Genomic DNA, 72089 nt, shown 5'->3' on the forward strand with positions numbered 1-72089 from the left:
AAGTTAATACATAACCTGAACCAAAACATGGTGGTAGTTGCACATTTCTACATGTAACTGGGCACTTACTGGAGCCTTCATCCAGCTCTTGGGGGGGGGGGGGGGGGGGGTACCACACACAGCACTCAAGGGTTCCCCAGAAAGGTGCACATTGCACACTCACCAAGTTTTATAACTAGATAAATTAAAATAAATGTATTTATAAAATAAAACAAACATAGTTCTGCAATATACAAAGAAAGGTTAAAACCCAGTGCTGCAACTCAATGGTGCAGCAGCAAATACCGAGATGGTCACCCCCACCTCCAAAAGTCCACAATACAATTCAAAAGTTTGCAGATGCGAGCACCCTCTGTGATATAAGGTTTTTAATACCAGACTTTTCTCATAGTTCATCATGGAGTCCCAAATCCATTGAAGAAAGTCTCAATTCCCCAAACGGGTAATATAAATTTTGCTTCTATCCACGTCTTCTCCCTGGTGGTATACTCTGTATCACTCTCAATGAATCCACACTCCAGATAAAATGTGGTGTCAAGAAGTGCCCCCCCCCCCCTTGATGTCAATCAGGTACCTCCCGGATTATAAGCACCATTTCATCACTGGGTCTGCAACCTCTATTCACCTCCTCACTTTGGATGCTGGTCTGCTGCAGTCTGTCTGATCAGTCAGCGATGCGTTTCTGCTCACTAGGAACCTTTATCAACATTTTTACAATGTATGTTTTTTAATTGTTTATATTGTAATAATATATTGGTCGTAGACACCCCTTACTATTATACTGGGAAGACTGAGGTAGCATTTTTTCCACTCCAAATGTCAAAGTCTTATTTTAATTACCTTGGCTTCTGGGATGGCTGGGAAATGCCTTACAGCATTTTAAGTGTTGGGGATGAAATGCCAGCGGGCGGGATGGTATCTGTCAGAATATTGACCATGGCATCCTGCTGTTTAGAGTTCCAACAGGGGTCGGGAAGCAAGCTATCCCTCACCACCTTACACCCTGCCTTACTTCAGCCTAACTCTCACCCTCCACGCAGCCTAAACCTAACCCTCCCTGGTGGTACCTAAACTGAAACCACCCTCACTGCAGCCTAAACCTAACCCCCTCTCACAGTCTGACTCTAACCCACCCCATGGGTACCTAACCCTAGCCCCCCTCACTGAAGTCTAAACCCAACCCCCCTTCCCACAGCCTAACCCGAATCCTCTGCCCTCTGCACGGCTTACCTGTCCAACATCTCGGCAGTCACTGGATCGGGATCTCAGCTGTCGGAATGCCAGCACAAACATTCTGATCAGTGTCAGGATTCTGGCATCAGTCTTTTGACAGCCAGGATCCCGGCTCACGGGATCCTGACTGGATCCCCATTTCAGGACAGAGGTGATAATGTATGGAAGGTGGGGTACCCCCATCTCCCTTTAGGATCAGCTCAGTGCTGACAATGTTAGAGCTTCTATCTACTATGACAAAGAAATCTGATGGGCATGGTACATGGAGAAGATTTATCAAAACTTAGAGAGAGATAAAGTGCCAACCAATTTGCTTAGATATATCATTTTATAGGCTGTGTTTAGAAAATGACAGTTGGGAGCAGATTGGTTAGTACTTTATCTCTCACCACTTTATTGTTCTGTGACTTTTATACACCCCCAAGTATCAATTATTGTTTTATTCATTATATAAATTTCCATCCGACAGCGTATGCCTGGAAAAAGTCTCTAGGCCAAGCTGTTTGGATGGGTTTAAAAAATATACAGTACATTTTATGTAGTATAGACCACAAAGAGAGACTCTGGCACATTTGTGCTTGAATTCTACTCTCCATGAATCGTGAATCACCCAAAGAAGTTCTGTCAAAGCAACAGTTATTTCCATGGAAGTTAATGTGATACAGTATATTATTAGGTGGTTTCCCAAACAAGCTATAAAGTACTTTGCAGAGTGGAAACAATATAGGCACAGAAACCACCTTTTTCTTTTATGCAAGAGCAAAGAAGGAAGAAATTCAAAGGGGTAAATAAAAGAAAATTTCATGAATTTTGCTCATAAAGCCCAAACAGAAAATGGCAAAGTGAATAACCACTTTATTTTACTGGTTTGTTTGTAGAATTGCGAAATAATGTTCTCATATAGGGCCTAAATCAGAGTTGATCGCAGTAGCAATTTTGTTAGCAGTTGGGCAAAACCATGTCCACTGCAGGTGGGGCAGATGTAACATGTGCAGAGAGAGTTATACCCCTTTCACACTGCAGCTATAACCCGGTAAATTGCCGATCTTTCAGCATTCCTAAATGGTTCTAGCTGCGATGTGAAAGGGCCACCTTGAATTTACAGTTTTCAAAATACTGGTATTTTGAAACGGTTAAAAAGCAGGGTCCTACCCGGTTCAGAACCGTTTCACTGTGCAGTGTGAAAGGCTCTGAAACGGTATTTCCAAGCCACAGGAGGTGATAGGCTGTCTCCATGTGTGATGTCACCAGGCAGAAGCAGGAAGCTGGAGGAAAAACACATCTGACACATGAGAGTGGGTTTAGAAGCGTTTTCTTACTGCAAATATATTACACAATGGCAACTTGGAGTGATGAAGAGGTGAGGGAGCTGCTAAGAATCAGAGGGGATGAGAAAATCTGCAGACAAATAACTGGGACAGTCAAGGATGCACTCATATATAAAAACATGCTTAAAATGCTTCAAGCTGCTAGGTTCCATCGTACGACTATCCAAATTATTAATAATTAATTAATTAATTAATTAATTAATAATTATTAATAATGTGTGGGCCAGAAAAGTCCATTTATAATGACAACCACTGTTTTCTATGGGTGAAACGGGTTCAGTGTGAAAGGTACCAAAACGGTAATGAAATGGTAATATACTGGTTACAACATGCGATGTGAAGGGGGTTTAACTGCTCAGACCCGTTTTAAGAACCGTTTAAAGAACCGTTTCAAAAGCGGGTTTTGCGATGTGAAAGCAGCATTAGATTTGGGTGTGGTGTGTTCAAACTGAAATCTAAATGGTGGTGTAAAAATAAAGCAGCCAATATTTACCCTGCACAGGAACAAAATAACCCACCCAAATCTTATACCCCTTTCACATCGCAGCTTGAACCCGGTAAAATGTCGTTTTTTCTGGCTTCCTAAACGGTTCGAGCTGCGATGTGAAAGGGTCTCTTTCAATTTACCGTTTTCAAAATACCGGTATTTTGAAACGGTAAAAAAGCAGGGTCCTACCCGTTTCAGACCCGTTTCATTGTGCAGTGTTAAAGGGTCTGAAACTGTATTTGCAAGCCCTAGAAGGTGATAGGCTGGCTCCATGTGTGATGTCAGTAGCCAGAAGCAGGAAACTGGTTGTAAAACACAGGAAACACTAGAGATGAGCGGGTTCGGTTCCTCTGAATCCGAACCCGCCCGAACTTCATGTTTTTTTACACGGGTCCGAGCGACTCGGATCTTCCCGCCTTGCTCGGTTAACCCGAGCGCGCCCGAACGTCATCATCACGCTGTCGGATTCTCGCGAGGCTCGGATTCTATCGCGAGACTCGGATTCTATATAAGGAGCCGCGCGTCGCCGCCATTTTCACACGTGCATTGAGATTGATAGGGAGAGGACGTGGCTGGCGTCCTCTCCGTTTAGAAATAGATAGGAGAGTGAGAGTGAGACACTTCATTTACTGGAGCTTAGGAGGAGTACTCAGAGAGTGCAGAATTTTGCTGATAGTAGTTAGTTTAGTTATACTAGTGACTGACCAGTGAGACCACCAGTGCAGTTTTATTATTATTTAATATAATCCGTTCTCTGCCTGAAAAAAACGATACACAGTGACTCAGTCACATACCATATCTGTGCTCAGCCCAGTGTGCTGCATCATCTATGTATAATATCTGACTGTGCTCACACAGCTTAATTGTGGGGGAGACTGGGGAGCAGTTATAGGTTATAGCAGGAGCCAGGAGTACATATTAAACAGTGCACACTTTTGCTGCCAGAGTGCCACTGCCAGTGTGACTGACCAGTGACCTGACCACACTGACCACCAGTATATTGTGATTGTCTGCCTGAAAAAGTTAAACACTCGTCGTGTGACTTGTGTGGTGTTTTTTTATTCTATAAAAAACTCATTCTGCTGACAGACAGTGTCCAGCAGGTCCGTCATTATATAATATATACCTGTCCGGCTGCAGTAGTGATATATATATATTTTTTATATCATTATTTATCATCCAGTCTATACTAGCAGCAGACACAGTACGGTAGTTCACGGCTGTAGCTACCTCTGTGTCGGCACTCGGCAGTCCATCCATAATTGTATACCACCTACCCGTGGTTTTTTTTTTCTTTCTTCTTTATACATACTACATCTCATTATCATCCAGTCTATATTAGCAGCAGACACAGTACAGTACGGTAGTCCACGGCTGTAGCTACCTCTGTGTCGGCACTCGGCAGTCCATCCATAATTGTATACCACCTACCCGTGTTTTTTTTTTTCTTTCTTCTTTATACATACTACATCTCATTATCAACCAGTCTATATTAGCAGCAGACACAGTACGGTAGTCCACGGCTGTAGCTATCTCTGTGTCGGCGCTCGGCAGTCCATCCATAATTGTATACCACCTACCCGTGGTTTTTTTTTTTCTTTCTTCTTTATACATACTACATCTCATTATCAACCAGTCTATATTAGCAGCAGACACAGTACGGTAGTCCACGGCTGTAGCTACCTCTGTGTCGGCACTCGGCAGTCCATCCATAATTGTATACCACCTACCCGTGGTTTTTTTTTTCTTTCTTCTTTATACATACTACATCTCATTATCAACAAGTCTATATTAGCAGCAGACACAGTACGGTAGTCCACGGCTGTAGTTACCTCTGTGTCGGCACTCGGCAGTCCATCCATAATTGTATACCACCTACCCGTGGTTTTTTTTTTCTTTCTTCTTTATACATACTACATCTCATTATCAACCAGTCTATATTAGCAGCAGACACAGTACGGTAGTTCACGGCTGTAGCTACCTCTGTGTCGGCACTCGGCAGTCCATCCATAATTGTATACCACCTACCCGTGGTTTTTTTTTTCTTTCTTCTTTATACATACTACATCTCATTATCAACCAGTCTATATTAGCAGCAGACACAGTACAGTACGGTAGTCCACGGCTGTAGCTATCTCTGTGTCGGCACTCGGCAGTCCATCCATAATTGTATACCACCTACCCGTGGTTTTTTTTTCTTTCTTCTTTATACATACTACATCTCATTATCAACCAGTCTATATTAGCAGCAGACACAGTACGGTAGTCCACGGCTGTAGCTACCTCTGTGTCGGCACTCGGCAGTCCATCCATAATTGTATACCACCTACCCGTGGTTTTTTTTTCTTTCTTCTTTATACATACTACATCTCATTATCAACCAGTCTATATTAGCAGCAGACACAGTACGGTAGTTCACGGCTGTAGCTACCTCTGTGTCGGCGCTCGGCAGTCCATCCATAATTGTATACCACCTACCCGTGTTTTTTTTTTTCTTTCTTCTTTATACATACTACATCTCATTATCAACCAGTCTATATTAGCAGCAGACACAGTACAGTACGGTAGTCCACGGCTGTAGCTACCTCTGTGTTGGCACTCGGCAGTCCATCCATAATTGTATACTACCTACCCGTGGTTTTTTTTTTCTTTCTTCTTTATACATACTACATCTCATTATGAACCAGTCTATATTAGCAGCAGACACAGTACGGTAGTTCACGGCTGTAGCTACCTCTGTGTCGGCACTCGGCAGTCCATCCATAATTGTATACCACCTACCCGTGGTTTTTTTTTCTTTCTTCTTTATACATACTACATCTCATTATCAACCAGTCTATATTAGCAGCAGACACAGTACAGTACGGTAGTCCACGGCTGTAGCTACCTCTGTGTTGGCACTCGGCAGTCCATCCATAATTGTATACCACCTACCCGTGGTTTTTTTTTTCTTTCTTCTTTATACATACTACATCTCATTATCAACCAGTCTATATTAGCAGCAGACACAGTACGGTAGTCCACGGCTGTAGCTACCTCTGTGTCGGCACTCGGCAGTCCATCCATAATTGTATACTAGTATCCATCCATCTCCATTGTTTACCTGAGGTGCCTTTTAGTTGTGCCTATTAAAATATGGAGAACAAAAATGTTGAGGTTCCAAAATTAGGGAAAGATCAAGATCCACTTCCACCTCGTGCTGAAGCTGCTGCCACTAGTCATGGCCGAGACGATGAAATGCCAGCAACGTCGTCTGCCAAGGCCGATGCCCAATGTCATAGTACAGAGCATGTCAAATCCAAAACACCAAATATCAGTAAAAAAAGGACTCCAAAATCTAAAATAAAATTGTCGGAGGAGAAGCGTAAACTTGCCAATATGCCATTTACCACACGGAGTGGCAAGGAACGGCTGAGGCCCTGGCCTATGTTCATGGCTAGTGGTTCAGCTTCACATGAGGATGGAAGCACTCAGCCTCTCGCTAGAAAACTGAAAAGACTCAAGCTGGCAAAAGCACTGCAAAGAACTGTGCGTTCTTCGAAATCCCAAATCCACAAGGAGAGTCCAATTGTGTCGGTTGCGATGCCTGACCTTCCCAACACTGGACGTGAAGAGCATGCACCTTCCACCATTTGCACGCCCCCTGCAAGTGCTGGAAGGAGCACCCACAGTCCAGTTCCTGATAGTCAGATTGAAGATGTCAGTGTTGAAGTACACCAGGATGAGGAGGATATGGGTGTTGCTGGCGCTGGGGAGGAAATTGACCAGGAGGATTCTGATGGTGAGGTGGTTTGTTTAAGTCAGGCACCCGGGGAGACACCTGTTGTCCGTGGGAGGAATATGGCCACTGACATGCCTGGTGAAAATACCCAAAAAAATCAGCTCTTCGGTGTGGAAGTATTTCAACAGAAATGCGGTCAACAGGTGTCAAGCCGTGTGTTGCCTTTGTCAAGCTGTAATAAGTAGGGGTAAGGACGTTAACCACCTCGGAACATCCTCCCTTATACGTCACCTGCAGCGCATTCATAATAAGTCAGTGACAAGTTCAAAAACTTTGGGCGACAGCGGAAGCAGTCCACTGACCAGTAAATCCCTTCCTCTTGTAACCAAGCTCACGCAAACCACCCCACCAACTCCCTCAGTGTCAATTTCCTCCTTCCCCAGGAATGCCAATAGTCCTGCAGGCCATGTCACTGGCAATTCTGACGAGTCCTCTCCTGCATGGGATTCCTCCGATGCATCCTTGCGTGTAACGCCTACTGCTGCTGGCGCTGCTGTTGTTGCTGCTGGGAGTCGATGGTCATCCCAGAGGGGAAGTCGTAAGCCCACTTGTACTACTTCCAGTAAGCAATTGACTGTTCAACAGTCCTTTGCGAGGAAGATGAAATATCACAGCAGTCATCCTACTGCAAAGCGGATAACTGAGGCCTTGGCATCCTGGGTGGTGAGAAACGTGGTTCCGGTATCCATCATTACTGCAGAGCCAACTAGAGACTTGTTGGAGGTACTGTGTCCCCGGTACCAAATACCATCTAGGTTCCATTTCTCTAGGCAGGCGATACCGAAAATGTACACAGACCTCAGAAAAAGAGTCACCAGTGTCCTAAAAAATGCAGCTGTACCCAATGTCCACTTAACCACGGACATGTGGACAAGTGGAGCAGGGCAGGGTCAGGACTATATGACTGTGACAGCCCACTGGGTAGATGTATGGACTCCCGCCGCAAGAACAGCAGCGGCGGCACCAGTAGCAGCATCTCGCAAACGCCAACTCTTTCCTAGGCAGGCTACGCTTTGTATCACCGGTTTCCAGAATACGCACACAGCTGAAAACCTCTTACGGCAACTGAGGAAGATCATCGCGGAATGGCTTACCCCAATTGGACTCTCCTGTGGATTTGTGGCATCGGACAACGCCAGCAATATTGTGTGTGCATTAAATATGGGCAAATTCCAGCACGTCCCATGTTTTGCACATACCTTGAATTTGGTGGTGCAGAATTTTTTAAAAAACGACAGGGGCGTGCAAGAGATGCTGTCGGTGGCCAGAAGAATTGCGGGACACTTTCGGCGTACAGGCACCACGTACAGAAGACTGGAGCACCACCAAAAACTACTGAACCTGCCCTGCCATCATCTGAAGCAAGAAGTGGTAACGAGGTGGAATTCAACCCTCTATATGCTTCAGAGGTTGGAGGAGCAGCAAAAGGCCATTCAAGCCTATACAATTGAGCACGATATAGGAGATGGAATGCACCTGTCTCAAGCGCAGTGGAGAATGATTTCAACGTTGTGCAAGGTTCTGATGCCCTTTGAACTTGCCACACGTGAAGTCAGTTCAGACACTGCCAGCCTGAGTCAGGTCATTCCCCTCATCAGGCTTTTGCAGAAGAAGCTGGAGACATTGAAGGAGGAGCTAACACGGAGCGATTCCGCTAGGCATGTGGGACTTGTGGATGGAGCCCTTAATTCGCTTAACAAGGATTCACGGGTGGTCAATCTGTTGAAATCAGAGCACTACATTTTGGCCACCGTGCTCGATCCTAGATTTAAAGCCTACCTTGGATCTCTCTTTCCGGCAGACACAAGTCTGCTGTGGTTGAAAGACCTGCTGGTGAGAAAATTGTCAAGTCAAGCGGAACGCGACCTGTCAACATCTCCTCCTTCACATTCTCCCGCAACTGGGGGTGCGAGGAAAAGGCTCAGAATTCCGAGCCCACCCGCTGGCGGTGATGCAGGGCAGTCTGGAGCGACTGCTGATGCTGACATCTGGTCCGGACTGAAGGACCTGACAACGATTACGGACATGTCGTCTACTGTCACTGCATATGATTCTCTCAACATTGAAAGAATGGTGGAGGATTATATGAGTGACCGCATCCAAGTAGGCACGTCACACAGTCCGTACTTATACTGGCAGGAAAAAGAGGCAATTTGGAGGCCCTTGCACAAACTGGCTTTATTCTACCTAAGTTGCCCTCCCACAAGTGTGTACTCCGAAAGAGTGTTTAGTGCCGCCGCTCACCTTGTCAGCAATCGGCGTACGAGGTTACATCCAGAAAATGTGGAGAAGATGATGTTCATTAAAATGAATTATAATCAATTCCTCCGCGGAGACATTGACCAGCAGCAATTGCCTCCACAAAGTACACAGGGAGCTGAGATGGTGGATTCCAGTGGGGACGAATTGATAATCTGTGAGGAGGGGGATGTACACGGTGATATATCGGAGGATGATGATGAGGTGGACATCTTGCCTCTGTAGAGCCAGTTTGTGCAAGAAGAGATTAATTGCTTCTTTTTTGGTGGGGGTCCAAACCAACCCGTCATATCAGTCACAGTCGTGTGGCAGACCCTGTCACTGAAATGATGGGTTGGTTAAAGTGTGCATGTCCTGTTTATACAACATAAGGGTGGGTGGGAGGGCCCAAGGACAATTCCATCTTGCACCTCTTTTTTCTTTAATTTTTCTTTGCGTCATGTGCTGTTTGGGGAGTGTTTTTTGGAAGGGCCATCCTGCGTGACACTGCAGTGCCACTCCTAGATGGGCCAGGTGTTTGTGTCGGCCACTAGGGTCGCTTATCTTACTCACACAGCTACCTCATTGCGCCTCTTTTTTTCTTTGCGTCATGTGCTGTTTGGGGAGGGTTTTTTGGAAGGGCCATCCTGCGTGACACTGCAGTGCCACTCCTAGATGGGCCCGGTGTTTGTGTCGGCCACTAGGGTCGCTTATCTTACTCACACAGCTACCTCATTGCGCCTCTTTTTTTCTTTGCGTCATGTGCTGTTTGGGGAGGGTTTTTTGGAAGGGACATCCTGCGTGACACTGCAGTGCCACTCCTAGATGGGCCCGGTGTTTGTGTCGGCCACTAGGGTCGCTTATCTTACTCACACAGCTACCTCATTGCGCCTCTTTTTTTCTTTGCGTCATGTGCTGTTTGGGGAGGGTTTTTTGGATGGGACATCCTGCGTGACACTGCAGTGCCACTCCTAGATGGGCCCGGTGTTTGTGTCGGCCACTAGGGTCGCTTATCTTACTCACACAGCTACCTCATTGCGCCTCTTTTTTTCTTTGCGTCATGTGCTGTTTGGGGAGTGTTTTTTGGAAGGGCCATCCTGCGTGACACTGCAGTGCCACTCCTAGATGGGCCCGGTGTTTGTGTCGGCCACTAGGGTCGCTTATCTTACTCACACAGCTACCTCATTGCGCATCTTTTTTTCTTTGCGTCATGTGCTGTTTGGGGAGGGTTTTTTGGAAGGGACATCCTGCGTGACACTGCAGTGCCACTCCTAGATGGGCCCGGTGTTTGTGTCGGCCACTAGGGTCGCTTATCTTACTCACACAGCTACCTCATTGCGCCTCTTTTTTTCTTTGCGTCATGTGCTGTTTGGGGAGGGTTTTTTGGAAGGGCCATCCTGCGTGACACTGCAGTGCCACTCCTAGATGGGCCCGGTGTTTGTGTCGGCCACTAGGGTCGCTTATCTTACTCACACAGCTACCTCATTGCGCCTCTTTTTTTCTTTGCGTCATGTGCTGTTTGGGGAGGGTTTTTTGGAAGGGCCATCCTGCGTGACACTGCAGTGCCACTCCTAGATGGGCCCGGTGTTTGTGTCGGCCACTAGGGTCGCTTATCTTACTCACACAGCTACCTCATTGCGCCTCTTTTTTTCTTTGCGTCATGTGCTGTTTGGGGAGGGTTTTTTGGAAGGGACATCCTGCGTGACACTGCAGTGCCACTCCTAGATGGGCCCGGTGTTTGTGTCGGCCACTAGGGTCGCTTATCTTACTCACACAGCTACCTCATTGCGCCTCTTTTTTTCTTTGCGTCTTGTGCTGTTTGGGGAGGGTTTTTTGGAAGGGACATCCTGCGTGACACTGCAGTGCCACTCCTAGATGGGCCCGGTGTTTGTGTCGGCCACTAGGGTCGCTTATCTTACTCACACAGCTACCTCATTGCGCCTCTTTTTTTCTTTGCGTCATGTGCTGTTTGGGGAGGGTTTTTTGGAAGGGACATCCTGCGTGACACTGCAGTGCCACTCCTAGATGGGCCAGGTGTTTGTGTCGGCCACTAGAGTCGCTTAGCTTAGTCATCCAGCGACCTCGGTGCAAATTTTAGGACTAAAAATAATATTGTGAGGTGTGAGGTATTCAGAATAGACTGAAAATGAGTGGAAATGATGGTTTTTGAGGTTAATAATACTTTGGGATCAAAATGACCCCCAAATTCTATGATTTAAGCTGTTTTTTAGGTTTTTTGGAAAAAAACACCCGAATCCAAAACACACCCGAATCCGACAAAAAAAATTCGGTTAGGTTTTGCCAAAACGCGGTCGAACCCAAAACACGGCCGCGGAACCGAACCCAAAACCAAAACACAAAACCCGAAAAATTTCCGGCGCTCATCTCTAGGAAACACATGTGAGAGTGTCTTTAGAAGCGTTTAGACTGCAATACATTATAAAATGTTAACTTGGACTGATGAAGAGGTAAGGGAGCTGCTAAGGATCAGAGGGGATGAGGAAATCTGCTGCCAAATTACTGGGACAGTCAAGGATACCCTCATATATAAAAACATAGCTAAAATGCTTCAAGCTGCTGGGTTCCAGCGTACAACACGGCAAATTATTAATAAATTGAAGGCCCTTAAGCGTAACTTTCATAAAATACATGATCATAACAGGAACAAGAGTGGAGCTGGCCGCATTGACTGGCAGTACTATGAGCAGTGTTGCAGTATATTTGGCCACACAGCACTTGCCACTCCGGTGAGCTTGTCATCAAGCATTGCAGCGGCTGAAACAAGGCAGGTACCAGTGGCGGAAACAAGCCAGTCCTGTGCTGCGGAATCCCTTCCAGATCCTGTGCCACTATCTCAGTCCCTACCATCGTCCTTGCTGTTACTTGATGAGGATGAGAACACACAACAGACGGAAGGCGTTGTCACTGAGGCAAACATCGTGCCTAATACAAGTACTGAAGGCATCACAACAACAGCCAATGTGGCTGTGGAAGAAACGCAGGCTGGGCCCAGTCAGCGCAGGATTCCAGGAACAATGCCCTTACGTGGAAACAGTAAGTACAACACTCCAAACTACATAAATAATTAACATAACCTACTAAGGTAAAACAACTACTAATGTATATTCAATAAAAGTCATGCTCCATTCCAACATGCAGTTGTCGGAATAAATCCGACACCCCCTCTTCAAAAGAGCGTCCAAATCCCACTGTCGTATTTGGCAGCTCCCATGTCCTGCTGCTGCTGTCAGCGCTGCGGGTGCGCTGACAGCAGCGGCAGAGGGAGCTGTAAGTGGCGCCGGGGGCAGAGGGGAGTGGTGAGTGGCGCTAGGGGTGAGGGGGGTGCGGGCTCCGGCGCGGGAGCTGAGGGGGAAGCGTGATGCGCCGCCGGAGGTGAGGTGATATCTGCGGCACCGGGAGGGGGGGGGGGGAATAGTGGAGGAGACGGAGCGTACGGCGGAGGAGACGGGGGAGCATCGGCTGCAGCAGTGGAGGCTCACTGCAGCATACACCCGGCTCCAGCAAGCGGGAAGTCTGCAGTGCTGGAGCCGGGTTGACGCTGCCGCTGGGTCCCTGCTCTCCCCGCTGCTCCCCTGTCTCCTTCTCTCATATCACATATCTGAATCAGACTTTTTTTAAAGTCGGATTGAGATTGTTGGAAATGGGGTATTAACCTGTCGGGTTTGGCCCAGTTTGCGGCAATCAACGCTGATCGACGGCGAAAAGTTGGGTTTCCCGATTTGTCTGAAAAAATAGGGACGTAATAAATAGGTCACAACCCCTTCCAACCTAAAACTGTTGGAAGATGGCATCTTTCCAACAAGACGGCAGCTTCCGACAGTTTTCAATATACCCCATTACATTTTAAATCTGGCAGACTGTACGCAGTGTGTAGGTGGGAGGAGGTCACAAACACGTTTTCCAACTCTGCTTCTTTTGTAGTGTATTCTTGAACAATAAGGTTATTTTTTGTTTGTTTTTTTTGTCCACAGTATATAATGTGCCCGCAAGGAGACGGCGTCCCAATAAAACGGAACAAGCAGCTCGAATATTGACCACTGTGTTAGCAGAGAAACTTGAGCTGATGGACGCAGCCATGGTAGCTCGAGGGGATGCCCGCCTTGAGCGCTTCCTGCAGGCTCAGCAGGACATGAATAATACCCTGTTGACCCACATGACTATGGAAACAAGGGAAATGCAGTAATTTCAAACGTCATTATTTGAAAAATTTATAACCATGAGGGAACGTCCACACCCAATGGCACCTCAGCAACCACCTACAAACATCCCTAAACACTATCCACACTATGGCCCATCATCCTACTATGACCAAACCCAACATCAACCCTCAATTTACCCATCCTCCACAAACTTACCCTCAATTTACCCATCCTCGACAAACCCATCATCAATATACCCAGCCTCCACAAACCCATCATCAATATACCCAGCCTCCACAAACCCATCATCAATATACCCAGCCTCCACAAACCCATCATCAATATACCCAGCCTCCACAAACCCATCATCAATATACCCAGCCTCCACAAACTGATCATCAATATACCCAGCCTCCACAAACCCATCATCAATATACCCAGCCTCCACAAACTGATCATCAATATACCCAGCCTCCACAAACCCACCCTCAACACACCCCACCTGAATCTGACCATCCCCCACATACACAACCACCTCCTGTTATGGAGACAACTCCTAACTCTCCTGTTTACAGGATGTTACCTTGAAAGGTTATTGTTTATATTGTTTATTTCATTTAATATTTGTTAATGCAAGTGTATTGCAAACAATGTTGTTGCAAAAGTTTTTGAAACCAAGGGTTTATATTATAACAATTTATAAGCTCTATGACCGGTTCTTAAGCCTGTGTCCATGTCTATAATTTCAAATTGGGACAACACACAAACATTAAACATGTTTATTTGAACTGAACACACAAATTCCATGAATAACCAACAAAGGGAAAACATTTAAGACAATAATGAGGAAAGGTTGCCCATTAGAGCAGCCCTCATCTGTTCTGCACTTCCAGAATTATCACCCATATATGTAGTGCATTCAGGTGCAGGGGGCTCAGCTGAGTCCTTAACGGCCCACTCTGGCAGAAAATCTTCCCTCTGAAATTCACAAAGGTTGTGAAGAATACAGCAAGCCGCAACAATGTTGGGCATGTTTGTAAGGTCCACATCATTGCGCTTCATAAGGCAGTGCCAACGTCCCTTTAAGCGCCCAAATGCGTCTTCCACAACCATTCTTGCAGAGCTCAGGGTGTGCGTGAAGGCAACTTGATTAGATGTCAGCGTAACATGTTGGGTGTATCCCTTCATCAGCCATCTTTGTAAGGGGTAGGCTGCGTCACCGATTATGTGGACTTGAATATCAACTCCATCCACAAATTTAGATTTCTAGTTTAAAAATAGAGAAAGATTCAAATTAGCAAAGATCAATTGGTATATGCACATCATCACATGGGTGGTTTTAAAGTTGCCAACTCTCGGGATCCCGGCGCACAGTATACCGGCGTCGGAAGCCCAACAGCCGGCATACCAACAGTTTTTCTCCCTCGTGGTGGTCCACGACCCCCCTGGAGGGAGAATAAATTGCTTGTCGCCTGTAGTGCGCAACTGTGCCCGCAAGGGCCTCATTTGCGCTTGCTATGCTGTCGGTATTCTGGCGGGTGGGCTTCCGCCGCGGGTATGCTGGTCTCCAGGAAGCCAGGCGCCGGCATACCATACCACACAACATTACATTCCTGCTTCCGGGTCAATGGTCGTTGAATGACATTACATATCTCATGGGACTGCATCCTCTGCTGACCAACTGACTAGGAACTACACATCCCACCATGCCCTACCACATTTCTGCTATTAGACAATACTATATCTGGGCCACAGCATACTGACAAATGTATTACCAAACTAGCTGGAAAGGCAACATTCTACAGGCATAATGTAAGCATTACTCGTTCATATATATTACTCCAAATGACCCAACACATTTGGATGAAAAGGCTCGGCTACTGGACTTTCGTCAATGTATAATTGCCGTCACCTGTGTATAAACACCATTATTACTTCAACACGGGTGATGGACGTCATACAGGGGGAAAGTCCACAGCAGTTTATGTTGGTGTGTAATATTGACAGTATGGCAATTTATAATAAAGTACATGTACACCAGGCCGTACAATCCAAAATTGTCATGATTAGATATTTTGACATACCTCTCTTGGAAAAAGCCGTCCACCTTCATTGTTCTCTGCTACATGGTAGAGATCGGAATTAGCAAGCACACGTGCATCATGTGATCGACCCAGCCATCCAATAAAAACATCTGTGAAGCTAAATATATATAAATAAAGATATATTTACTTGTTCTAGTAGGTCCCAAAAATACACTTCATTAAACAAAACAGAATGGACAGAACATTATTACCAATACTTATGATCGACCACAGCTTGCAAAACAATTGAATGCCATCCTTTTCGGTTATGGTAATCTGCTGGATTGTCCTCAGGAGCAATTATAGGGATGTGTGTTCCATCTATTGCGCCAGCGCACTGCGGATATCCTTTTGAACCAAACCCCTGAATGGTGTCGTCTAAACGTGGGCCTTGCGGAAGACAAATAAATCTATGGTATAGATTGTCCACCAAAGCACGGGTGACTTCATGAACAGTGTTGCAGACAGTAGAAATTCCAACTCCAAATAGACAAGCGATAGTGCGATATTCGCCAGGAGTGGCGTACCACCACAAAGCAATGGTAAGCCTCCTGCTTGGCTCTAATGGTCGACGGAAGTTTGTAACTTGTCTACTGAGTGCTGGGGTTAATAGATCTAAAAGGTAGTGGAATGTCTCATGTGACATTCTAAAGTGAGCCTTCCACTGCACGTCCTGAAAGTTAAGGACACTCTGCATGAATACATCACCACTCGGACGATCTCTAGCCCACAATCTTCGCTGTGTCGACAGATTTAAGGCTAGAATGGTGTTCATGGAAGCAGATATGAAAGACCTCCTCCTGTGCAGGTATTGTCGCCTTAAAAGGGCTCTCTCTTGCATGACATTGCGCATACTCCTCCCATACTCAGACAAACACTGCAGTCTTCTACTACTCCTCCTAAAACACTCGATAACCAAGCTACATAATGAGAGAATAGCAAATATACTCTCATAAGCTGAATCCAGAAGTAGTACAGCAGAAACAATGACAAACTCGCTGGAGACGTGTGCTCTGTCTGCCATGATTGCTGCACTGATCAAAGCAATCCCCACCACCTCACCCTCTTTTATTGTGTAAAAACGTCATATGTGTTGGCCAGAAAAGTCCATTTATAATGATAACCACTGTTTTCTATGGGTGAAACGGGTTCAGTGTGAAAGGTACCAAAACGGTAATGAAATGGTAATATACTGGTTACAACATGTGATGTGAAAGGGGTTTAACTGCTCAGACCCGTTTTAAGTACCATTTAAAATACTGTTTCAAAAGCAGGTTTTGCGATGTGAAAGCAGCATAACTCTCTCTGCACATGTTATATCTGCCACACCTGCAGTGCACATGGGCCCTCATTCCTTGTTGATCGGTCGCAAGGCGAATTTAGTAGAGTTACACACGCTAAGCCGCCGCCTACTGGGAGTGAATCTTAGCTTCTTAAAATTGCGACCGATGTATTCGCAATATTGCGATTACTAACTACTTAGCAGTTTCTGAGTAGCTCCAGACTTACTCTGCCTGTGCGATCATTTCAGTGCTTATCGTTCCTGGTTGACGTCACAAACACACCCAGCGTTCGCCCAGGCACTCCCACCGTTTCCCCGGCCACTCCTGCGTTTTTTCCGGAAACGGTAGCGTTTTCAGCCACATGCCCCTGAAACGCCGTGTTTCCGCCCAGTAACACCCATTTCCTGTCAATCACATTACGATCGCCGGAGCGAAGAAAAAGCCGTGAGTAAAATTACTTTCTTCATAGTAAAGTTACTTGGCGCAGTCGCAGTGCGAACATTGCGCATGCGTACTAAGCGGATTTTCACTGCGATGCGATGAAAAATACCGAGCGAACAACTCGGAATGAGGGCCATGGTTTTGCCCAACTGCTAACAAATGTGCTGCTGCGATCAACTCTGAATTACCCCCATACAGTACAGTACATTTTTATTTAGTTTGAGAGCAAGTCTACTGCATTAGTTTCATGCAATAAATCTGCATGCTAGTTGATGTTATTTCCAGAAAGATGTAATATAAACAGTTGCTTTTCAGTTATAGTAAAATAAAATAGTTTAATGTGTACTCAAGTGATCTTACACAGAGTTGAAATATCTAGATTGCCTTTTTTTTAATAACCTGCAATGTTATTACAGCAACAAGAGTATAGTACATATGCCCTGCAGTATCCAGCTTGTATCTTCAAGTACAGTCTTCATATTACTTGAGTACAAAGCATTTCACAATGTATACACAAAATATTTTTTTAAGGGCTTGTAAGTTTTCTTCAGTACAAGTGCTGTGAATTGTTAGTGAGATGTCAAGTCCCTCCTGGTATTTGAATGCACTGAATTGCAGCTGAGGTACAATACCAATTACTCAGAATAAATGTCCAGATATGCTCTAATAAGTCGAATGCTTTACTGAGCACACTGGGAGAGCGTGTAGCTTTGCCTTCTCCACATACTGTTAAAGTGAAATAACTGATGAAGAAATACCAAAAGGAAATTAAATTTAATATACACAAATAAAAATCAAATCTAGTGCTTAGGATTCCTTTCCGATGAGAAGTGCATGCACTGAATGAATAGCATACATATTTAAATGGCGAGCATGAACATTAGCACAGAACACCTAGTATGTGTTTCACACAAAGTTATCTTTCTGTTAAAATATACATTTTACAATTTAAATCTATTCTATGCCTTAATAAATAATAAGCATCCAATTATAACAATGAACTGCTGTTAGAACAATGAACTGCATAAGTACATTTACTACCTCTAAATAAGTTTCAATGTGTTAACAATATATACTGGAGATATCTATAATATATTTTTGTTGAGGGATAAACAATAAGGGGCTTATTGGAGATATGATGGAAATGTGATTTGCGTTTATATTTGTCTCAAGTTGCATTTTTTTTATTGTGTATGCTTGATGTTTTTTAATCCAATTATTTTTTGACACTAACATAAGTGACTGACTCAGAATGAGGCCAAGGGATGGTATCCAATTACAGTTAAAGATACATCAGGTGTGAAAAATGCCAGTTCTAGTGATTTTTCTCGATGTTTCACCTGTATTTTATTACCTGTTATCCAGTTTGTCCGTCTGTAAAAAAAAAAAATACACTGTCTCCCGAAAACACACAGGTTTAGTGAAACCTGTGTGTTTTTGGTAGAAACCGCCTTTGTTTTTGGGTGAAAATGGGGCTGTTTCCGGGGATTTGGTTTTGCCTGCCTCAGGCAGGTGAAACAAAATCCCTTATAAGACGCAACTTGCGCTGGATTATTGGGGCTAATTGGATAGCCCTCGGTGAGACAGCTGCGTTAATTATCTACGGCTAATTGGATACCGCCAAGAGTGATCATACCAGCCCTTGCATGAACATTTGATGACATTACACACATGAAGTGTGCAGCGCTGGACCTCCTGCTCGGCACTTACTTGGCTTAAATTTTTCACTCATCAATGCTCAATTGTATTGGTAAATAGCCTCAGATGAGGTCTAACAGGAGTTTATGTGGCTAGCAGGAAGAAGACAACTTCCTGGAGCATCTTGATTGATTTTATGCAACAGTTATTATTTGTATCTGCACTGGCACCAGCCCCATGCTAGGTGCAAGACAAACATCAGAAACAGTCTTCCTTTCCCTGTACACATGACAATGACATACATGGTGCCTTTGATTCACACCCATGACACTTACTGTATTTGAATTTCCCATGACACTTCCACAAACCAGGGTGGTTACGTGTGATCGTAATGTCACCACCTACATCACTTTCTTTCTAAAAATGCCCTATTTTACAGAAAGACAGATCCAAGCAAGTTGTGTCTGTCTCATAATATGCTCTGTATGCAAAACTTGTTTCTTCCATATTTCATGCTTGCCTAGATTCACCTTTCCACTAATCCCCAAACCACCCATGATATTGCCTTGGTCACATGAAGCTCTACCCTCACTTCTAACACCAAACAAGTGACTTGTCACTGCCTCCCACTAGATCAACAATCTCATATCCTGAAATGATCAGTGCTGTTCTGAGCATTTTTATTAACTGCTGGTCAATTTATGCCAGCGCACTTTAAACCAAGAGGTGAGGAATTTTAATAAAAAGTGTTCAGTCCCTAGTGTTCCATATCAGTATGTTGTAATAATAAAACTGCCTGTAGCAGCTTCAAAAACCATAAAGTTAATGTATTTACATATATCTAGCAGTGCACACCAACATGCAAATGTTGCTGGGGTGTTGTATTAAAAGTAGAGATGCGCACTGGACCATGGGGGTAATGCCGAGTTGATCGCAGCATCAAGTTTGTTAGCAGTTGGGCAAAACCATTTGCACTGCAGGTGTGGCAGATATAACATTTGCAGAGAGAGTTTGATTTGGGTGGGGTGTGTTCAAACTGAAATCTAAATTGCAGTGTAAAAATAAACCAGCCAGTAATGACCCTGCACAGAAACAAAATAACCCACCCAAATCTAACTCTCTCTGCAAATGTTATATCTGCCCCCCTGCAGTGCACATGGTTTTACCCAACTGCTAACAAATTTGATGCTGCGATCAACTTGGAATTACCCCCCATTTTTGATGGTTTTGATTTTAGTTCTAATTCGTCATCTGTTTTGGTATTGTTTTTTTATTTTGTCAAAAATTTACAAATTTACTAATTTGTTCCTCGAGTATTATTAATCTCGATAACATTTCCACCACTATTAACCACCTCAAAGCTCACAATATTGTTTTCATCCAGTTTAGGCCAAAAGACTGCACCAAGCTAGCTGGCTGAGTAAGCTATGTGACAGTGAGCTGAGGCCTAGCAGTAAAAATACAATAAAAGAAGAACTAATTAATTCATTATGGTAGGTGTGAAGATACCGGGTTCCAAATCATTCAGTCACGGTGGTAGATGAAAAACCAACAGTGGTTTATTGACAGAATGGGTTATAAACAGCTCAGCACACTTCTGTGATCCAATTCCACATGACAGTTCCCACAACAATCTCCTGACAGAACGTTACTTCTTAGTCTGGGAGCAGAGAGTCTCTTCTAGCAATACAGAGCCCCAGATAAATCCAATATAAGGGGTTCCCAAGCAGATCCCTGGCAGAACATCACTTCTTAGCGTGGGATTAAAGAATCTCTCTTCAGCTCTCTGGGTAGCTCTACTTATACCTCCAGAAGCTTTATATTGCTGGGTTGTGTGTGACCTCTGTGTCTTAGGATCTTACAGCATTGGAATACAATACATATTCTAATCAAGGTGATTACATCAGTCAGAGAGCCACCCTGTCTGGTCAGCTCACTTTTGGACAATAGGGAGTAAACGAATTTAGACAATGGTACTTTATATGACTCACCGTCTGAGGGTCCACTGTGGTGTATGAAAACAATAGGAAACTAGGTCTAACATAAATACATTATTTAACACAACACAATTGCATATATTAACAATATTAAGGTTGATTTAAACACAGTATTGGGTGAGCAGCAATGGACATGTTATGGAGAATGAACAGACAAATTGGATGAATATGATATGGGTATAAAAAGTACATATTTGACACAGGAAATGAAGCATAGTTATCTTAATTGTCACAGACCTCATTTTGTGGTAGGGGGCTTTAGGTCCTACCATTTTTTTGAGAGGGAGAACCTGTTGGCTTACAGATGGAAAGGGGAGGGGATATGGAAGTTTTGGCTGTGTACAGAAAAATGTATTGTATAACTTGTGGATGCACATCCACTGCTACAAAATACACACTAGTGATGATGAAAATGATGATTATGATGATGAACATCCAAGGTGCTGGTGTGGATATCAACAATTAAATCTGAAGGTTAAGTGCTTCTTGCTCTCAAGCAAAATACAAAATAAAAATTTCACATTGTTGTAGTCATTACAAAATCCAAACATCATTAAAATTAATTAAAAAAACAAACAAACATGATTATGTGTAATTTATAACAACTTAATGAAACATGCTAAAAGAAAATGATAACCATATACTATATCTAAAAATAAATCTCACATGGAACAATTATACCAGGTATTAATCCTTAAACAAATACAAACCTTTGAGCAACAATGGTCAATGTGGTATTTCAACATACAGTATGTTAGCATCCTAATCCCGTAGCCATTTGTCTTAATAAAAACTAATGGATTTATTCATCTGTCTGCGGCGAAGTGGTGAAGTGTTCCGCTTCCTACAGTATACTCAGAGTCCCGTGTTCGATTCCTAAAGTACAGTACGAACGCATGTTAGTTTTTTCCAGACACTTTATAATTTTTTTTAATCACATAAACCAGGGCAAAGCTGCAGCAGATGTACTGTTAAGGTTCTATGCACCATACGGTACACATACAATTCTGTAGCAGGGCAGACTCAATTGAAATGGCTACCGCCTGTGACTCCATGGAGGCTCTCAGCTATGGAGCGAGTGATGACATAGATTTTGCGGACAACGGGGCAGTGCTGAAGGTGCGTCACAATCCCCTCGCTAAAATACATAGGGGTGAGGTCTATGCACATTATGGTACACCGGACTTGATCGCATAGCACACTGTCAAAATGGCCGTCGCCCCTGAATCCCCACTACATGGCAGCCATAGCTCGGAGATGGAGTGAGAGATAGTAGTGGAGTGAGAGATACAGTAGCAGTAGTTTTGAAGGCTATGGGGCAATGCTGAAGAAGCGTCACAATCCCCTCGCCAAAGCGATAGGGATAAGCGAGGTCTATCATTGTGGTACGCCGGACTTGATCGCATAGCACACTGTCAAAATGGCCGTCACCCCTGAACCCCCACTACGTGGCAGCCAGCGCTCGGAGATGGAGTGAGAGATAGTAGTGGAGTGAGAGATACAGTAGCAGTAGTTTTGAAGGCTATGGGGCAATGCTGAAGAAGCGTCACAATCCCCTCGCCAAAGCGATAGGGATAAGCGAGGTCTATCATTGTGGTACACCGGACTTGATCGCATAGCACACTGTCAAAATGGCCGTCGCCCCTGAACCCCCACTACGTGGCAGCCAGCGCTCGGAGATGGAGTGAGAGATAGTAGTGGAGTGAGAGATACAGTAGCAGTAGTTTTGAAGGCTATGGGGCAATGCTGAAGAAGCGTCACAATCCCCTCGCCAAAGCGATAGGGATAAGCGAGGTCTATCATTGTGGTACACCGGACTTGATCGCATAGCACACTGTCAAAATGGCCGTCGCCCCTGAACCCCCACAGTCGGAATTCGACCGCAATTGCATATACCATGTGACATAAGCTTGTGTACAGTATCTGTCATGAGGTGTTTTTTTCACTGACACTATTATTTTTTTCTATTGTAATATACAGAGGCGGCAAACTAGCCAAACAGGAATAATCAGCTTCTGCTGAATAAAATAAGATGCTACAGTACATGCCTATATTCTGTGTGTGACTGCGGCTCTATGAAATGAAATCTGAAAATGTAAATATGAAATGCATTACTAATGTGCAGCATTATGTGTATAAGGTGTGCTACAATATTTTCTGGCATAACATAAGGAAAGGGCACTACTGCATGGTCTAATGCAGTGGTTCTCAAACTCGGTCCTCAGGACCCCACACAGTGCATGTTTTGCAGGTAAGTTCACAGGTGTACTGTATTAATTACTCACTGACACATTTTAAAAGGTCCATACATTAGGTGGAGCTAATTATTTCACTTGTAATTCTGTGAGACCTGCAAAACATGCACTGTGTGGGGTCCTGAGGACTGAGTTTGAGAACCTGTGGTCTAATGTAAATAAAGATCAATGTGGTGGGGTGTAATGTGAATAAGGGGCAATACTGTTAGGAGTAATGTGGTACTATCATATGATGTACTGTAACAAGAATAAGAGACACTACTGCATGATATAATGTGAATAAAGTTGCAGTACTGTGGTGTGTCATTTCATCTGGGGGTATTATTGTGTTCCAATGCCCCTTCCCAGCAAGAACTTGCACTGTTTTGGGCTGGCACTAAATGTGCACATTGTTCCTACAGTATTTAAATTATAGGGGGTAGGAGCGCCAAAATGGGTGATGGTGCTGGGAAAGTGGTGCAGGGTTATAGGCGGAACTAGCATCTGTGCAAGAGGGCATCAGCCGAAATGTAGGCTAGGTTGGTTAGGGACGGCTCTGGTAATACTGTACAGTACAGTACTTTGCATTCAATAGAGATACTGTTTGCACACAGGTTTTACATGAATCATTGGCAATGCTGCAGGAGTGTCTCATTAGGCAATCTAAAATATACCACGACTATGGGTGGGGAAACAGTAGGTAAGTTCTGTCACCATAAGCTGTCTGCTGTGTATAGCAGATTTTCATCTGGGATGCATTTGTGTTTTTGTAATAAAAAAAACAAAAACATTTTACTGTTTATTTAGTGGATACAGTATTAGGGGACACGGACGCTCGCATTTGTAAAGCACAGTCTTTCCCATCGTCTCCCCCTACCCCCATCGCCTTTCCCCCCTGGGAGCCTACAATACTGTTTTGCTCACTCAGAATACACTCAATTCTACTCATTGCCGCTGGGTAGTGGCATTTAGCGTAAAGAATCGCTCCTGCAGATCTACTCTGATTTATGTGAAACTTGTGTGCATCCTTCCATTGGATGCACAGTATTAGAGACAAAAAAAAATATATTAAAGTGAATGTCACGGGAACACATAAACAAAAAAAAAAGGCTGGCACTTCCTTCCCATTGGTGATGGTTTATGCCGTAGGGGACTCGGACGCTCATATAATTGCATTTCAAAGCCACGGTATTTCCCATCGTCTCCCCCTACCCCCATCGCCCTTCCCCCCTGGGAGCCTGCACAGATCATGCAGTGGACAGGGAGGGAATTCAGGTCCCTGTGCAATACACGAACGCTGAAAATCTACAGTACTGTTTTGCTCAACTCATTGCCGCTGTGTAGTTGCATTTAGCGTAAAGAATCGCTCCTGCAGATGTACTCTGATTTATATGTAACTTGTGTGCACCCTTCCATTGACTGTCTTACAATGAAAATAACATAATACAGTATATTATTACAATAAACAAAACAAAAAACATCCGGTCTCGAACCCTGGACCCCCAGCGTGGGAGGTGGGAGCCTTCATCGCTAGCCCACGACGCCCGCTGAGGATTCCCAATTTCATGTGTGAAAGTACAGCAAGCAGCGCCCTGCCCCCTCCCCATTGGTGTTGGTTTATGCCTTAGGGGACACGGACGCTCGCATTTGTAAAGAACAGTCTTTCCCATCGTCTCCCACTAGCCCATACCCAGACGCTCATTTACTGTACATGTATTTTAAAAGCACGGTGTTTATACATTGTGTAAAAGGAAGAATGTACAATACAAAGTATAAACACACAATACAATTACTGTAGTTGCGTCTCCATACAGTACAGTAGGTCACCATCTTTTTCCACCGCCTCCCGTTACGCCTACAGTATTGACATTACAGTCGTCACTGACCAATTGCCAGAGCTGTAGATCAATCCGCCGCTATACTGTACGATCGAAAGTACTGGATTAGTGGAGCATTAGCCACCCAGTGGTGGAGATGTGTAATGCATGCTGAGTATCTAGACCGCCTCAACGCGTCTGCCTGCGATTAAACTCAGCTATCGCCCTAGCGTGTCTAGACGGCCGTCTAGCTGGAGAATCGGTCAAGATGAAGGTGGCTACATCTGTACACAAATCATGAATTAAATAAAATAAAATAGATTTTCCTATTGAAATGAACAATTACTTTTCCCATATATAAACATGGTAATTCCGGGGCGTGGCTTCTCTATCAAGGAGGACAGATGCATTAGCTTGGAGCTCCCACTGACCCTGGGTACTTACCCGCCTGTTTGCCCTGCTGTTTGTCCCTACGGACTGCCAAACAGCTCCAGCACCTTGCCAGGTCGCCCTTAGGAAAGTGGCATTGGTCACGAAGCCGGGGTTGCACCTTTGGAAGCCTTTGTGGGTTGTGGACACCTCTCTTTGCCAGAGCCACGATTTCGGGTGCTGGTAACATCCGCTGGTGCAGTGAGAGGGACTTGATGCTGGACGCTCAAATCATCTGCACCCGCGAAGTTCCCGCTGATGCTGAACCACTCTATGGCTCCCTTCTGACTGGCTGCCTCCTGATTCCCCCATGTTTAATGCCTGCTGCTAGTGGGTACCTGTGTGGACGGGGAGTGCTGCCTATTGCTCTGTGGTGCAGTAGCCATCATCCTGGCGGCCATTCTGTGACCTCTCACAGGCTGCGGGAGTGCCCTCTACACCACTGTTCATGGCTGTTTGGACTCAGACCGCACTGGCCCTGCACCTAACTCTTCTTAAGTGGTCCATTTCTATACAGGGGACAGTGATTACCATAACAGCTATAGTGCTTCAATTATTGCTTATTTATCTGCACTCCCCCAATCCTTATATTTAGTCACTTCAGTGTGTTATCTCCATGTCCCTACAGCTGCTCCCCTCAAACTGGGAATGCTGGGCTCTTCTGCCCAATTATGGATACTCCTCAGTAGGGCCTCCAGTGTAGACGGACTCAGTGGTGACCTGTGCTGGCACGGTCACTGCTTTCCTCTATAATCTGTTGCTTGTCCTACTGTACCTCCGTGGTGAGTGCAGCAAGTATCAATCAATATAGCCGAGCCCCTTCTTTCTCATGTCTCCTCCACATTGCATTATGATTTAACGCTCTCAGCCACTCAGGATTTGAGAGGTTTCTTTTGTATGTGATACAGAGACTCTCCTACTATTGCTACATTTCCCACCACTCCCTGCATGACCTTTGCCTCTGTTACCCTTCTCTTGGACTGCATGATGTCTTTGAATTGTCACTCACACATCTACTCCTCTGACTCATTATGTCTCAAAGATGCCGCATGAATTCTACAACCCCTAAACCAAATATTCTACGTGCGTGGGAGAAAACGGGCACCCTCTCTAAATGCCTTTTTGCTGAGGACCAGGTGTCTGATTGAGAGGATATCCCTGCATCAGCTGAGACTCTCTCTCTTGCCGCTATTGTTACTAAGACCATCCAATCGGAGATGAAAACTATCATGACTGAGTTTAGATCTGAGCTGGCTGACTTGGGTTCCCGCACTGATACTCATGAACATAAAATGGATGAAGTATGTCAGTACCAGACAGTAATAGAACAGGCACTTGCCAATGTAAGGCTCGAGATGGAGACCTATAAAGACCAACTTGAAGATCTCGAAAATAGGAACTACTTAACAACCACTGTATCTGCAATATTCCTGAATCGGTGACTCCTGATGCACTTCATGAGTATTTGGAAGGAGTCTTTCTACATTTGGTTAATGGATATTTCCAAGTTTTCTCTCCTCCTGGATCGAGTTCACGAGCCCTTCAAGCGAAACCTCCGCCTTCACAGCTGCCGTGTGATGTAATTCTTGGATTCCACTACTTCCGATCTAAGTAACAGATAATGGGGCTAATTCAGACCTGATCGCTAGGCTGCGGTTTAGTACAGTGGGCAATCAGGTATAAACTGCGCATGCATCGCAATGCGCAGGCACGTTGCACGGGTACAAAGTGGATCGCCGCTCAGCGATGGGTTTGTGATCCGTTCGCACGGGCATTTGCAAGGAGATTGACAGGAAGAAGGTGTTTGTGGGTGTCAACTGACTGTTTTCTGGGAGTGTTTGGAAAAATGCAGGCGTGTCCAAGCATTTGCAGGGAGGGCTCCTGACGTCAATTCCGGTCCCGGAGAGGCTGAAGTGTTCGCAGCGGCTGAGTCAATCCTGGGCTACTCAGGGACTGCACAAAATCTGTTTGTACAGATCTGCTACACATGCGTTTACACACTTGCAAAGCAAAAATACACTCCCATATGGACGGCAACTATGCAAACGCAGGACTGAAACAAACCATAGCGAGCGATCAGCTCTGAATTAGCCCCGATGCCCGCAGTTAGATGCACTCCGTCTGTTGCTTTTGCAGGATCCAAACTTCAATTGTTCCAGGACCTGTCTCAATTGACAAAACCGAGATCTTGTCAACGTCACTAAAGCCCTGAGAAACCACGCTATTAAATACAGATGGGGCTTCCTGTTCCAACTGGTTTCCAAAGAAGGGAACTTGCATGTTGTTAAGATGCCTCTTCAAGGCTATGAACTGTTTCAAAAGTTTGGTCTTATTGCTGATCTTCCTGAGGTCTTACGCCATGTCAAAGTCAGAAAAATATCTCTATGCACACTACCATATTTGCACCTCACACAGGTCCGTGCTGCGCATGCGTACGCTCTCCCGTACGTGCGCATACTCACAGTCGCGGGCACCCACAGGCGCACGGTATGCGTATTTACGGTAGAGTTTATGTGATCGTAGCGTGCGACTCAATCGTTACATATTTTCACTATATAATGTATTTTGTAGATCATGGTCCCTTTGATAGATTCTGAAAGTTTAGTTAACATAGCATGTTCCTGAACAGAGAGATCCCTCTTTGTATTGTACGAAGGGTCTAACAGGGGCATACAGTGGTGTTTGGTACCCATCGGAAGAGTATTTAAATAGCAATATTCCGGTGTTGGTTTGGAGCGGATTAATCGCTCGTGCGAATAGTTATGGACATAAGAAGTTTATGTCCATTTACTATTATTTGTTCTTATTTAGTCATGCGGCGGGAAACCCAGTATCCCACCCACCTGAACAGTTGGAAGCAGTCACAGCCCACCTGTATGAATCAACCTATGACCTTTTGTTATAATGCGAAGCCGAATTCCTGTGTCCAATGAACAATGAGATTGTAGGGACCATTGAATTGTATTGTGTGTGGGGCATAAATAGGCAGGCCGACCATATCCAGTTCACTCTCTTCAACGGTTCTCATTGCTGATAATCGGGAGCTGGATATCGAGGTGCATGCGATCGTTTCCCCTTGTGCGTAAGTGTTTCTCCGCAACTATATTGATCTTCTTGTTATTGTGGGCCAATTTCTCTCTCTCTCTCTCTCCTCCTCTTTCTCTCTTATTTTCTCTTAAATAGTAATTGTATTATATTTCCTGTGTAGTTATCTGGTTAGGTAGTCTATGTTATATTGTAGTGTATGATTTGTATTTGTATTAATTCTTTTGCAAGTATATCATTCATAATATATATATATATTAGGCGTTGGACCCTAAGCCCAGGTATCTGTGTATTTCTTATAGTGTTAAGTATTCTCAGAGCGTCGGTGACGCTAGAACAGCTTTAAAGGTAATAAGGTTATACTGTGTTGCATTTACACTCTATCATTACACTAAGGTTTTACAGCACAATACACTGTTTATGGTTTAGATACAAAGGTTTAACATTGTGAGCGTCAGCGCCGCTGGTGATCTCCTCGTGGTCCCGAGCGTCCGCTACGCTATAGCGAATCATTAAGTTAGTCAGCAGCCAATAGCGTGCCTGCCCGTGATCTCTTGGCCGTGAGCGAACGTGGCGCTTGAGCGTCTCGACTACGGCTAAGCGATTGTTACGCAACGTGCGTACCCTTACGGTACTTAATACGTAGATAGCGTACAGTGTTCTTAGACCTCATAAAGGGTATTATATAAGATCAATTTTTAGCTTTATCAATTGGGGGCTCGTCCTGTCCTTCACACATCTGCACTAGGTAATTTCAGCAGACATTATCCAGCAGCAAAGGGCGGGAGATCATATTCCTCGTAGTGCTGTTTGGATAAGCATCTGCTTCTCTTAGTAAAGGGTGCTGAAGGAATCCGGGAACCGGAGGTAAGAACAACACGCTAGTCTCTTTTAAAACTGTTTATTTTTCTGTCTTGCATACACACGCACGCATATCTGCATTTCTTTTTTTCATTTGTGTATTTTCGTATATCACTCTCCTGTTTGCCAGTTTTATAGTTGATAAACGTGCTAAGAGAGATTTGCCGCTATTTTATAGTTTAAGAGTAAAGGTAATATAGTTAAAGTATAGACAAAAACACAGCTGTGCCTGAGAGACAAGGCGAAGTCAGTGTGGTGCGCGGTAGATGATAAAGGATCATCTACATTGATAAACGTATAAATTGTGTTACGGTGGATCTTTGCTTTGCGTACACGTGTCTCTAACAAAGGACTGAGACTTGTGTACGCAACCCAAGGGCCGACGCACGCAGCATATATTACGCAACGGAGCGTACGGGTACGCCCACGTAACTCAAATCACAAGTGTACTTTTTTTTTTTCAACGCGATAAATAGCGCAACGCGGTAAATAACGCAAGGCGATAAATCGCGCAAATCTATTTTAACATTCGAAATTTAAATTAACAGATCCTTCTCCTAATTTGTAACACATCTGGTCTAAAGAGAAATTTCTGCGCAGAAATAGAAATAGAAACAAAAGTGTATATGTGGTGAGTGAGTGTTTGTTTTTACAATTTTTGAGGTTGAACCACAAGAAAAGTCGAGTTCTCGTGAGGTACATGCGTGTAAGTGACGTACATGGTGGCTAGGGAGGCATCCCTGGTAAAAACATACAATTTGAGCATTAGAGTGTAGCAGACCAGGAGGTCATACTGTAACAGACCAGGAGGTCATAGCAGACCAGCAGGTTCAGGTACAGCAGACAAGGAAGTCCGCTATACAGTCCACAGGCACAACACCAAGAAAGGGTTGGTGCAACACCCATATAGGCCATACAAGCTCTGGCTGAAGGAATTCGCAGCCGCAATTTTCGATTCCACTGGTCGCTCCGTACATAAGATTAGTTGCTTATGTGCTGAACGATTGTACCGCACGTAATTGTGTGCATTAGTAAACCTGACCGGTACTATTTGTGTACGAAGGTCATAAACGCTATTTGTACATTCTAACATGATTTGTGTAATTTTTTTTATTTTAAGGGAGGTTCGCTGCTCACTCAGGAACTATCCAACAACCAATAGTTACTGGAAAGAGTAAGTGTTCTTCGGATCACCCTCACAGGTTCCAGTAAATAGAGGTTCAGGTCGCAGGGGCCCTGGGTCGAGTACGCCAGCACCATATCGGTGTGATCAGGTCGTATTGGTCAGCGTGGGCGAGTGAGTGGGGTACTCGGTAAACCGCCACCGTCAGCCTATTTTGAACATTTTGGTTTGCGTAAGGGTTGGTTGAATAAAGCAACACCTTCGAACTATGGGGGCCACTTGTTCAGGTAGGGGGCGATCAACCTCGGTTCGGGTTGATTCAGTGAACCGACCAGTCGGGTCGGCAAGATACGTAATGTGTGAGAAATACGGAAGTCACACAGAAGCTTTATGTGATGAATGGGAGAGAATGACGGTACATGACGGGGAGAAATTCCCAAGAGTAGGTAGCTTCAGCACAGAAGTGTTAACGAATTTAAGGAGAAGGATATGTCTCATTAAATCAGCCAAGAGACGAATCAAACATTACGATTATTTACAGTTGTGGCAACAGGAGGGTGACATACAGAGAGGATTGGCTCAGGCGGCGGGATCTGGCTCGATCAGAAAACTGATAGCCACGGCCCCACCGCCACCATATATATCGGGAGAAAAATTGGTTGCGGAGAATGACGCATTAAGGTGTAACAAACAAACACTTAGCAACTGTGTAAATGTTAAAGATAATGTTAACCAATTAACCAATGCAAGTATTAACCCGTGCAAGTTGTACCCTGTTTTGAACTTTCCTCAGGAGTGTGATCAAGAGGACGAATCGGCAACAATTTCAGCGCTCTCTCTAGCAGCCACCATAGCAGAGACCACTGTAGGCACAGCTCAACCCCCGAGATTAGTAACGAAAGCCCCTAGCGGAGGGATAGGTGAGGTCGTATCAACGGGTAAGTACGGCACCATACACTATGCTGAAACTATTTCACCACAGCCTGTAGAATCTACACAGAATGAGGTTGTTAGAGTTAATCCTGTTAAGGTAATAGTAGTTCCAAATGGGAAAACAGACACTTCAGGAGTCACTCCTGTTAGGAACATTGCCATGTACCGCCCATTTTCCCGAATGGAATTAAGGACCATAGTGTCGGAATTCCCTGACCCTAGAAAAGACTTAGTTGCCAGCCAAAAATACATCAGAGACCTAGGTAACACCGTAGAGCCCAACAACAAAGACTGGCAGATATTGCTGAGAGCATGTTTACCCTCCAATGTCGACGCAGCTCAATTTTTAGCTGACTGTGGATTAGATCAGGATGTACCTCTTACAGAAGTGTACAACAAAGACAATGCAAAAAGAATAAGTTTACAGTTAAAGGAGTATTTCCCAGCCGTAGTTAAATGGAACAAAATATTCTCCATTAAACAGAAGGAGTCAGAAACTGCTGCAGAATATTTTCACAGAGCATTATCAGAAATGGCAAAATACACAGGCATAGAGGACATTAAAACAAACATAAACCATCGAGAAGTAGCAGTATCGGTACTGATGGACGGTTTAAAAGAGTCATTGAAGACTAGGGTACAGACCACACAACCATGCTGGCGAGGTCTGTCTGTGGCTACTTTGAGAGAGGCTGCTATTGATCACGATAGGAACATCACCAGACACAGGGAACAACAAGGTGATAAGTTAATGGCAGTAAGTATACAGGCCCTGACCACAAGGCAGCCTTTGTTTATATCACCAAACCCTGTGGGTAAGTCAAATGTGGTTACTTGTTATTCTTGTCATAAACAGGGACACATGGCACGAGATTGTAGAATGAAGAATTCACGAAACTCATACCAACCCCCTAGACAACGACACGACACACGACATTGGGAGCAAGGTCCGCAGAAACGGAGTTATGAGCCACATACAGGGGAAACAAAAAGATACCCCCCGAACAGAGACTGGCAAGCCTCTGGTAGCTCCCAATTAACTCCATCACAAGTAGTTGCTGCCAGCGGGATTCAGGGAGGTCACCATACCCAATAGGGGTGTGGCCATACCTGTAATCTGCAGCCAGTAAAATTGATTGCAAGTCTTGGAAGTGAACCAGAAATTGCAATCAATGTAGCTGGTAAATCATTAAACTTTCTTGTAGACACAGGGGCGGCCAAATCAGTGATAAATTCGACAGTGGGCATGAGAACCACTGGTAAGACAATTCCAGCCATAGGGGTAACGGGAGTAGTCCAGCACTACCCTGTTAGCAAACCAGCCGAGATTACAATAGGGCCTTTACATACCAAGCATTCCTTTTTGCTGGCTGCATCAGCACCGACTAATCTCCTGGGAAGAGACTTACTGTGTAAAATGGGGTGCGTCATTTATTGTACTCCTGAAGGTGTATTCTTGGACATACCTGAGAATCACGCTCAGGAAGTGCGAGACATGTTAGACTCCCCGTCAAAATTAATGTCACATACCATTATGACAAATAGGACTCCCTCCCAAGTAGAAGAAATGACATCTCAGATACCAGAGTCACTTTGGACTAAAGATGGACAGGACACTGGATTAATGGCAAACGTAGCTCCGGTAGTTGTACAAGTAAAAGATGGTAGGATAGCTCCAAAAATCCCACAGTACCCTCTGAAGCCAGAGGTGGAGTTAGGAGTGTATCCCGTAATAGAGCGCTTGCTACAACAGGGCATTCTGTTAAGAACGTCCAGCTCTGCCAATAGTCCCATCTTCCCTGTTAAAAAGAGTGGGGGGAGGGGTTACCGGCTAGTGCAGGATCTAAGGGGGATTAACAAAATAGTTGAGAGTCAGTTCCCCGTAGTGCCAAATCCAGCTGTCATCTTAATGCAAATCCCTCCCACTGCGAAATTTTTCACTGTTATTGACCTCTGCTCCGCTTTCTTTTCGGTACCTCTGCACCCTGACAGTCAATATTTGTTTGCATTTACATACAGAGGAGTCCAATACACATGGATTCGATTACCACAAGGATTCAAAGATAGCCCAAGTATATTTTCCCAGGCTTTGCATGATTGTTTACAGTCTTTCCAACCAGTGAGTGGATCAGTATTAATACAGTACGTGGATGATCTACTACTGTGTTCTGATTCATTGGAAGCATTCCTGAATGATACGAAACAGCTCCTGTTTCATCTTTCAGACACAGGACACAAGGTTTCCAAAGACAAGTTGCAATTATGCCAAACTAAGGTAAAATATTTGGGACACTGTTTAACACAAGGACTGAGACACCTGACCGCTGATAGAATTCAAGCAATTAGAGACATGACTCTGCCACAAACCCAGCAACAGATCAGAACATTTTTAGGAATGTGTGGGTATTGCCGTAACTGGATCCCAGGGTTTTCCATTCTAGCGTTACCCTTGCAGGAGATGGTCTCCTCAAACAAACCTGATCGGATTTCGCATACAGACGAGTCTGAGACAGCATTTGAGAGACTTAAACAGTGCCTAACGCAGGCACCAGCATTGGGTATGCCAGACTATGGGAAACCCTTTGAACTATACGGAACAGAAAGTGCTGGTTGCGCGGCAGGCGTACTAACCCAAAAGCACGGTGATGCCAGCAGGCCGGTAGCATATTACAGCGCTCAGCTAGATACGGTAGCGCGATCCCTCCCCACATGCTTGCGAAGCGTTGCTTCGATAGCATTGCTAGTAACGAAAAGCGAAGACGTCGTGCTAGGTCACAACCTCACAATTCATACACCACATGCAGTGTCAGCCTTGTTAAATTCTGCCCAAACCAGACACGTCTCATCAGCGCGGTTTACAAGATGGGAATTGGCACTAATGGCCCCCGTAAACATCACCATAAGGAGATGCAGTGCATTAAATCCTGCAACATATCTCCCAGGTGTGCCTGGACAGGCACAAAGGGTGGAGGATGAGAGTGGTGGGGAAGGAGAATTTAATACAAAGGAAGACACACATGATTGTATGGAATATTTGACCCAAAATTTTACCGCAAGGCCTGACATCAGTGACAACCCACTGGAAGATGTAGAACTTACGTTCTACACGGACGGTAGTTGTCATAGACAGTCAGACTCGGGAGACTTGTGTACTGGATACGCAGTCGTAGATGACCAAGGCACCATAGAAGCGGAACCGCTAGGCCCACCTCACTCAGCCCAGGTTGCTGAACTGGTCGCCCTAACCAGAGCATGTGAATTGGCTAAGGGCAAATCAGCCAATATCTACACCGATTCTAGATACGCATTCGGGGTAGTCCATGATTTCGGAGCCCTATGGCGCCTCAGAAATTTCATGACGGCAGCTGGTACACCGGTAGCGCATGCAGCTCACATAAAAAGGTTTCTAACAGCGATACAGGAACCCGACAGAGTGGCTGTTATCAAATGTAAAGCACACACATATAGCCAAGACCCAGTATCACTTGGTAACAGCCGAGCAGACGAAGCTGCTAAATTAGCAGCTGCTACCCCCAGACAGACAGACACCACACAACTGATGGTATTTAATACCATCAACACACAGAAGTTGTGTGAGATGCAAAATTTGTGTTCCACACAGGAAAAGGCAGTCTGGAAGGCAAAGGGATATGGTCAGGAGTCCTCAGGACTCTGGACGGGTGGACACGGTAAACCAGTGGCCCCCAAAGCATACCTTCCATGCTTAGCTGAGGCAGCTCACGGGCTGACTCATCTGGGCAAGGAAGGGATGTGCAAGTTGGTAAGAGCATATTGGTGTGCCCCAGGATTTTCATCTCATGCGAGTAAAAGGGCAATGTCATGCCTTACCTGTCTGAGAAAGAACATCGGAAAGGCAATACCTACAGAACCATCTCATATCCCACCTGCCGGCGGCCCTTTCCAGGTAATACAGATTGACTTTATTCAATTACCCCCTTGTCGAAATTTGAAATATGTACTTGTTTGTATAGATGTTTTCTCAAATTGGGTCGAAGCATTTCCAGCGGCCACAAATACCGCTATGTTTACTGCTAAGAAAATTGTGCAGGAATTTGTATGTAGATATGGTATCCCTAGAATTATCGAAAGTGATAGGGGTACCAATTTTACAGGTGATGTCTTTCAAGGAATGTGTAAATTGATGGGAATTGATAGCAAGCTGCACACTCCATACCGTCCACAGGCGAGTGCGAAAGTGGAAAGAGTGAACAGCACTATTAAAAATAAACTGAGTAAAGTGATGACAGAGACAGGATTGACATGGCCAGAAGCTTTACCCATTGTACTGTACAGCATCAGAACCACTCCCAGGTCCCCTCTTAATCTGTCTCCCTTTGAAATCTTGTTTGGTCGACAACCGCATGTTATGATTAACCCTCAGGATGATTTGAAGTGTAACAATGAAGTGACTGTAAAATACTTGATTAACATGAGTAAACAGTTGAGGAATCAAAATGATAATCTGAAGTTAGTGATTCCTGATTTACCAGATAGTAATTGTCATGACATTGAACCTGGGGATTATGTAATGATACGGAATTTTCTACGCTCAGGTTGCCTTATTGACAGATGGGAAGGACCATACCAGGTCTTATTGACTAGCACTACAGCATTGAAGATTGCTGAGAGAGAGACTTGGGTTCATTCGTCCCACTGTAAAAAGGTTGCTGATCCAGAGAGGCCCCGTGATAAGGAACAGACGGTAGAGGTTGTATCACTGGAGTGTCTGTTCCAGGAGGACTGAGGCGGCACCTGAGCATTGAAAATCACAAGACCAAAAGCAGTTGTCGATCCCCTGTTCCCTTTTATTGTTTTTCTCCAACTTCCCATCCCCTCTCCCTCAAATTATTATTTTTTTCCCCCTTCTCATTCTTCTCCGTTTCCTCCTACAAGATGGACTTGCCCCAAGAGACTGTGATCCGGATTTTCCTGTTGACCATGATGTTGACCAGAGCAGTCTGTTCCGGCGAGAGTACCATGGAGGTCGAGAGAGGTTCTGGAATGGGTTCTGATGACAGAGATGGAGGCGTAGTTTTCCAAGAACAACATAATCAACAAGCAAAGGCGAGTATCAGAAAACGATCCGATAGCATTGACCATAGAAGGAATTGTGAAGGATTGTTAGCTGAAGAAAACTGTATCTGTCGGCTCTGTAACAATGTCATTGAGGATGGGTGCATAAAGAAATGCCAATCCAGTTTTAATATCCATATGGACCGGCATCCATTGAGTGACTATCACTCCTTAGTGGGTAGTGTGTTAAATAAAACAGATTGTTGGGTATGCTCTCAAGTACCGCAAGGTCATAGCAAATCAGGGCTAGTACCATTTCCTTTAACGTTAGGGGAGGTACTTGAGTTAAGTGGTGGGAGACCGGTGGACAGGAGGTTTAATATCTCCAGCCCTCCTAGTTTGAAGCTCCACCAATACCATGTGGATAGGTCCCTATTATGTTTTAACATCTCCAATCCCCGAAAGCCGGGAAATTGGGAAGTGTCATGGAGTAATCAAACCATGACCTTTTCGCATAGAGCAGATAGAATGCCTACAGATACAGAGCTTATACGCCACATAGCCAGTAGAGGAAAATCTTTCCGGTATAGGTATACCTTAGGAAATAGGATTACGAGAGTTGGAGACGTATCACCAGGATACTGTGCACATATCGTACAACCTGATACGTGTACTAAGCAGATGGAAGAATTAGGGTTAGGAGATTTCACATGGAAGGTGTGTAATATGGTTATGTCCTACTCTGTCCCATATGTTCTCCCCGATGATGCATATTTCATATGCGGGAGAAAGGCGTATAAGTGGCTTGCCCCAAACTCTGAAGGATTGTGTTATATTGGAAAAGTACTGCCTGAAGTAATGACTGTATCACATGACAAAATGAAAGACATACACCGTGTTGCCCAAACTCCTTATACTCACACCCATTACGAGCACGTAGTTAAACGGCACCTGATAGAAAGAACAGAGCATCCGGCCTCTGACATGATCCATGAATCCACCGGGATTCAGTTTCTAATCGCGTTAGATATCACTCGCACCGCTAGAGGAGTGTTGAATTATAAATACATATCTGCGCTCGCCAATTTGTTAGATAATATCACTGAAATGTATGATGACACGTTTAGGTATACTGGAAGAGAACTTCAGGCTTATAAAACAGAACTGGTACAGCATAGAATGGTTCTTAATTACCTCACAGCAGTGACAGGCGGATATTGTGTCACACTGGCAACACAATACGGCGTGAAATGTTGCACATATATTACGAATAGCACCGAGGACCCGGTCGAGGTCATAGACCAAAAGATGGACGATATTCTCCAACTGAAGTGGGAATTTCGCAGGAGACACAATCTCACTCTTGCTGCTGTAGGTAATGAGCTGACTGGTTGGGTGTCATGGTTGAACCCGCGAAATTGGTTCTCTGGTTTAGGAGACTGGGCTCAAGGAGTCATAATGGATGTTGGGAAGTTTCTCCTATGTATCTTAGGTGTTATCATAACGATTGGTTTGATATTTAGATGCGGTCAGGCTTTAATGAGGTGCAATCGTCGTACTAGGGTAATGAGTTTGAGGAGTGAGGAAACTGTAATTCCAATGGACTTGATTTATGACCCAAATGTAGAAACAATGATGTGATGAAAATGCGATTTCTACGGTCCGTTTCTTTCACCTGTTTTTCCGTTTCCTCCAAGGTAAAAAGACCCACTTGGACGAGGAATTTGATGAGCCGATATACAGACAACAGAGGGATTAAAGAAGAGGTTTTGACAACCTGATACACAGATTTTTGATGAACTATGCCATGGATCCCCAGTTTCCCTAGAAATTTTAAAATTACGCTAGCCCAACACTTTTGTAAATCTATGGACATTGACAGCTTTTGCTCGCACCTTATGGGCAAAAGCACAAAGAAGACTGCATTCAACAGACACCAAACAAGACCTCAATCGACGAATGTACATTTACCTGACATAGAATACCACCGCATTTACCGTAATTATGTCTTTTCTTCATTTCTACAACCCTCAGGTAATGACACACATAGTCGATAGGGAATACAGGCACAGATATCAGCAATCACATATCTCCCCCATTCATGTATCATCAACTAAAATGTGCTCCCCCATTTTGTTACAACCAAAGCCGAAAAGAGCTCGGTAAATTTTGACAGCCCATCCACAGACCCGTACCACGGGATAAGAAGGAATTCAAATGTATACTTCGCAATACCTCGAAGCTTGATTTAAAACACGTACGGCATGATGATACATGACCCCCAAACACGGATTCATACACACATGCTTCTGCTATCTCACTAGGTCATACCCTTTTCCTACCTTCTCCTCTCCTCCCCTACCCAACCATGTAAATGTATTAACCCCTGACATATATTTTTCTCCTTTTGAAATGTTTTAGAAGGTGGCAGTTATTGTTGACTGCCAAAGGGTGGACTGTCAAAGTCAGAAAAATATCTCTATGCACACTACCATATTTGCACCTCACACAGGTCCGTGCTGCGCATGCGTACGCTCTCCCGTACGTGCGCATACTCACAGTCGCGGGCACCCGCAGGCGCACGGTATGCGTATTTACGGTAGAGTTTATGTGATCGTAGCGTGCGACTCAATCGTTACATATTTTCACTATATAATGTATTTTGTAGATCATGGTCCCTTTGATAGATTCGGAAAGTTTAGTTAACATAGCATGTTCCTGAACAGAGAGATCCGTCTTTGTATTGTACGAAGGGTCTAACAGGGGTAATACAGTGGTGTTTGGTACCCATCGGAAGAGTATTTAAATAGCAATATTCCGGTGTTGGTTTGGAGCGGATTAATCGCTCGTGCGAATAGTTATGGACATAAGAAGTTTATGTCCATTTACTATTATTTGTTCTTATTTAGTCATGCGGCGGGAAACCCAGTATCCCACCCACCTGAACAGTTGGAAGCAGTCACAGCCCACCTGTATGAATCAACCTATGACCTTTTGTTATAATGCGAAGCCGAATTCCTGTGTCCAATGAACAATGAGATTGTAGGGACCATTGAATTGTATTGTGTGTGGGGCATAAATAGGCAGGCCGACCATATCCAGTTCACTCTCTTCAACGGTTCTCATTGCTGATAATCGGGAGCTGGATATCGAGGCGCATGCGATCGTTTCCCCTTGTGCGTAAGTGTTTCTCCGCAACTATATTGATCTTCTTGTTATTGTGGGCCAATTTCTCTCTCTCTCTCTCTCTCTCTCCTCCTCTTTCTCTCTTATTTTCTCTTAAATAGTAATTGTATTATATTTCCTGTGTAGTTATCTGGTTAGGTAGTCTATGTTATATTGTAGTGTATGATTTGTATTTGTATTAATTCTTTTGCAAGTATATCATTCATAATATATATATATATTAGGCGTTGGACCCTAAGCCCAGGTATCTGTGTATTTCTTATAGTGTTAAGTATTCTCAGAGCGTCGGTGACGCTAGAACAGCTTTAAAGGTAATAAGGTTATACTGTGTTGCATTTACACTCTATCATTACACTAAGGTTTTACAGCACAATACACTGTTTATGGTTTAGATACAAAGGTTTAACATTGTGAGCGTCAGCGCCGCTGGTGATCTCCTCGTGGTCCCGAGCGTCCGCTACGCTATAGCGAATCATTAAGTTAGTCAGCAGCCAATAGCGTGCCTGCCCGTGATCTCTTGGCCGTGAGCGAACGTGACGCTTGAGCGTCTCGACTACGGCTAAGCGATTGTTACGCAACGTGCGTACCCTTACGGTACTTAATACGTAGATAGCGTACAGTGTTCTTAGACCTCATAAAGGGTATTATATAAGATCAATTTTTAGCTTTATCAGCCAGGAATTGACCACCCCTCTGGGCAGCCCACAGGCCCCTGCTCCAGAGTGGACTGTTGCTTGACCGCGTCGACATGTTGTTTTTCTTTCTCTATTTTACTATCTGATTGTTCGCATGGCTTTCTTACTCCTATCTCTTTAACCGTAATGTTTTGACTTGTTTTTGTCTATTTTATTTAATTTTATTGCTTTTGCTTTCTGATACTGTATGTTTGCAAATGTACCTTGTTTGTCACTGTTGGAATTGCCGTATTTCAGCTATTGCTACATGCCTTGTGGCTATTAGGCTCGGTTGGGCCGCTGTCTCCTTGGGTTGCTCCACCTGATCCACTCTGCTTACTATTACTGATCACTGTGCTGGCACTACACGGCTCAATGCAGCAACCCCGGGGAGACTTTAACTGTTTTTTATTGTTGTTATTTTTCCCTACCTCATATTACTGTCCTTTCTAATTCTCACAGTTGCTCTCTCGTTTAGTTTATTGTTCTATTTTGTCTGCAGATACTCCCTTTTCCCTCCCACCTTAGCTCTGTCTCTATACCTTATTGTGTATACCTCTCAGTCCCTAGTGAATTGCCTTCATGTGTGAAAATGCTCTCTTGTTAATTCTCACCCTTGTCCATGCTTCCCAACATACGTCCTTTGCCCTTACTTGATTGAACTCCTCCTATTCCTCAGGGGGTTCCTCCTGTCCTCTTGGTTTTCCCATTTATCTGTCTTCTTATCTGTTCTTCGCTTTTTTTCTCTCTCCTTTCTCTTAATGCGCTTGGTTTTTGCATTCCTTATCACTCTGTGCCTTTGATTGATGATCCCCCATGATTATGAAGGTGATCTCCCTTAATGTTAATGGCCTTAACTCCCCAACAAAACGTGCCATGGCCATTCAGTATTTTTCTAGATGCATTACTGACATTGTTATGTTGCAAGCAACACATCTTAAACCTCCCCCTCCATCCCTATCCTGCAAAAAAAATAAAAGTGTTTATTATTCATCTATGTCTTCCAAACTGCGTGGCACTGCCATATTGTTGACTTTCCCATTACAATTGACTACACTATTTTGGATGCTAAGGGTAGATTCATCATCCTAACTGGCTCTTATAATCATCAATCTCCAATTATACTCGCCTTAGTTTATGCTCTGAACATGCAGCAATGCTCCCTTTATTCTTCCTTTTTCGCACATCTTGCACAAGTACCCTGATGTCTAACAATCATCGGAGGTGATTTCAATGCTACCTTAAAGCCTCTTCTAGATAGATCGCGCATAAATTTAGCTCTCTCCTCTCATGCTAAACTCTCAAAATGTCTCCTTTCCCACTTATCCAACTGGGAACTTATGATGCCTGGCGGGTGCTATATCCCTTACCTCACAATCTTTACACATGCATAGATTATCTGTTTATCAATCGTTCGACCATTTAAAATCTTCTCGGAGCTTGTATCTCTCTGGTCTCATGGTCAGATCACCTTGTTCTAGAATTACATATCAACACTTCACACTCGCTTTCTTTTACACGTCATTGGCGTCTGAATGATGCCTTGCTCCTCAAACCCAATATTGTAGCTGATCTTAGTTTGACCATAACTGACTTTTACACTCTAATTAACACTCCTGATAGCCCTCCTCCAACAATTTGGAAAGCCCATAAGGCTATCATCCGTGGTTCCTTATTTAGTTTGTTGGTTACACACAAAAAAATCCACCCTGACACGCATACAAGACTTGGAATCTATCTTAACTTCTCTAACTCTCTTACATCAATGCTTTCCTAAACAATGCACATATCTTAAAATCCTCTCCATCAAAGGCCAATTAGATCAGATTATGTCCACTAAGGCTTCCCATGCCCTCTTGTGGGCCCGGCAAAGATTTTATGAAAAATCCAACAAAGCTTACTATTTGCTAGGTCGCCAACTTTGTGCTAAACGTATGTGTAACCGTATTCATAGCCTAACTTTCTCTTACAGCTCCACTACGTATGATTCCCAAATAATGGCTGACCACTTTCGCTCGTTCTACGAATCCCTTTCTAAACTTATTTCAACTGACGGTGCCCCCCTTTACAACCTAAATGCAACTCGCCAGTACTTGGAATCCTGTTGCCTCCCCAAACTATCCCTATCTCATGCTTCTGCCCTTAATTCTCCAATTACTGACGAGGAAATTCTCGCCGCTATCAAGACACTACGAGGTTCCATGGCACCTGGTTCAGATGGCTTTACTGCCCTCTACTATAAGAATTTTTTTCTCTTTCTATTACCTATGGTTACGCTCTTCTTTAATTCTCTCTTACAGGGTGACACACTCGATTCATCTACTACCAGGGCCAATATTATTGTAATCCCTAAGCCTGATAGAGATCCATCAGAGATGGGTAACTATAGACCCATATCCCTATTGAATACAGATTTAAAGCTATTTGCCAAGATTCTAGCCAACTGTCTAGTCCCACTTTTACCTAGTCTGATTCATCCTGATCATGTAATTTGATCCCAAACAGGCAAGCCTCTGATAATACCAGACGACTTATTGACTTGATTTATCTGTCCAATAAGCGATCCCTCTCGGCCCTGGTGGTGGCTCTCAATGCCGAAAAGGATTCCGACAGAGTGTCCCGGCCTTTTATACAGTAAACCCTTCTTTGTATGGTTTTGGAGGGCCCTTTCTCACTGGTATTCTTTCTCTGTATTGTAACCCGACAGCGTCTGTGTTAGTTAACAGCCTTGTATCCAATCCTTTTCATATTAACAATGGCACTAGGCAGGGTTGTCCCCTTTCACCCCTATTATTTGCTATAGTCATGGAACCACTAGCCGCTAGGATTTGACTTAATAGGTATATCACTGGTATTAAATTGGGCTCTGTTGACCACAAATCACTTTGTATGCAGATGACGTAATCCTGACCCTAACTAATCCTGCTCACGCCATTTCCACTCAATTAACGGAAATTGACCTATACAGTCAATTTTCCAATTATAGAATAAATACCACCAAATCTGAAACTCTAGACATTAATATTAATGCCCCGGAACTCGCAGCTCTACAAGGCACATTTCTGCTTCACTGGCAGAATCATAAAGTTAAGTATTTGGGTACATATGTTACTAGAATACCCTTGGACCTTTTTTCTGCTAATTTCCCCAGACTGTTTGCCTCCATTAAATCAGATCTGTCCTCTTGGGATAAACAGTTTCATGGCTGAGTCATATGGCATATGTGAAAATGTCTGTCCTCGTTTACTTTATATGTGGCAAACTCTCCTCATATCTGTCCCTATAAAGGCCTTAAAACAATTACAAGGAGATATCAATGCTTTTTTATGGGCCGGGAAAAACCTAGAGTTCAGAAATGACTTTTACAGAAACATCACACTTGGTCTTCCAGATCTTGTCAAATATTACTGCGCAGTTCACTTGGCACCCTGTATTCTGTGGCATGCCCCACCCTCCCAAAGAGTGTGGACAGCTATAGAAGCTGACTGTGTAGCATACTACTCTATTAGTACTCTCTTATGGTCTCCCTCTTCGAGACGTCCAGCCTCATATACTCTTTTACCAGCTACTCATCATACTCAGCATATGTGGGATTTCTGTGTCAAATTTTATAATTTACTCTCTCTCCATCACCTATTAACCCCTCACTGGAATAACCCCGCTTTTACCCATGGCCTAGATCAATAGGCCTTCCATCGCTGGACCCGACACAATCTCCTCTTTTCACTTGACATCGCCCCTTTGACTTCCTTTCCTGATTTTTCCTCTCTTCAATCTTGATTTTTGCTCCCTCACTCTCTTTTATCAATATTTACAGATCCGTCACTTCTATAACTCTCTTCCACGTCTGACCACCTCTCTTTCTTGTTCCCTATTAGAATCCCTATGCCGCCATTCACATATCAGTAAAAAACTAATCTCTACCATCTATCAAATACTCATATCCTATTAGCAACCTTTAAAGGACACCCATGAATTATCAAGGGAGAAAGAGACGGGCGAGGTTCTGGATCCTGCTGACTTGGTTAAAATTAGACTAGTGATTGCAAAATGCTCCATTTCTGCTCATATCAAAGAAAATGCATATAAAGTCTGTTACTGCTGGTATATGGTCTCTGCCAGGTTTCACACTATCTACCCTGCAACCACTGGTTTGAGCTGGAGACTCTGTGGCTAAAGGGGAGTTTTCCTGCATGTTTGGTGGCACTGCCCCCTTGTCCATTTCTTCTGGTGGGAGATTCATGACCTGATTAAACATGTTAATAATATTCATATGCCTTCCTCCCCACTCTATTCCCTATTTTTTTAGACCTGTCCTGCATGCACCACCCTCAACTCAAAAATTGATTAATCACATTCTCAGTGCAGCTAAATGTCATGTAGTTGCTCAATGGAAGCAACCTTTATCACCCTCCTTAACAGCCACAATTAATGCAGTCTGGTTTACTTATAAAGTTGAGAAAATGACCTCAAGTCTACACGACACTCCCTTAATGTTTATTAAGGTAGGTTCACCGTGAACTAGCCACTTTCAGGCCGACATTCCGTTAACTACCTTATAGTCCTACATTAATCTACTATATGATTTTGCAGAAACCGACTGCCTTGCTCTCTTCTCCTACTTCTTTATCTTACTATTTCCTTTCTACCACTACTCTCTTTTCTGCTCTGTTCTTCCTTGTTTCTAATTGTCTAAGTTTTTACATACTTGAATTTTTTTTCTCCCTATTTCATAACCTGTTTGGTATACAATATTTCACTCAATGCTCATCGTCATCCTCTGTTTCTAAGCTTGTATTTCTGGAAGGTTGTGATTCTACTGCCTGTTACCTCTGTTATGCATTAAAAATACAATAAACAGATTTTCTTTAAAAAAAAAAGGTAATTCCATACAAATTGAAAATCTTACTGCTAAAGCTAGTGTGGAGAAATAACCCACTTTGGAATGTTCCCATTTTAAGCAATAAACTTATACTGTATAGTAGATGGAATGATGATAGAAATCCAGCAATAGCATCAACATTACATATAATTTGCTGACAACGATATACTGCAAGGAACTCTGAATGTCTTACCATACTGGAATAGTGATCTATTGAATCCAGAGCACTAAAGATGCTTTAGCAGACCAAGTAATAACAGCCTTAGATGATGGGGTAAAATTACTTACAACCCATCTTAAATAGAAATCCCATTTTAGTAAATTTACCCCAATGTGTTGATAAAAAAAATAATTAATGATCAGAAAAAAAGAAATTATCTGATGAGAAACGTAATAAAATTGGCAATATTCCATTCACGACATGGAGTGGCAAGGCCTTGGCCTATGTTCATGACTGGTGGTTCAGCTTCTCATGAGGATGGAAGCCCTCCTCCCTCTAGAAAAAAAAGCTTGTTAAAGCACAGGAAAAAACAACTGTGCATTCAGAGGGGTGGTCTTCAGTATGCCGACTGACGGGATCCCAGCGCACAGTATACCAGCGCCGGAATCCTGACAGCCGGCATACCGACACTTATTCTCCCTCGTGGGGGTCCACGACCCCCCTGGAGGGAGAATAAAATAGCGTGGCGCGTGTAACGCGCCACCGTGCCTGTAGCTTGGCGAGCGCAGCGAGCCCGCAAGGGGCTCATTTGCGCTCGCCACACTGTCGGTAAGCCGGCTGTCGGGCTCCTGGCGCCGGTATGCTGGTCGCCGGGAGCCCGACCGCCGGCATACCATACTGAACCCCGTTCAGAGATATGACAAATCACCAAGGAGAGTCCAAGTGTGTCCGTGGTTGCGAAGTGTAGCCTGACTTTCCCAAGACTGTATGGAAAGAGGAGGCTCCTACCACCATTTGCATGCCCCCTTCAAGTGCTGGGAAGAGCACTGCCAGTCCAGTTGCTGATATTGAGGATGTCAATGTAGATGTACACCAGGATGAGGAGGATATAGGTGTAGCTGGTGCTGACGAGGAAGTTGATGATGAGGATTCTGATGGTGATGCGGTTTGTTTGAATAACCAGTGGAGACAGTTGAGACAGTTGTTGTCCGTGGGATGAGAAAGCCCATTGTCATGCCTGGGCAATATACAAAAAAGCCACCTCTTCATGTGGAATTATTACTACACAAATCCAGACAACAGATGTCAAGCCATGTGTTGTCTTTGTCAATCCGTAATTAGTAGGGGTAAGGACGTTAACAACCTAGGAACAACCTACCTTATACTGTACGTCATCTGAAGCGCATTCATCAGAAGTCATTGTCAAGTTCAGAAACTTTGGGTAAGAGCGTAAGCAGTCCACTGACACCTAAATCCCTTCTTCCACTTGTACCCAAGCACCTGCAAGCCACACCACCAACTCCCTCAACGTCAATTTCCTCCTCTGTCAGGAATGGAAGTAGTTCTGCAGGCCATGTCACTGGCATAACTAATGAGTCCTCTCCTAACAGGAATTCCTCCAGAGGATCCTTGAGTGGTATGCCTACTGTTGCTGCTGCTGTTGCTGCTGGGAGTTGATTGTCATCCCAGAGGGGAAGTCGGAAGACCACTTGTACTACTTCAACTAAGCAATTGACTGACCAACAGTCCTTTGCAAGGAAGATGAAATATGACAGCAGTCACCCTGTTGCAAATCTAATTACTGAGGACATAACAAATATGCTGGTGTTAGACATGTGTCTGGTATCTGCCATTAGGGCAGTGGGATTTAGACAGTTGATGGACGTACTGTGTCCCCAGTACCAAATTCCATCTAGATTCCACTTCACTAGGAAAACTATTGCCGGACTGTACAAGGACATTAAGAAAAGTGTTATCAGTGTCCTGAAAAATGCGGTTGTACCCAGTGTTCACTTAACCACGGACATGTGGACAAGTGGAGCAGGGCAAACTAAGGACTACTTGACTGTGACAGCCCACTGGGTAGATGTATTGCCTCCCACAGCAACAACAGCAGCGAAACCAGTAACAGTATCTCACAAACGCCAAAAAAAACCTCGTTCCTAGGCAGGCTATGCTGTGTATCACCGGTTTCCGTAAGAGGCACACCACTGACAACCTCTTACAGAAACTGAGGGACATCATCGCACAATGACTTACCTCACTTAGACTCTCCTGGGGATTTGTGATATTGGACAACGCCACAAATATTGTACGTGCATTACATCTGGGCAAATTCCAACACGTCCCATGTTTTGCACATGCAATTAATTTGGTGGTGCAGAATTTTGACAGGGGCGTGTAGGAGATGCTGTCGGTGGCCCAAAAAATTGCTGGGCACTTTTGACATTCAGCCACTGTGTGCTGAAGACTGTAGCACCAGCAAAAACTTCTGAACCAGCCCTGCCATCACCTGAAGCAAAAGGTGGTAACGAGATGGAATTCAACACTCTATATGCTTCAGAGGATGGAGGATCAGCAAAAGGCCATTCAAGCCTATACAACCACCTATGATATAGGCAAAGGAGGGGAAATGCACCTGACTCAAGTGCAGTGGAGAATAATTTCCGTGTTATGCAAGGTTCTCCAACCCTTCGAACTTGCCACACGTGAAGTCAGTTCAGACACTGCCAGCTTGAGTCAGATCAATCCTCTCATCAGGCTTTTGCAGAAGCAGCTGGAGAAATTGAAAGAGGAGCTAAGATGAAGATATTCCACTAAGTATGTGGGACTTGTGGATGGAGCCCTTCATTCACTTTGGCAGGAATCAAGGGTGGTCAATCTGTTGAAATCAGAGCACTACATTTTGGCGACCATGCTTGATCCTAGGTTTAAAGCCAATGTCGTATCTCTCTTTCCAGCAGACACAAGTCTGCAGAGGTTCAAAGACCTGCTGGTGAGAAAATTGTCAACTGAAGCGGAACTTGACCCGTCAACAGCTCCTCCTTCATTTTCTCCTGCAACTGGGGCTGCAAGGAAAAGGATAAAATTTCCTAGCCCACCCACTGGCAGTGATGCAGGGCAGTCAGGAGCAAGTGCTGACATCTGTTCCAGACTGAAGGACCTGCCAACGATTACTGACATGTCTACTGTCACTGCATATGATGCTGTCACCTTTGAAAGAATGGTGGAGGATTGTATCGGTGACAGCATCCAAGTAGGCATGTCAGACAGTCCGTATGTATACTGGCAGTATAAAGAGGCAATTTGGAGGACCTTCCACAAACTGGCTTTTTATTTTACCTAAGTTGCCCCCCCTCCAGTGCATACTCCGAAAAAGTGTTTAGTGCAGCCACCTTGTCAGCAATCGGTGTAGGAGGTTACTTCCACAAAATGTGGAAAAGATGATGTTCATCAAAATGAATTATAAATTACTCCGGGAAGACTTTTACCAGCAATTGCCTCCAGAATGTACACAGGGACCTGTGATGGTGGATACCAGTGGGGATGAATTATTACTCTGTTAGGAGGAGGATGTACACACTGAAAGGGGTGAGGAATCGGATGACATCTTGCCTCTGTAGAGCCAGTTTGTGCAAGGAGAGATTAATTGCCTCTTTTTTGGTGGGGGGATTAATTGCTTCTTTTGTTGTGGGGGCCCAAACAAACCAATTATTTCAGTCACAGTCGTATGGCAGACCCAGTCGCTGAAATGATTGTTTTCTTTAAGTGTGCATGTGGGTGGGAGGGCCCTAGGACAATTCCATCTTGCACCTCTTTTTTTTCTTTGTGTTACGTGTTCTTTGGGGCCTAGTTTTTAAAACTGCTATCCTATCTGACACTGCAATGCCACTCCTAGATGGGCCTGGTGTTTGTGCCGCCCACTTGTGTCGCTTACCTTCATCATCCAGCGACCTCTGTGTACCTCTTTTTTTTAAATATCAGTGACATCACAGTATCTGGCTTAGAATTGGAAATAAATATACAATATAACACTAATCCAATTGTGAGAATTGGAAAATAGGATTTTAATTACCTACCGGTAAATCATTTTCTCGTAGTCTGTAGAGGATGCTGGGGTCCACATTAGTACCATGGGGTATAGATGGGTCTTTTAGGAGCCATTGGCACTTTAGACGTTTGAGAGTGTTTGCTGGCTCCTTCATCTATGCCCCTCCTACCAGACTCAGTTTAGAAACTGTGCCTGAGGAGACGGACATCTTCGAGAGAAGGATTTTACAAAAATTGTGGCGAGATTCACACCAACTCACACATACAAGGCAAATCAAGCTAAATAGCATGAAACACAGCAATAGCTGAAATATTACTTACCAAGTAACAATGCAGTACTTAACTAAAAACAATGTTGTACTGAACCAGATAACCACTGCAAGAAAACAAAGCACTGGGTGAGTGCCCAGCATCCTCTACGGACTACGAGAAAAGGATTTACCAGTAGGTAATTAAAATCCTATTTTCTCTTATGTCCTAGAGGATGCTGGATCCACCTTAGTACCGTGGGGATGTTCCAAAGCTCCCAGAACGGGAGGGAGAGCGCGGAGGCTCCTGCAGAACCAATTGACCAAACTTAAGGTCCTCAGAGGCCAAAATATCGAACTTGAAGAACTTTGCGAATATGTTCGACCCCGACCAAGTAGCTGCTCGGCAGAGTTTTAAAGCTGAGACACCCCGGGCAGCCACCCAGGAAGAACCCACCTTCCGAGTAGAGTGGGCCTTAACAGACGTAGGACACAGCAAGCCTGCCGTAGAATACGCATACTGGATAGTGAACCTGATCCAGCGAGAGATCGTCTGCTTAGAAGCAGGACACACAATTTTCTTGGGATCATGCAGAACAAACAGAGAGTCCGATTTTCTGTGATGAGCAGTCCTCCTCACATCGATTTTTAGAGCACTTCCAACATCTAAGGACTTTGAAGAAATTGAGGAGTAGTCGCAACTGGCACCACAATAGGTTGGTTGATATGAAATGCTGACACAACCTTCAGAAGAAACTGCTGACATGTCCAAAGCTCAGCTCTATCTCCATGGAAGATCAAGTAAGAGCTTTTACATGATAAAGCCCCCAACACCAACAAACGTCTAGCAGAAGCTAAGGCCAACAAAGTGACAGCCTTCCACGTGAGAAACTTGACCTCAACCTCCTGTAGAGGCTCAAATCAGTCTGACTGGAGGAACTGCAACACAACGTTCAGATCCCAGGGTGTCGTAGGCAGTACAAAGGGAGGTTGGATGTGCAGAACTCCCTTCAAAAAAAGTCTGAACCTCAGGGAGGGTAGCCAACTGTCTCTTGAAGAAAATGGATAGGGCCGAAATCTGGACCTTTATGGATCCTAACCTCAGGCCCATATCCACACCTGCTTGTAGGAAGAGGAGAAACCATCCCAGTTGAGACTCCACCGTAGGAAACTTCTTGGACTCACACCAGGATACATATTTCTGCCAAATACGATGGTAATGTTTAGATGTTACTACTTTCCTAGCCTGTATCAGGGTAGGAATAACCTTGTTCGGAATGCCCTTCCCAGTTAGTATCAGGCATTCAACCTCCATGCCATCAAACAAAGCCATGATAAGTCTTGATAGGTGAATGGCCCCTTCTGCAGCAGGTCCTCCTGAAGAGGAAGAGGCCTTGGCTCTTCTAGTAGTAGATCCAGAAGATCCGCGTACCAAGACCTTCTTGTCCAGTCTGGAGCAATGAGGATCGCTTGAACCCTTGTTCTTCTTATGTGCTTTTCAGCACCCTTGGAATGAGTGGGAGTGGTGGAAACATGTACACCGACTGAAAAACCCATGGAGTCACTAGGGCATCCACCGCCACTGCTTGCGGTTCCATAGGCCTGGAACAATATCACTGAAGCTTCTTGTTGAGATAAGAGGCCATCATGTCTATTTGAGGTACACCTAAAAGATCTGTTACCTCCTTGAACACCTCCAGATGGAGACCCCACTACTTCGGATGGAGATCGTGTCTGCTGAGGAAGTCCACTTCCCAGTTGTCTACTCCTGGAATGAAAATTGCTGACAGCGCCAACACAAGATTTTCTGCCCAGAGGATGATTCTTGTTACCTCTGACATTGCAGCTCTGCTCTTCGTTCCTCCCTGTCAGTTTATGTAAGCCACTGTCGTTACATTGTCCGACTGCACTTGAATGACCCGATTTCTCAGAAGATTGGTTGTGCTTGAAGAAGACCATTGTAGATGGCTTGTCTTAGTTCCAGAATGTTTATCGACAGGCTGACTTCCAGATTTGACCACCTTCCTTGGAAGGTTTCTCCTTGAGTGACTGCGCCCCAGCCCCGGAGACTTGCATCCATGGTTAGAAGGATCCAGTCATGAATCCTGAACCTGCAACCCTCCAGAAGGTGAGGTAATTGCAGCCACCAGAGGAGTGAAATCCTGGCCTTTGGTGACAGACGTATTCTCTTGTGCATGTGTAGATGGGATCTCGACCATTTGTCCAGGAGATCCAGTTGGAAGGACCAAGCATGAAACCTCCCATACTGTAGAGCCTCGTAAGAGGACACCATCTTCCCCAGAAGGTGAATACACTGATGAACCAACACCCGGGCTGGCATCAGGACACCCTGAACCATCGTTTGTATCACCAACACTTTTTCCTCTAGAAGAAACACCCTCTGCACTTCCGTGTTGAGGATCATTCCCAGAAAGGACAACCTCCTGGTTGGTTCCAAATGTGATTTTGGAAGATTCATGATCCAACCGTGTTCCCTGAGCAGGTTGGTCATGAGAACAATGGACTGTAACAGCTTCTCCTTGGATGATGCCTCTATCAGCAGATCATCCAGATATGGAATTATGTTCACCCCCTGTCTGCGGAGGAGAACCATCATTTCCACCATCACCTTGCTGAATACCCTCGGTGCTGTGGAAAGGCCGAATGGCAGGGCCTGGAACTGAAAATGAGTCCAACAGTGGAAATCGGAATGTGGAGGTACGCATCCTTGATATCCAGGGATACCAGAAATTCCCCCTCCTCCAGACCTGATATCACCACCCTTAGAGACTCCATTTTGAACTTGAACTCCCTCAGAAAGGGGTTTAGTGATTTTAAGTCTAGAATGGGCCTGACTGAACCATCCGGTTTCGATACCACGAAAAGGTTCGAATAGTAACCCTTGTTTTGCATCTGGAGAGGAACTGTTACAATAACATGTGCCTCCACCAACTTCTGGATGGTTCTCTGTAGGATAGCCCTGTCTGCTGGCAAAGCTGGCAAGGCTGATTTGAAGAACCAGTGAGGAGGGAGATCTTGAAATTCCTGCCGGTACCCATGGGACACAATATCTTGTACCCAGGGATCCAGGCCAGATGACACCCAGATGTGACTGAAATGTCTGAGTCTCGCCCCCACTGGCCCTACCTCCATGCAGTGTGGTCCACAATCATGCTGCGGACTTTGGCGTACCTGAAGCAGGTTTCTGTTCCTGGGAACCCGCAGCAGCAGGTTTCTTGGATTTTGGTAGACCTCCACTAAAGAAGGTGTTGGATGGTTTGGCCTTTCTTGTTTTAGTAACCAAAAAGGACTGTGATGCTGCTGAAGAAAAAGGTTTCTTCGTAGCAGGTGCAGCTGAGGGAAGAAAATGTCACTTACCCGCTGTAGCCGTGGAGATCCACGCATCCAACGCTTCCCTAAAGAGAGCCTGACCTGTCTAGGGTAGGGTCTCCACAGCTCTCCTGGATTCCACGTCAGCAGACCACTGGCGCAGCCACAGTCCTCGACGAGCTGAGACAGACATGGAAGAAATTCCTGCAGCCATTGAACCCAGGTCCTTCATGGATTCCACCATAAATCCTGCAGAATCCTAAATGTTACGTAAAAACAATTCAACATCACTTTTATACATTGTATCTAAATCCTCAAGTAATGTGCCTGACCACTTTACTATAGATTTGTAAATCCATGCACAGGCAATAGTAGGACGTAGTATTGCCCCATAAGCTGTGTATTTGGATTTGAGCGTAGTATCAATTTTGCGATCAGCCGGCTCCTTTAAGGCAGTAGATTCTGGAACCGGTAAAACCACCTTTTTCGAGAGTCTGGATACAGACGCATCCACTATAGGTGGGTTTTCCCATTTTTTCTATCCTCCTCAGGGAAGGGTAAAGCAACCAGAACCCTTCTAAGGATCTGGAATTTTTTCTCTGGGTTTTCCCATGCTTTTTCAAAAACAGCATTTAATTCTTTGGACGCAGGTAAGGTTAGTGAGGCTTTCTTATTGTCAGTGAAGTAAGCCTCCTCAACCTGCTCAAGTGTTGTATCAGCAATATTCAACACATCCCTTATAGCCTCTATCATCAACTGCACCCCTTTAGCACATCCCCATTACCATCTGCCATGTCAGAATTGGTATCCGTGTCATCTTGCATAATCTGGGCAAGAGCACGTTTGTGGGAACCTACAGAGGGGGGCCCTGAGGTAACAGAACCGGACCAAACTGCCATAGAGTTCTGTAAAACCTGAGTTGCAGATTCATTCTGTGCAACCCTAGTAGAAATCTGAGAAGTCATAGATTTGATAGAGGATAACCATTCAGACTCCCTTGCTGGTATCTGCGCTAAAACAGTGCAATCCTGATTACATGGAATGAGATCATCCTGAGAGGACATATCCTCTGCAGCATATGACACAGTCCCTAGACATAGCTAAATGGAGACCCCAAACACTCCACACACACACACAGGGGAGGCTAGACAGAGTTTCAACCCCAAGAATGGCAAGAGAGACTCACAATTGGATCAGTGTTATATTGTATATTTATTTCCAATTCTAAGCCAGATACTGTGATGTCACTGATATTTTAAAAAAAGAGGTGCACCGAGGTCGCTGGATGACTAAGCTAAGCAACAAAAGTGGGCGGCACAAACACCTGGCACATCTAGGAATGGCCCTGCAGTGTCAGATAGGATGGCAGTTTTAAAACCTAGGCCCCAAAGAGCACATAACAAAAAGAAAAAAAAAAGAGGTGCAAGATGTAATTGTCCTCCCTCCCACCAACCCTTATGTTGTATAAACTGGACATGCACACTTTAAGAAACCAATCATTTCAGCAACAGGGTCTGCCACACGACTGTGACTGAAATAATCTCTCCTTGCACAATGGCTCCTAGTGGACCTGTCAATACCCCATGGTACTAATGTGGACTCCCAGCATCCTCTAGGACGTAAGAGAAAGAAAGAAGCTCCATGCTATAATTCTTGATTCTAATGGTGCATACACATGGTGAGATTCGGGCTAAGCCCGGTTCTCACTATGAGACGGGCTAGGTCGGCATCACAAGCACATAATGAATGTTCTTGTGATACTGACTTTATATATATATATATATATATATATATATACATATATATACTGAAGTGTAAACCGTGCAAATACAAACAGTAGGAAAAATCCTTTGTTCTATGCTTGTGCTGAAGATCTCTTGCTTTTTTTATAGTCACAGTTTCATAAGAGAAACAGCAGTACAGCATTTGAACCTATCATTGTAGAGTGTAGGGTGATAATGTTGGATAAATTATTCAAATGCAAATGAATAGTTTAGAAAATGTCCAATTAGCTGAACACCTAAAATACGCACCAGTTAATAGTCCAGAATATGTTTAATTATCTAATTTAGATAAAGGACAATTAAAATGGCAATTAGCAATGGATAATTTAACAGTAGTGGTTACCATATGCAACACATCACATTATGTATATATTGAGTAGAAAATGTTAATGCTCTTCATTGGGACTTTCTTTCCCTACATTCATTCTCTAATTATTATAAAAGCTTCTTTTTAAAATGTCCCTGAGCAGTTTTATAACTTGAATCTGGAACGAATATACTGTAACAAGAAAGTCTTATTTAAATGCACATCATTCATTATAAATGGCTGCATCTTATTCACTCATATATTTCCTAGAATAGTTTTAAAATTGTACTCCAGGAGCGGACTGGCAAGTGATGCAGGAGGGCATTTAACACCCAAGGCTGTGTCCTTGCTGTCAGCAAAAGGCTACCTGGCTCTTTACTTTAAACTGTGCATCTGTTTCCAAAGATATTTGGAGAACTGATAGCAGGAGACCGTTATTTATAAATAGTAACCTCAGGTGACTAAAATAAATCATTTACTCTGCTGCAAAGATAAGCTTAGGAGTCTCCTCCTAGCAGAGTATGTTCTTCTGATCAAAGCTGCTTGCATTTCTGAGTAAAACAACACTCTACTCTGTTCTTTCAATCAACAGTAAATTACATTTTCCTAAGAATGTTATGTGCTTCATCCTTTGTTTAATTATGTTATCATATCGATCGTTTAAACAGTCTCAAACCACAGGCGTCTTGTTGCAGATGTGTTACCTGTACATGGACTCACTATAGATTGCATTTCAACTACTTAAACATCATTGTTTTCTGTACATGGCAGGACTAAAGAAGAGTTAGACGTACATCTGTCTTATTTTTAAATATGTATTTATTACTGTGCATTTGGGGAAAATGCATTTGTCCTTATACAGGTATGCAGTTTAAGCTGGGTACACTCTGGAGCGATTTTTGATCGATTCGCCGTTCTGTAACGACAAATCGCCTACATAGCTCAGTGTGTATGGGTGATTATGCCCTCTCGTGGTCGCTGGTGGTGGTCATTGCTACACATCAATCCTTGCAATAACACTGACAATCTTGTTAATGCTAAAGAAGGATAGAAGATGATCGTTCCATCCTTCTGTAATCTTGTTCCCATTTGTAAACTCAATCTGAGCTCAATGGCATTTGTTCTGAAGCTGGAATTGCTGTCCACCGCTCCAATGTATACCTAGCTTTACACCTAGGACTCCTTGCAACTGAAATGGAATGGAAAGGAAAGGATGGCAGTGAGGTGGATGCATAAACCAAGTACAGTGTCGGTGTGTTCATTCAATTAGAATTCAAGTAGATCTGAGCCTGTCAGGAGATGTGTCCCTTGCAGGGGCAAACACAGGATTTAATGTGGGATGTTTTTATATATATATATATATATATATATATATATATATACTGTATGTAGATAGATAGATAGATAGATAGATATACATATATATATATATATATATATATAATATAAGAGATGTGTGGCTGCTTGTGTTTTGGATCTGGATTAATTTTGCTAAAACCATCCTTCGGGTTTTGGATCTGGATGATTTTTGAAAAAAAAAAAAAAAACACAAGAACAGTTAAATCTAGAGATGTGCATCGGAAATTTTTCGGGTTTTGGTTTTGGATTCGGTTCCACGGCCGTGTTTTGGAGTCGGACGCGTTTTGGCAAAACCTCCCTGAAAATTTTTTTGTCGGATTCGGGTGTGTTTTGGATTCAGGTTTTTTTCTCAAAAACCCCTCAAAAACAGCTTAAATCATAAAATGTGGGGGTAATTTTGATCCTATAGTATTATTAACCTCAATAACAACAATTTCCACTCATTTCCATTCTATTCTGAACACCTCACACCTCACAATACTATTGTTAGTCCTAAAATTTGCACCGAGGTCACTGGATGACTAAGCAAAGCGACCCAAGAGGGCGACACAAACACCTGGCCCATCTAGGAGTGGCACTGCAGTGTCAGACAAGATGACACTTAAAAAAATTGGCCCCAAACAGCACATGATGCAAAGAAAAGAGAAAAAGAGGTGCACTGTGGTCACTGGGCGGCTAAGCTAAGCGACACAAACACCTCAATATCACAGGAAATATTAATTCTAATCAATGGTATTATTGGTCCAAATCACTGGAACAAAATGACAAAATCTCTGGAATTATTTGTTCTAATCAATGGTATTATTGGTCCAAATCACTGGAAGAAAATGACAAAATCACTGGAATTATTTGTTCTAATCAATGGTATTATTGGTCCAAATCACTGGAAGAAAATGACAAAATCACTGGAATTATTCGTTCTAATCAATGGTATTATTGGTCCAAATCACTGGAAGAAAATGACAAAATCTCTGGAATTATTCGTTCTAATCAATGGTATTATTGGTCCAAATCACTGGAAGAAAATGACAATCACTGGAATTATTCATTCTAATCAATGGTATTATTGGTCCAAATCACTGGAAGAAAATGACAAAATCACTGGAATTATTCGTAAAAATTTGTAGAAAGTCGCTGCTTTCTGATTACAGAAATGCTCAGATATTCCTGCGAATCCACAATCCCTTCCCAGAGGAAAAAGAAAATGAGAAACCGTTGTTTGAGAATGTTTGTTCTCTTTCCCTTACAAAGGAACAAACCACTTTTCAAGAAGTCTGACATTTTTGGGTTATGGAGACGTAATGTTTTTGAATATAAATCCTAAAGCAGGTGGTGCATTAGAGCAAAAGAGTGCAAGAGACCAGCCATGCAGTTTCTGAAATATTATGACAAAATGTTACTGTATTTCATAAGCACTCATTCCTAACTCTGCTAAGTACTGTTTGGTATACTGTATCTGGCTTCCATGAGGTAGTTGTCCATTATTTCAGCTTCCATTGACCTTTTTGAAAGCGGTAGAAGTTATCGATTCTTTTTTTTTAAATTTATTTTCCCCTATTTTTAATTTTCTCCTGCATAGCCCAGTAAAATGTTGCAATGTTAAGTACTGACTTGTGCCTTCTGGGGGTCCACTTCTTCACCAAACCCAGTCAAATCTCATCCTAACCCTCTGTTCCACGTTCTCTATGTACCCCATCTGTGTCACCCATGTCTGTCTACCCCTCCCCTTTAGATTGTAAGCTCTCACGAGCAGGGCCCTCTACCCTCATGTGCTTATTCTTTGTCTTACTTTAACAATCTTCAACTGTACCACATCCAGCAGTCTTCTGCCACCTGATACTTATTCCAGTGTCATCTGCTGATGTAACTATGTTTATTTACCCTGTACTTGTCCTATACTGTCATCAACTGTAAGTTGCTGTTTTCCTGTTTGATTATTTATGTACTCTGTAATTGGGTGCTGCGGAACCCTTGTGGTGCCATATAAATAAAGGATAATAATAAAAATATATGGTGTATAATCCCCAGGTGCATCTCACACATCACACAGTGCAGTATATAGGGTGTATAATCCCCAGGTTTATCTCACACATCACTCAGTACATATTCCAGGATGTATAATCACCAGGTGTATAACACACATCACACAGTACAGTATATAGGGTGTATAATCCCCAGGTGTATCTCACACATCGCTCAGTACAGTATACAGGGTATATAATCACCAGGTGTATCACAAATGTTGCCCAGTGCAGTAAACAGGGTGTATAATCCCCAGGTGTATCTCACACATCGCTCAGTACAGATTACAGGATGTATAAAATCACCAGGTGTATAACACACGTCGCACAGTACAGTATACATACTGGTCACAACAATGCAGCAGATATTGAGCACTGATCAGGATACTAGAAGTGACACAGAGCTGCAAGATACAGCAATGGCCTACTGTACTGTAATATATGTATACTGCTAGTCACCAAAATGCTGCACTGTCCTGCTATATACTGCTCACAATAATGCAGCACAGAGATAGTATACTTGACACAGAGCTGCAAGATACAGCAATGGCCTACTGTACTGTACTACTATAATTATATACTGGTGGTCCCCAGTCCCCACAGTGCAGCACACTGAGCACAGATATTTGCAGCACACTGAGCACAGATATTTGCAGCACACTGAGAACAGATTATGGAGCTTTTCAGGGAGAGAACGCAGCCACGTCCTCTCCATTCAATCTCCAATGCATGAATGAAAATGGCAGCGACGCGCGGCTCTTTATATAGAATACGAATCTCGTGAGAATCCAACAGCGGGATGATGATGTTCGGGTTAACCGAGCAAGGCGGGAAGATCCGAGGTTGCCTCGGAACCGTGTAAAATTGGTGAAGTTCAGGGGGGTTCGGATCTCGGAGAACCGAACCCGCTCATCTCTACTAAAATCACAGAATTTGGGGGTAATTTTGATCCTACAGTATTATTAACCTCACTAACATTAATTTCCACTCATTTCCAGTCTATTCTGAACACCTCACACCTCATAATATTGTTTTTAGGCCAAAAGGTTGCACTGAGGTAGCTGGATGATTTTGCTAAGTGACACAAGTGTGCGACACAAACACCTGGCCCATCTAGGAGTGGCACTGCAGTGTCAGATAGGAAGGCACTTTTAAAAAGTAGGCCCCAAACAGCACATCATACAAAGAAAAAAAAAAAAGAGTTACAACAAGGTCGCTGGGTGACTAAGCTAAGTGACACAAGTGTGTGCGGCACGAACACCTGGCCCTTCTAGGAGTGGCACGCAGTGGCTGAATGTCAAAAATGTCCCGCAATTGTTTGGACCACCGATAGCATCCCCTGCACGCCCCTGTCATTTTTAAAAATAATTCTGCACCACCAAATTAATTGTATGTGCAAAACGTGGGATGTGCTGGAATTTGCGCAGATGTAATACATGCACAATGGGCCTAATTCAGACCTGATCGCTCGCTAGGGTTTTTTTGTACTGCTGTGAACAGATATTTGCCACCCATAGGGGTGTGTACTGTATTTTCACTTTGCAAGTGTGCGATCGCATGTGTAGCAGAGCTGTATAAAAAGATCTTGTGCAGTGTCTGCACAGCTCAGGACTTACTCAGCCACTGCGATCACATCAGCCTCTTCGGGGCCGGAATTGACGTCAGGAACCCTCCCTGTAAACGCTTGGCAGGGCCGAAACTTTCAGAACTTTTTTACCTGAAAAACTGCCTTTTCTAACATAAATTTCATATCCAGGAAAAAGTGTCCCCATTTTACACAGTACGACAGGCAAGTGTCCCCATTCCCCATTTTACACATTGCGGCAGACAGGTGTCCCCATTTTACACATTGCGGCAGGAAAAAGTGTCCCCATTTTACACATTGCGGCAGGAAAAAGTGTCCCCATTTTACACATTGCGGCAGGCACAGGTCCCCATTTTACACAGTACGCTGGCAAGTGTCCCCATTTTACACATAGCGGCAGGCACAGGTCCCCATTTTACACAGTACGCTGGCAAGTGTCCCCATTTTACACATTGCGGCAGGCACAGGTCCCCATTTTACACATTGCGGCAGGCACAGGTCCCCATTTTACACAGTACGCTGGCAAGTGTCCCCATTTTACACATAGCGGCAGGCACAGGTCCCCATTTTACACAGTACGGCAGGCACAGGTCCCCATTTTACACAGTACGCTGGCAAGTGTCCCCATTTTACACATAGCGGCAGGCACAGGTCCCCATTTTACACATTGCGGCAGGTGGTGGAGGGAGAGAGAGAGAGAGGAAGGGAGAGGGGCTGACTTACATTTGAAGCGGTTCTCGCCGCTCTTCAGCCGCCTCTCCCTCCTCGTCTGCGCGGCTCCGGGCTCCCCCTTCTCCCTCCTCCGGCGGGGTTTCGTGGAATGACGCGTTTGCGCCGTGACGTCACGACGCAATCGCGTCATTCCGCGAAACCCCGCCCCCCGAGCTGGGCACTCGGGAGAAGGGGGTTTAAAAGTAAGTGCCGCGGCGGGTGTTAGGGGGTCTCGGCGCCCCCTCCAATCTGGCGCCCAGGTCGCCTGCCCCCCTAGCCCCCCCCTAGTTTCGGCCCTGCGCTTGGGAACACCTGTGTTTTTCCAACCACTCCTTAAAAACGGGCAGTTGCCACCCACAAACGCCTCCTTCCTGTCAATATCCTTGCGAACGGCCGCGCGAATGGATACTTCACAGAACCCCATTGCAGAGCAGCGATCAGTTTTGTACCCGTGCAATGCACCTGCACATTGCGGTGCATATGAATGCCCAGTTCTGACCTGATCACAACGCTGAAAAAAATGCTAGTGAGTGATCATGTCTGAACTACCCCCAATATTGGTGGACTTATACGGTGGTACCCCTGAACTTATATGGCTGCACCACTGGACTGGACTTATACAGCAGTACCCCTGGACTTATATGGCAGAACCACTGGACTTATATGGCAGTACCCCTGGACTTATATGGCAGAATCCCTGGACCACTGGACTTATGGCAGCACAGGACACCACCACTGTACTGATGCATCACAACACACCACCAATGGACTGGACTTATACAGCATCGCCACTGGACATATGGCAGCACAGGACACCACCACTGGACTTATGGCAGTACAGGACACCACTACTGGACTGATGCAGCACAACACACCACCAATGGACTGGAGTTATACTGCAGCACTGGGCTTATGGCAGCACAGGGCACCACCACTGTGACTGGACTGATGCAGCACAAGACACCACCACTGGACTGATGCAGCACAGGACAGCACTGGAATGACACATAAGAGTAGGTCGTCACCCCACGCACCACACCACTTTCCTGTACAGACACTGAGGAGACACGTCCTATCGCTACACTTTCCAGGACTGGAGTGAAGATTGCGGCGACGCACGTCTCCTTATATGGAATCCAAAACCCATGAGAATCTGACAGCGGGATGATGAAATTGTTCCTCGTTCTGGCTTCCGAGTCTGTGGGGAAGTCCCGAGCCGGGCTCAGATCCAGGCTAAAGACAGGAATCAGAACCCACTCATACCTAATTTTATATACACTGCTCAAAAAAATAAAGGGAACACTTAAACAACACAATGTAACTCCAAGTCAATCACACTTCTGTGAAATCAAACTGTCCACTTAGGAAGCAACACTGATTGACAATCAATTTCACACGCTGTTGTGCAAATGGAATAGGCAACAGGTGGAAATTATAGGCAATTAGCAAGACACCCCCAATAAAGGAGTTGTTCTGCAGGTGATGACCACAGACCACTTCTCAGCTCCTATGCTTTCTGGCTGATGTTTTGGTCACTTTTGAAAGCTGGCGGTGCTTTCACTCTAGTGTTAGCATGAGACGGAGTCTACAATCCACACAAGTGGCTCAGGTAGTGCAGCTCATCCAGGATGGCACATCAATGCGAGCTGTGGCAAGAAGGTTTGCTGTGTCTGTCAGCATAGAGTCCAGAGCATGGAGGCGTTACCAGGAGCCAGGCCAGTACATCAGGAGATGTGGAGGAGGCTGTAGGAGGGCAACAACCCAGCAGCAGGACCGCTACCTCCGCCTTTGTGCAAGGAGGAACAGGAGGAGCACTGCCAGAGCCCTGCAAAATGACCTACAGCAAGCCACAAATGTGCATGTGTCTACTCAAACGATCAGAAACAGACTCCATGAGGGTGGTATGAGGGCCTGACGTCCACAGGTGGGGGTTGGGCTTACAGCCCAACATCGTGCAGGACATTTGGCATTTGCCAGAGAACACCAAGATTGGCAAATTCGCCACTGGCGCCCTGTGCTCTTCACAGATGAAAGCAGGTTCTTACTGAGCACATGTGACAGACGTGACAGAGCTCAGAGACGCCAAGGAGAACGTTCTGCTGCCTGCAACATCCTCTAGCATGACCGGTTTGGCAGTGGGTCAGTAATGGTGTGGGGTGGCATTTCTTTGGGGGGCCGCACAGCCCTCCATGTTCTCGCCAGAGGTAGCCTGACTGCCATTAGGTACCAAGATGAGATCCTCAGACCCCTTGTGAGACCATATGCTGGTGCAGTTGGCCCTGGATTCCTCCTAAAGCAAGACAATGCTAGACCTCATGTGGTTGGAGAGTGTCAGCAGTTCCTGCAAGACGAAGGCATTGATGCTATGGACTGGCCCGCCTGTTCCCCAGACCTGAATCCAATTGAGCACATCTGGGACATCATGTCTCGCTCCATCCACCAATGCCACGTTGCACCACAGACTGTCCAGGAGTTGGCGGATGCTTTAGTCCAGGTCTGGGAGGAGATCCCTCAGGAGACCATCCAGCACCTCATCAGGAGCATGCCCAGGCGTTGTAGGGAGGTCATACAGGCACGTGGAGGTCACACTCACTACTGAGCCTCATTTTGACTTGTTTTAAGGACATTACATCAAAGTTGGATCAGCCTGTAGTGTGTTTTCTCACTTTCATTTTGAGTGTGACTCCAAATCCAGACCCCCATGGGTTAATAAATTTGATTTCCATTGATAATTTGTGTGTGATTTTGTTGTCAGCACATTCAACTATGTAAAGAACAAAGTATTTAATAAGAATATTCCATTCATTCAGATCTAGGATGTGTTGTTTAAGTGTTCCCTTTATTTTTTTGAGCAGTGTATATATATATATATATATATATATATATATATATATTCAATATGCATATACATATATATTCAATATACATACATATACACACACATATATATTTATATATATTTATATTGTGTATACTGTATATGTACATGAAAAGGTTCACAGACTGCACACACAAACATACATACATACATAACACGTCACACTGCACAGTGCACACATACCCGGGGGCTGCAGAGGACACACTGCCAGCCACGCACAGTAAGGAGGACATATAGAGTTGCTGTGCATGAGCAGTGGCTCCCACTCACTGATGCTGTAGTGAGACTTTGCTGTGCACAGCTGTCTCCGTCTCCCAAAAAACAAATTCAGTCCATTGGGGGAGGGAAGGGGAAGGGGTGTTTCTGTGCAACCAGAACCCAGGGTCGGCTCTACCATTAGGCAGCTTTAGGCGGCTGCCTAGGGGTGCCGGCCACTGGAGGGCACCACAAAATTGAGGAGGGGGTGTCAGTAATGAACTTACAGATGGGATGATGGAACACAATAAGGAACATACAAATATAAGTATGTCTGTAAATATGTACAGTAATACAATTAAAGGGATGTAGTTGGCATCTCAGCAGATGGGATGCCGGCACTCAGAATGCCAACGCCGGAAACCTGATAGCTGGCATCTAGAATGTTAGTATGCCGGGGATGGTTAGGGTTAGGCTTCGGGGAGGGAGGTTTAGGGGAAGGGTAAGCGGTAAGGTTAATGAATTTAATTCAAAATGTTGGTATTAAGGTGGTCGGGATGACACTGTCAGTATTCTGACGACATCCCGTACCCAACCCTAAGTAAATATATATTGTACAATATACTTTATCACTTTAAGAGTCCTTGAGTGTTGTCCCTTTACTCTGTATATGTATAATGATGAAAATCACCCCAGCCCACCTAGTGGCCACCTGCATCTCCCCTCCGAGAGGTGGTGGAAGTGGGGGGTTTGCTAGTTAGGGGGCGCTAGGCTGAAGCTTTGCCTGGGGTGCAGAGAGACCTTGCACCGGCCCTGCCAGAACCCACCCCACCCCCCACCCCCCATGCGTGAGCTACAGTCCTGACTATCAGGTTCAAGCTCTGGAAAGTTTTGCTTTCTGGAGCTTGGTGTATATGGGGAATGCAGTCAAACCTCTGAAAATGGAGGTTTAACCATATTTTTGCTTTTGATGCATCCTGCCCCTTAAGTAATGAGATTTGTCCAGTAAAGTGTTGCAGAAGTAAACACATAAAACTAATTATATATTGCACTGCAAAATCCATTTATATCCAATTTATTAATTTAGTCATCCATTCATTTAGTCTTAAGTATCTGCATCATTTCTTCAATGCTTCCTTGCTTTACTGTTGTCTAATCTGTGTGCGTGGGATGCCTGCTAACTTTACTCACCAAATTCTAAGGTGGGAGGGAGTTTGTGCAGTACCACTTGACTGCCTTGCATATGCTGTATATGAGAAAATAGACTTGACTCTTTGTAAATGTTTTGTACAGCCCTTTGCAGGATTAGTGTGCTTACAGCAGGGAATATAAAGCATTCATTTCAAGCCAGTCCAACCTATTATCACTTTTTATCACCTCCAATACAATGTTTGTAATTTCTCCCTGAAAATACTTGATGCCTTATTTACATTTTAAGAGCAAAAGCACTAGGATTTAATTCATTTATTTATTTTTACTCCCAGGTGCAGAATACAGCACTGGACCCCACAGCAAAATATGTAGGAGGACCTGGCAATACCACTTCAGCCGCTGCCCCTTTTCTGCTCTTTGGTGTCTCTTCTAAGCTTGCCCAAGTCCTGTGCATGCTGAAAAAAATCAAGAAAATCAACATCAACGTTTTTAGCTTTTAGTGCTATACATTGCAGGCACCATTTAAAGTATAGTATAGACAAAAGCGGAATATTCATATAATAGACAGGTGTCCTACAAGTAATCTAGGCAGGAGCGCACTTAGAGAGGGGTCTAAATAGCCCAGAAATCACCCTCCTGTGCTCTTTGATGCTGAATAGTCCTGTTACGCCGGTATTCCGGTGGTCAGAATACTGAAGCCGGAATCCATACAGCCGGCAAATTAAACGTATACCATATGAGTAGCTGTATGTCTCAGTTAAATAAAACAACAGTACCATAAAATGACTGTATACTGTACTGTAATACGCTGGGCTGTGACTAGCTGCAGCCCAATGTATTTCCTATGGTGGCACACGCATATGCACGCATGCATCACAGTACATGGGCACACTAGACGCTCGGCGGCAAAGCTGAGTGCGGCTACATATGTAGGTCAAAATTACTTGAATTTTATCTGCTTTTATCAATTATCAAGAAATCCAAAACCAAATCCGAATCTAAACCAAAACACTTGAGGGTTGTTTTGCTAAAACTGAAAAACAAAAACACAGAGGGTCCATGTACAGTTCTACATATTACAACCTGCACAGCTGCACAAAACTGTCACTCTTTTCCAGGGACAAAATCAGGTTTTAAGGATTTGTTTTTAGAAATATTTGTATTTGGAAATGTGTCTTTTTTAATATTGACTGTGAAATTAATTTTATCATAAGTATAATACTCAATGAAATAGTTATTACAGAAAGGCATTGTGGTGGTACAGTACTTGTACTGCAACAGTACTTGGTCTTCTATTCTAAAATTTAGAAACTCGTCTAGAATTCCCGCATTTACCCCTTCTAAGCCTGTCCCAGATAACACTGCATCTTTAATTAGGGAATTGAATCATAATGTACTGAATGTAACACTTATAGATATTTCCACCCAAGTCCATAGGTGCCATGTTATAGTATGATGTTAGTCCATAGGACTTGGAATAATCAATTCTGTCTCCAGTGATGAGAGTTTGAATGACTAGCACTCTGGAATGCTTGTACATAATTAATTCTTCCCATACTTCTCTCTGATCATTGCCCTCTAGCATACCCTCTTGTTTTCTAGGAAACTATTTCTTGTTAGTAAGATAGAAAGATTAGGCCAGGAGCAATTTAGGTGTTAGATACTTAACAAAGCTGTATTGTGCTACCTTTACATGTGTAACTACAGTAGTAACTATGTTCCTGATTTGCAAACCCGATATTTATGCAGCTGAGTGATTATTGTCCAATTGCACACGTGCCCTAATGGTCTTACGATGACAATCACAGAGAGGATTTGTTCTCAAAGTGATTGACAGTCATGCATCCCTCCCAACATTCCAATACCCAGGGTCGGGACGTTCGTGCGGGCCAAAAGGGATGTGGCTTAGTGTGGGAGGGCATGGACTCGGTCTAGTGGGCATGGCCGAGCATTATGGACCCATTTTCAGCATTATGTCCAGCGTTCCCAGAGCAGATGGGCAGCCCCCTGCTCCCCTCCCAGCATTAAATAGATGTCGTGCGCGTGTGCATGGCATCTATTCAGAGATCATCCGCTGCTTTGCAGAGCAGCGGGTGATCAAAGCCTCCCCCAACTGCCCCCTTGCCCGCTGGACACTGCGACCAGCGGGAGGGACAGTGGGATAGTGCCCGAATAGTGGCACTGTCCTACTGAAATTGGGACAGTTGGGAGGTATGAGTCAGACACCATATGAGGGTAGTTACTGGGAGTGGCAGTAAAAAAAAGTTTCACAGCCATGTTCAGGTCATGTCTCAGTCTGCAACTGCGACCCCATAAGTAGCTGCAATGGCTCCAGCTTCCTGCAGCCATGCTGTGAGCTATTATTAAGATTGATAATCGACTGATCTTCATCTGATGTTGTGTCTTTGTATGTAGACACTAGGACACATAAAGTCACCAGTGAACATTTCAATACAAATCCAGGCAGTTGCGGCATGTGCATGCTTTCGTACAGTTGGTGTGTACACATTTGCAGCTGCCACGTCACCAGTATACATCTCTGGCTTGGGGAAGTCTGACATGTTTTTTGAAGAAAATAGTACCCAAAATCATGTGAAAAATATGGATGATTTGTGTTTTGTAAAACATGGATATATACAGTGGACCTCTTTTACATAACATATTAGGTTTTGAACATCTATGTTTCTTTCAAAATATGTAATGCTCTTATTTATGCAATGTACCGTAGTATAGACATTACATATTCTATTGTAGTATAAAAATATTTAAATCATAGAGACAGGATGAATTTTTCTGTGCTTAAGGTTTATTATTTCTATCGATCTCTGCTAGTTGATGATAAAAAGTTAACTTTGAGGGACTTAAGTCTTATTCCAGTGTACACAACTATGTAATTAGATAGAGGGGTAGAGAGGTTGCATTTTAGGGGAGTAAAAAAAATAATAATCATGAATTCGTCTTGTGCACAATACAACTTTCCTCCAGTGTCTATTGAAATCTAGATGTGGATATCATTATCTCACAGGGGGCCTAATTCAGAATTGACCGCAGCAGCAAATTTGTTAGCAGTTGGGGAAAACTATGTGCACCGCAGGAGGGGCAGATGTAACATGTGCAGAGAGAGTTACATTTGGGTGTGGTGTGTTCAAAGTGAAATTTAAATTGCAGTGTAAAAATAAAGCAGCCAGTATATACCCTGCACAGAAACAATATAACCCACCCAAATCTAACTCTCTCTGCACATGTTATATCTGCCACACCTGCAGTGCACATGGTTTTGCCCAACTGCTAACAAATTTGCTTCTGCAATCAACTCTGAATTAGGCCCAATATACTCACACTTGTAGATTTAAGTATTTGAAATGAAAATCAAATAATGTTAAACACAAACTAAATATGTAGACTAGACACACTAAGTACTGTGCTCGTCAGGGCCATAACGAGTGCAGTACGGCCACAAAGGGTGGGAAGCCTTGTGGGCGAGATCTGTTCTATTCACCCGATGGCCACTTTCTACCTTCCTCCATCTCCTTGCTCCTGCATCCTGCAATGTGGGAGAGGCGTCATTACGTCTCCCACAATACTCTGCAAGGTGGCAGGGGAGCATCTTCTGAATGGTCCCACCCGCCAGCCCAGCATTTGGGTCGCTGGTTAAGGATGGCCACAGTGAGCACTTGGGGAGGTTGGACAGCAGGGGAATTGGGGGCAGGGGGCCACGGCAGCACAGAGAGCATGGCAGCCATTCTTCAATATTCATAATACTGCATTGCTAGTTGTATAGTGGAAGGAAACAGTATTACTGTGCATACTGTATACTACCATTGTTTTTCAACTCTACAATAATGGACCTCTCCATAATTTATAAAGAACATAACAGTACTTATTGTTTTACTAGAAAAAATATGTCTCTAACCATATTAATTTCTATTTACCAAGTAACATAACATTTTTAGATGCTCTTTGCAGGTTTTTTCAACTGAATGAAATATGCTACACCTTCATAAATTATGATATTAACATCAGCGATGAGCGGGTCCGGTTCTCGGAAAACAGACCCACCCGAACTTTGTAAAAAAAAAGTACCAAGTTGCGCTCAACAATCAAAAGTAAGAAACATTTATTTTAGTACATATAATGTAATAATGGTTACAACAAATCTCCCGGGAGTATAATTATAACAATACGACATAAGAATACCTTATCTCTATGCCTAAATGATTGATGCTACTCTTTTGACTAGAATGAGTATTCCTGTTATTCCAAAACATATACCCCAGAGGTGTCATTTTATATATAACAGCAGCAGTGATTAGTAACTGTTAAAAATGGATTAAAAGTCTGTATTTACATACATGTAACTCACTTGGTCCATGAAAGTCCCGAACAGTCCTGAGTGTATATAACTGAGTATTAATTCCAATGGTCCTAGAATGAAAGGGACCCTTGTAACAATAGAATCACGCTCAAATGAATGATGATATGAGCAGATGCACTGTATCGGAAACCTCAGGCCGCTGTCTTGGTGACGGGAGGGAGAGCCCGGAGCAATGTTGCTGCGGTCAGCCGCTGACCCCTGCACGGGAGATGGATAGCAGTGCCTGGTGTAGCCGCCGGGCTGGATGGAATACGGCTGTGCAAGGCTAGCAAACGGCTGCAGTATCCGAACTGCAGGATGTTACCTTACGTGGCACGATGTAGACGAGCTCTCAACAAAAGGCGGCTGACCTATGCTCCCACGGGCAGCTCCGATTGAGTCTCCCTGCGGTCACCGGTGTATATAAAAGACGAATCAACACTGTAACAGCGGCTGGTCGGTGGTATGCCTTATTAGCAGCAATGATGGAAGAGTTGGTCTCTAACACGGGCTCAGGCTGAGCCAAACTCCAAGTGGTGTTGACAATGATAAACACCTGTATCCTAATGCGTTTCAATGCCAGCAGGGCGTCTTTTTCCAAAGGCAGGTATACCAGCCGCCTTTAGTTGAGAGCGTCTACATCGTGCCTCGTAAGGTAACATCCAGCCGTTCGGATACTGCAGCCGTTTGCTAGCCTTGCACAGCCGTATTCCATCCAGCCCGGCGGCTACACCAGGCACTGCTATCCATCTCCCGTGCAGGGGTCAGCGGCTGACCGCAGCAACATCGCTCCGGGCTCTCCCTCCCGTCACCAAGACAGCGGCCTGAGGTTTCCGATACAGTGCATCTGCTCATATCATCATTCATTTGAGCGTGATTCTATTGTTACAAGGGTCCCTTTCATTCTAGGACCATTGGAATTAATACTCAGTTATATACACTCAGGACTGTTCGGGACTTTCATGGACCAAGTGAGTTACATGTATGTAAATACAGACTTTTAATCCATTTTTAACAGTTACTAATCACTGCTGCTGTTATATATAAAATGACACCTCCGGGGTATATGTTTTGGAATAACAGGAATACTCATTCTAGTCAAAAGAGTAGCATCAATCATTTAGGCATAGAGATAAGGTATTCTTATGTCGTATTGTTATAATTATACTCCCGGGAGATTTGTTGTAACCATTATTACATTATATGTACTAAAATAAATGTTTCTTACTTTTGATTGTTGAGCGCAACTTGGTACTTTTTTTTACATAGGTTTATATCAGGGGATTGGCATTCCCTTCCCAAGTCGCTGCTGACAATCACTTATACACCACCACTCACTGAGCGCTCAGCGTATTTTGCTTCCACCCGAACTTTGGTATACAAGTCCGGACTGGGGTTTCCCGCCTGTATCCGGACTCTGGGTTGACACCCATTAGTTCGACATGAACAAAGTCAACATGCAAAAAAGGTCGACGTGAGTTTTTCACATTTATTTTCTTTTTTGAACTTTTTCAGACTTTACAATCCACGTGGACTACGATTGGAAACGGTAACCTGTCAACCTTGTTCATGTCAACCTAATGGCTGTGTTGACCTATTTCTAGTGTCGACCTAACCACTGTCGACCACGACCTAATGGGTGTCGACCATGAGTCCCATACCCTTTCCCGCCAGACTCGGATCCCAAAACGTCATCGTCCCACTGTTGGATTGTCGCAGGGTTTTGGATTCTATAAAGGTCCCGGTTATCAGTGTCATTTTCACTTCTGCTGTGGAGAGTGCACTGAATGGATGTATCCATTTCAGTGCTGGGGTGTGTGGTGTGGGGCGTGGGCGTGGAGCTTCTGGCTGCATCCAGTGACAACAAGGGGTGAGCTTCAATCATTATCAGTCTAGAAGTGCTGGTGTATCTGACAAGGGGTGATATAATCTGTGCATACATGTAGGGACTCTGCCTACCCCAGTGTTAACAAAGGCCAGTATAGTGCCTGCACATCCAGGGGCTGGTGTGTCTCCAGGAGTGCTGTCGTCTGGTGTATGTGACAACAAGGGGTGATCTCATCTGTCCATATACATCGAGGGGCTCTGCCTGTCCAGTGCTAAAAAAAAGCCCAGTATAGTGTGTGTGTGTGTGTACATCCAGGGGCTGGTGCGTCTCTATGTGTCAGTAACAGTCCAGGGGTGCTGTCATCTGGTGTATCTGACAACAAAGGGTGCTCTGTCCACCTAGAGGTGATCTGTCCATCCATCCAGAGGCTACGCCCAGTGTAAAACTAAAATAATAAAAGCTAAAAATTAAAATATAATTGTAAAATATGTTTGTACTGTACCTCAGTGTACTGTACAATTTTTTGTTTATTTTTATAAGTACTGTGACACTGCCGTCAGACCACAGTATATTATTATTTTGTACTCATACACATATTGTGCGACACTGTTGATGAAATTAAACCACAGTATTTGATTACTATTTCTGACTTGTATTGTGCGACAGTGTAGGTGGTACATTTTTGTACAAATTGTAATGTGTGCTGTAGCCATCTTCATTCATGTTTGTGGATAAATATGGAGGATGAACAATTGAGTGGACAACAGAAAGCACATAATAGTGGTGCAGGTGCTTCCACTGGCCATGACGATACAAGTCTGTCAACGTCATCTACTAAGACTGATGCCCAGGGTCATGGAGGGCTTAGGTCAGGCCATGTAAAATCATTTAATTTTACAGTGGTAAATAAAAAAAACATCAAAAGGAAAGTTAGCTGCAGAGGCAGTAACACAAACTGTGCATTCAGAATCAGAACCATCAGACAATCTTGAGGAACATGTAGGGGTGTCCATGTCAGCTATGTGTGAGTCTGACATTTCTCACACTGTCCTCATAGAGAATCTTCTTTCACCTCCTTCCACCATTTCTGCACTATCTGCACATGTGGGATGCAGTACAAGTAAAGATGGTGATCATGAGGAGGACATAATAGAAGTTGAGGATTCATGTGTGGAAGTGAAACAGGATGAGCGGGATATGTGTATACTACAATTATCTGACATTGAGGATGTTGATGATGTTGTTTGTGCAAGTCAGCTACCATTGGCTGCAGTTTTTGACTGTGATAAAAAGAAAGCAATTGCGATGCCTGGGCAAAAGACTAAAAAAAACTAGCTCTTGGTTGTGAGATTATTTTTACCCCAATCCTGACAATGTTTGTGAAAACATCTGCTACATTTGTGATTCCAAAGTTAGTAGAGGTAGGAATGTTATCCATCTAGGCACGTCCTCCATGTT

The sequence above is a fragment of the Pseudophryne corroboree genome, chromosome 4, assembly GCF_028390025.1.
Source record: "Pseudophryne corroboree isolate aPseCor3 chromosome 4, aPseCor3.hap2, whole genome shotgun sequence".
NCBI classification, from domain to species: Eukaryota; Metazoa; Chordata; class Amphibia; order Anura; family Myobatrachidae; genus Pseudophryne; species Pseudophryne corroboree.